Source organism: Canis aureus, chromosome 14, assembly GCF_053574225.1.
Source record: "Canis aureus isolate CA01 chromosome 14, VMU_Caureus_v.1.0, whole genome shotgun sequence".
In the NCBI taxonomy this organism is placed as follows: Eukaryota; Metazoa; Chordata; class Mammalia; order Carnivora; family Canidae; genus Canis; species Canis aureus.
In genome coordinates, this window is record NC_135624.1 from 51,461,044 (window position 1) to 51,533,132 (window position 72,089).

At 37.7% G+C, this 72,089-nt stretch overlaps 1 protein-coding gene and 1 long non-coding RNA gene across 3 annotated transcripts; one reads left to right on the top strand and one right to left on the bottom strand.

The window, feature by feature from the left end:
* Positions 1-2,489: 2,489 nt before the first annotated feature.
* Positions 2,490-21,198, bottom strand: LOC144283666 (uncharacterized). Its single transcript, XR_013352233.1, has 4 exons — positions 20,647-21,198; positions 12,907-12,978; positions 6,667-6,755; positions 2,490-2,674 (listed from the first exon to the last, which is right to left on the bottom strand). It is a non-coding gene; the product is annotated as an uncharacterized LOC144283666 (long non-coding RNA).
* A 25,340-nt stretch (positions 21,199-46,538) lies between these two features.
* EXOC1L (exocyst complex component 1 like) lies at positions 46,539-64,347 on the top strand. 2 transcript variants are annotated; one of them, XM_077848068.1, is made up of 3 exons: positions 46,539-46,989; positions 56,709-56,839; positions 62,683-64,347. In XM_077848068.1, exons 1-3 carry the CDS (start codon positions 46,869-46,871, stop codon positions 62,947-62,949), a joined length of 519 nt encoding a protein of 172 aa, XP_077704194.1. In that variant the 5' UTR covers positions 46,539-46,868; the 3' UTR covers positions 62,950-64,347. The 2 variants fall into 2 exon arrangements, with proteins under 2 accessions (XP_077704194.1, XP_077704195.1); XM_077848069.1 differs by lacking the exon at positions 46,539-46,989 and adding an exon at positions 47,026-47,237.
* The last annotated feature ends 7,742 nt before the right edge of the window (positions 64,348-72,089 follow it).

A 72,089-nucleotide genomic window follows, 5' to 3' on the forward strand; every position in this document is an offset into this window, starting at 1 on the left:
TACAATGAAATTCTAGGAACCTGTGGAATTATAAGTATGCACCATTTTAAGCACATGATTTTAAAAAATAAATCTTAAACTTACAGAATTAATAAATAAGGATTGGCCTGGACTTTCCTTTTGGATAATCTATCAGCTCCAGCAGAATTAATTTGTACCAACTATAGTATAAGAAAGAATTCCAGGCCAAATGAGTCTTTAGTCTGGAATACTTTACATGCTAAAACTGCAGCATGATCCATAAACATACATAATGCTGTGTCCTATCTCCATCCAACAACTTACTACTATGAGAAAAAGATGCTTTAAAAAGGGGGGAGGTACTTTGTTCTCAGGACAGCAGACTTGGAATGGAGATACTGACCTAGATCCATGATGCTCAGTGAGGGAGGATGGTGTTCATGTGACTGTATACAGAATTACACTATTTTATGACTTTAATATTGAAAAAGATGTAGTAATAAAGAATCAAGGTGGAATTAGAGAAGAGTAGCATGACTTTAAAATTAAAATCTCTCAAAAAAAAATAAATAAAAAAAAATAAAATCTCTCTTTGCTTGAGCTGGGACATCCATCTTCTCCTGCCCTGGACTTTAGCACTCTTGGTTCTCAGGCCCTTGGACTTGGACTGAGTTAGACCACTGGCTTCCCTGGTTCTCCGGGGTTGAAAGCAGGAGATTGTGTGACTGCTTGGTTTCCATAATAGCATGAGCATTGGCTTGGCTTCCTACAATAAATCTCATATATATCTATATATATCCTCTTAGTTCTGTTTTTCTGGAGAACCCTAATGATTATAGACATTTTGAGAAGCCCCAGTACAGATGATCTAAGTTTCTTCCCTTTAGTTGAAACACCGGTGGCTCTATTTGATCCACACACAGTTGAGGCAGCACGGTAAAATGAACAGGGCACTAAAATCAGGATTCTGCTTGCACTTCTGCCACTAACTAGCCGTCAATATGAGCTTTCTGTTACGTGACCTCTGAGGTTCCATCTATCACTAACACTGATCCTGGGGAAGATCTTGGAGATCATAGGTTCTAAGAATGTCTCCAAAGCACCTCCAGCACTAGAATGTTCAGCCAGTCACAGGTTGGCTAACTCCTTGGCCAGTGTTTAGTGTATCAAGAAATTTTTGACCCATCAATGATGATTCATACATTTAAAAATGGGGATGCCATGCAAAAATAAAATTTAATTTTTATTGAAAATTCTTAGAAATGCATCTCTTCTTTTTCCTTTGCCCTTCTCATTGAATTTATTGCCAGTAAAACATCTTGAATCCATCTCTTAATTGGTACACCCAGGCCCAGTGCCTTGGTCCAAGACCTGCTCATTAATCTCGCAATTATTCTCCAAATCCATGTTGTCTTTTCTCTAATACAGCCCACACATCATCACACCAGTCACCTATATAAATGTTCATCTGATCCATCTCCCTCCTACTTACAGACCATCAAAGAGCTCTACTGCCTGTAGAATCTGTAGTCCAGATTCTTTAGCATTGTTTTCAGTGTCATATCTGACCTGAAGTGACTTTTCCAAAATCAATCCCAGCAACTGTTCTCACCTCCCAAAACCTTTACACTTAGAGACTTTTGGATTTAAGAATCTTCAAATCCGGGATGCCTGGGTGGGTCAGGGGTTGAGCATCTGCCTTTGGCTCAGGGTATGATCCTGGAGTCCCGGGATCAAGTCCCACAATTGGGCTCCCTGCAAGGGGCCTGCTTCTCCTTCTGCCCATGTCTCTGCCTCTCTGCCTCTCTCTGTGTGTCTCTCATGAATAAATAAATAAAATCTTAAAAAAAAAAATCTTCAGATCCAATCTGCCCTCAACAACAAAAAAATGAAGCAAGTTTTATTACTACACACAAACTGCTCTCTTATCCTAAGTCCTATCCCTTTGCATAAAAATTTTTGCAAGCACTGGGTTTCTTTAAAAAACCAAAAGGAGCTCCTTTAATCAGTAACTGTTTTGGCACATTTTACTTTTTAATACTACTCAGCCTCTAAAGTGACATGGTTTGTAACTCACTCATTTAGCCGGTCAATCATTCATATAACAACCACTTAGGAATCTTGTGTATCCTATATTAGACAAAATATACATTAGGCTATATGTTGGCTCTTCCTTGAGGAAAAATATGGTTTGTCTAAGGACTTCAATTACTGAAATATTTCATACGGAAGTATTTCAATACTATAGTGTACTATGTAAATTACTTTAATGCAATGACACATATAATTAAAAATTCTTTTAAATAAAAAATGATGAGGGGCACCAGGGTGGCTCAGTCAATTAAGCAACTGACTTCAGCTCAGGTCATGATCTCGGGGTCTTGGGATTGAGCCCTGCCTTGGGCTCCACTCAGCATGGAGTTTGCTTGTCCCTCTGCCCTTCCTCCAACTCATGCTCACTCTCTCTCTTTCTCTCAAATAAATAAATAAAATCTTTTTAAAGAAGATATAAATAAATAATACTGGGAGACGGAGAAACTCAGACAATATTTACTTTATAATGTCACCTTCTTCAAATTCACTTAAAATTTCAGAGTTGGTATTTTTGTTCCTGCTTGTATTACTTGACATGACCTTTAAGTGTCCAGCAAAAATCAAGCAGCATTCCTTTGGTACATGTCCTTATCTTAGAACCATACTTTCAACTTCAAATCTGGAAAGAAAAAATATTTTAAAAACATATTTCTTCTGCAAAATGGCAAGTTTGGAGTCACTGATCGCAAACAAAATCCTTTTATCTTCCTCCATAAAGAATCTTACTTCTTGTTAAGAAGCAGTTATCATCCTCTTCTAATACAGACCTTAAAGGCAGGGATTCTAGCCAACTTGTACACTCTGTAACATCAGTGCCTAGAATGGCGCTTGGCTCAGAAAGTAGGTACTCAATGAATATATATTGAGTGGATTTATGAATAGGCAAAAGGAGGTGTTGCACAACCACAGAACTAAGATCTCTAGATGAATGAATTCCTTAGATAAACCTGCTATTTCACAAAATATAAGCATTTTTAAACCACTACTGCTAAATTGATGATGTAAGGGAAGACATTTGGCTTTCTGAGAAACGTAAATTTGGTGTTGATTTGCATTTATTTTATCAAGATTTTTCATAAGTACTATATTCAGAAACAGTTTTGTAAATCTGCTACTTTTCTCTATTTATAGGTATTTAGCTAAAGGATGGTGGTTTGCCCACCCCTAGTCTATAGAAACAATCTCTCCCTGATTGTAATGCATGGTAAACTTTAATGGCCATAAAAAAAATCACCTGGGAGATCTGATTTTTAAAAAAATACTCAAAATCCTTTATACTCTAGAAATTCAGATTTAGTAGGTCTGGGGTGCAACCTATAGTCTTAAGACGCTCTCCAGATCATTTTGATGAGGATTGCACTGTGAGAAACACTGTGTTTGAGGCTAAGAGCAAACATTATTTAGTTTTTTATATGAGTTATGTTTATGAATGTTGGAACAGAATATGTTTTATGAAACATTAGGAAGTCTAAATAATTTCAGATTTTCAGTTAGTAATTATACTACCAATTATTCTTCCTTTCTGGAAGAATACTAATTATAAATTCCGTATTCTAAATTTGACAGGTACTATTACAAAGAATGTTAGTGAGAAGGAAAATGACAGTATTATATATTACAGACTCTCCAATCCCTGTGTTATCAGTGAGAAAGCCTGAATTCCAGCATTTAATGTGTTACGAATTAAGTGATCTTGAGGAAATCACTTTATCGCCAATTCCTCATTTATCAAATGGGATTAACTTGTATCTATATACTTCATAAAAGTGTTTTAGGGGAAAAATATAATATATAACAGTGATTTGAATTGTTCAAAAGGAAGGTATTTTATAAAACATGGATTTTGCCCCACTTCAATAAGTTTGATCCCGTGAAGGAGAGTTAGAAGCAGAAAAGCTCTTACCAAAATAACTATTCAAACTAAGTAAGCCTGCCAGTTTTATGGATGCTGACAGAAGATATGAGACTCTTGAGTCAGAGACAAAGGATGTTACTAGTTACAGCAAAAGGAGTAACAGGAGTAGCAATAGAGTTGTATCAGTGCCCAAGTCCCACAGGGAAATGTGGAGGGCCTAATGGAGCCTGCATATGCAGAGGGGTGGTTCACAGAGGAGAACCTAAGCTTAGGGAATCTGCTGCTTTTATAACAAGCAGTAAGCAAGTATGTTTGTCTGGAAGAAGACCAGGTGTAATACAAAAACTACAATGTATTATCTTCTCAGGATTGCCAGCTATGTAATCAATCCTGAGAAGTGGCCCAGGTTAAAGAACAGCCAAAACCTTGGGATTGTGGCACATTCAGCAAGACACATAGGAGCGCTAGAGGCTCATATCTGATTGTATCCAACATAAAGGGCATAATGATACAAATGAATAAAATTTCAATGTAAGGTTACATGTTTATTTAAAGAATTACGATTCTAGTTCCAAAGGAAGAAAATGCAAGGAGGAAATTTTACCATGTTATATTTTTCACTGTCTTTGGAAAGAAAACCACAAGATTAAAATGTGAAGACTCCTGGTTTTCTAGTGTTTATCTTAATAGATAACAATTTGAAAAACCACTACTTGCATCTGCAGATTGGAAAAATGATTAAAAATTGCTGAAGTAACTGCCATATCATAGAAATATCCTTAAGATAATGGTGGTTTCTATGAACTAAGAATAGGAAAATAGTCAACATGACCACCATGGAATCATTAAAGTAAAGCCAAGGATAAGTATGAAAAAGGAAGAAGTCATGTGGAATGGAGAAGTAATATATGGATGAAAAGCATTATAATAGAAAACATCTGGTTTTCAAGGACTCTATTGGATTTAAAGCAGCACAGAAAGAACAAGAGGATTCCACATCCTGTTTTCTCTCTCTCCTCTATATTACGAAAGTGTGGATGAGGGCCAGTCTTTCTCAGCCAGGTTTTGAAGTGCATCATTTGGCTGCCAGATGCCCATTATACTAATTGGATCACCAACCTCCTCTATATCTCATTGACACAAGGATTCCAGGGCTACCTATTTCTTTTGCAGCATTAAAATTTAAGAATACCCACCCATACAATAAACTATAAAATATTCACATGGGTCTGTACTCTACTTTTATATTATACAGTAACTCCAGAATGATTCTTCAATAGCCTGGTTGAGTGATGTGAAAGAATGCCAATACTAAATAGGTTTCTCATGCTAAAACATTTAATTTTATACTTCCAGAGCATATACTTGAAGCATATGTGAATATTTACAGTTTTATTGGAATCATCTTCCTTAAGAATTTTTGTCTTGTTAGGCCTAAATGAACAATTGCTCTAACTCAACAAATACAAAAATTAGAGTATTTTTGTTAGAAATACAAAAAGAAAGATTTAATACTTTCACATTTGGAAATCAAAATGTTTATAAAAATATACATATGGCCATATATGTATATTGTATATTGCACTATAAGAAGAATCTATGTGCATCATTAACTAGTCTTAGATACATGGATTTTTTTGTTTTATTCTCCATTTAAAAGGGTAAATTTGAATAAATATTAATATCAATATTCATTGAACTGGTGAAAGATTTTATTTATTTATACATTTACTTGAGAGACAGAAAAAGAACTGGTACTTAATAAAAGTGACTTTCCATTCTAAATATTCATGATTTATAAAATGAGACTTTCCGTTAATGCGACATTATTTAACTTTTTCCAAGAAAGACTCACATACACAGTGGATCTTATATTAAATAGGGTCCTGGATTGCAGACAACAGAATCCACTCTGACTGGTTTAAGAAAGAAAGGATTTACTACAGCTATCAGTTAGTTTACAGAATCTTTGGAAAGGTTAGTGAAATAGTTTCTGGCCAACCTTCCAGGAACAACTTGGTGAAGATGCTAAACAGACCCCAGAAACATACTGTTGCCATCACAGTCAGGAAATTGGAGCCACCACATCTGAACAAAGAATCATGTGGTTTTTGCCAATTCCTGCAGCACCAAAATGGATGCCCCATGTCCTACCTTTTCCCCCATATATATTAATTTCATGAAAATACATCTGTCAGAATCTAAATCATGTATCCAGACCCTACAAGAAAGGTGAGGAAAGGGACTGGAAAGGGTAGGTTTTTGTTTTATTGTTTTGGTTTGGTTTTATATTCCTCATTATGATGGCTGGGTTTACATTATTGGGGACAACAAAAATGTAACCATTTCAAAATGCAGTCAAGTTCAAAAGACTGGACAGCCTCAAATTGTGTGTCAACTTCAGATTTTTATCACAAAATTTAGAGTACTTTACTTAACACATTTTGCATGTTTTCTCATTCTAGATAAATAAGAGGACTGTTATAGTTGTCCAGTCATTTTTTTATTGTTTTGCTATCTTGCTTAGAATAAATTTTGGGCTTCATCCTGTTTTCAGTTTTAGTCTCCTTTTGTGGTTTGAAAATTCATCATTACATTACAGAGTTCCAAGTACAAATCCCAAACTACTACATATTTCTCTTGATCAATATTGAATTTGTAACATGTCTTTTGTCTTTAAGTATTGTTAAACTGTACAAACTATCTGCCACTGTTTTTCTTAGCAGTCCTAGATAAAACATTTTTGCATCACTTACTCCTGATAGAATGTTGTCTGGCAAAGTTGGAGCTGCACTTCATTTTGCAAACTACGAAATGACCTATTCTTCTTTAGATATAGTTGAGTCTTAAAAAAAAAAAGAAAATAAACAAACAATAGCTTAGAGAAGAGTTAAAAGAAAATGATTATGAGGGTCTGTATTAGCTCAGATCCCTGCAAAGCCTCTGATAACAAAAACTAGAGTTGATTTTATGTGTTCTCCAAAGTGTAGCCATTTTTTTATGTGGTAGACGTTGGCAGTTATAATCTTCCTTATCTGGGGGGCATCTGGGTGGTTCAGTCAGTTAAGCATCTGACTCTTGATTTCAACTCAGGTTATGATCTCAGGGTAGTGGGATCAAGCGCCATGACAGGCTCTAAACTCAGTGGGGAGTCTGAGATTCTCTCTCTCCCTCTACACCTCCTCACTCTCTAAAATAGTAAATAAATAAATCTTTTAAAAAAACATCTTCCTTATCTGGATTCATGAGAATTTGGCATGATCCTAATAGAGCAAAACTTCTCCTGTGGAAGAGAAGGAGAAGGAGACATTGATAGTGAGGAAGTGGTCTTCCCAAATACTCATGAAAATCCATGCTGTTAGGCTCCCTACCTCTGTGATGAAACTGGTAAGGAACTCATCAGAACCTAGCTTGCTCAGCAAAGCAATCAGAATAAATCACAGGTCAGAAAAAAAGTAAACCTGATAATGCCTGGGAGTCTTTCATTGAAAGATATTAACAGTGAGAAATTCAAACATGTCTTTTTCCCTCTTCCCAAAGATTAAGTTTTAATATAGGTTAATGTTGCTTCTGCCTGCTATTTTTAAGAAAAAACTATAATGTGACTCCTAAATCTTTAAAATGTTTGCATTTTCAAAGGTCTAAAAATAAATATATGCTCATATAACCTCATACCATATAGAAAGATTAACTCAAAATGGATCAATGACCTAAATATAAGACCTAAATGCTATTAAACCAGAAAACATAGGGCTGAACCCTGGGTGTGGTAATAGATTATTAGATAGAACACCAAAAGCACAAGCAGCAAAAAAATAAATACATTTGGCTTCATCAAAATTAAAAACTTTTTTGTATCAAAGGATATTATCAAGAAAATGAAAGGAAAATAACATATAGAATGAGGCAAAATTGCAAATTATAGATCTAACAAGGATTTAATATCTAGAGTACATAAAGAATTCCTACAACTCAGTAACAAAAGACAAGCTAATTCAAAAATAGGTGAAGGTCTTAAATAGATATTTCTCCAAAGAAGATACACAATTGACCAATAAGTACATGAAAAGATGCTTAGCATTCTTAGTCACTTGGGAAATGCAAATAAAAACCACAATGAGTTACTACATCATACCTACTAGGATGGATATAATTTAAAAAAGTAAAGAAGCAAAAACAACAAGTATTGGAGAGGACATGAAGAAATTGGAACAACTGGAACCCTTGGGCATTGTTGGTAGGAATGTAAAATGGTGCAGCTGCTGTGGAAAACGGTTTAGGCAGTTACTAAAAAAGCTATAAAATTATCATATGATCCAGCAATTCCACTCCTAGGTAACCCATTCTCCAACTTTCAATTATAGCAACCACTGATTTCTTTTCTTTCCTTACAGTTTTGCCTTCCAAAATATCATATAAATAGAATCACACAATACATTGCTTCTTATGTCTAAGCAAAATTCATTTAAGATCTCCCTGTCTCACATGAATCAATGGTTTCTTTTTATTGCCTAGTTGTATATATCAGTTTGTTTATCCACTTACCTGCTGATCCCTGATTTCATGGATAAATACCTTTGTATAATAGAATTTTGATACTATAAGGCTAAAGACAGAAGGCTAATAAAAAATAAATTTAAAAAAAAGACAGAAGGCTAAAAACAAAACACTGCACTCTAGTTGGTAAATATGTATCTCACACAGGTCCAGTTTAGCAATTCTAAAACTACTTTCCACACATATTAGAATTGAACAAGTAAGTAAATATATTGCAGACAATGACAGCCAGGTTTGTTATCTATGAAAGAAAGAAATTACAAACAAGCAAAGGGGAATGCCAGAATAAACCCCGTGGTAACAGTCTGGAATTAAAGATACCAGTATGAACCAATGTTTATTTTAATATATATACAGATGAATATATAAAGAAATAGATACAGGGTTAAAATACATACAAACATATATGCTAGCTCTACACACTGAGAGGGTCTAGAAATAATGACTCTCTAGTTGCAACAAGAACACCAAAAGGCCAGATTCGGGTTTCTAAATATCATTCTCCAATCAAAGGATCCACAATTCTTAAAAAATTATAGATTCTTGGGTTAGAGCACAGAAAACACAAGAGAAAAGCCAGGAGAAGCATCTTAGAGTGCCAGAAAGTAAGTTAGTGCTTAAAAAGAAAACAAGATATGGGTTCCTTGAAGTGACACAGGAACTAACTCTTAGGAGCACCTGATGGTCAGATCTGGGATAATTTGAACAATGCAATAAACAATGATAATAATTATAACCCAAAAAATAAAATAATATCCTGGGGGATCCCTGGGTGGCTCAGCGGTTTGGCGCCTGCCTTTGGCCCAGGGCGCGATCCCGGAGTCCCAGGATCGAGTCCCACGTCAGGCTCCCAGCATGGAGCCTGCTTCTCCCTCTGCCTGTGTCTCTGCCTCTCTCTCCTCTCTCTGTGACTATCATGAATAAATAAATAAATAATATTTTTAAAAAATAGATAAATAAATAAATATCCAAAAGTCAATAAATATCCCTGAGACTATACTGATACAAATACACAAGTGAGTGAATAAATGAAAAGAGGCAATTCTTCCTACAGAAGAATTAAATTACAGGAAGAAAGGGGGAAATGGAACATCATCATTAGCTGTTGGCTTTAAAAAAACAAACCAATAAATAAAAAAACAGCCAGTCATTGCACTAGCAAAATGAGTTTATTCAAGAATAGCAGAGAATCGTAGTGCGGGACAAGCAAACTATGGAGAATGATAGGCAAGTCCAGAGAACAGAAGAGGGGGGTCTGCTTTTATGGAGGAAAGGAAGAAGCTAGAAGGGGCTGTTTTCAAAGGATTCAGGGTAGCAACACCTTTCAACAGCAGAATGTGGCAGTTTCTCAATGGCTGGGTTGTTGCTGGACAAGGTGAAACTCTTCCTTGTACTGGGGTATTTACATATCTAAGTTTCCTCCTGATTATGGTCTGAGTGATAGTGTGTGAGAGCTTCCCCTTCAGGATTTTTGGACTCCATCTTTAATGAGGTTTCCATTATTTGTTTTCACAGTACCAAAGTAATAATTGCTACAGGCAACATCCACTGATGAATACTAAAATTTGTAAGTGAAACTTTAGAGAGAAACAGGGTATCCACATGGCCTCATAATATCTCTCATCAAATATTTATTAATAACTGTGATAACTGTGGTGCTTTTAACATATGTCTCCAATTTCTTAAATACTCCCTCTAGGAGATGGGTCTTAGATCCCCTAGACTGGACTTAATAACTCCAGTGGTCTAGACTTGGCAACTTGCTCCAAAGAACCAAGTATGGAAAGAGAAAAATTGAAACTTTACAGTGGAGATACCTGGCCACACAACCTATACCAAGTGATAAAGGCTAAGATCACCATTAATAAGATATTGATTTCATTTACCCCAAATCTGCAACCTCAGTCTTACCATGTAAAAAAAAAGCAAACCCAACCTGAAGAACACACTACAATATATCTAACCAGTACTCTTCAAAAGTAATTAAAGACAAAAAAAATCTCAGGAGCTGTCACAGATTGAAGGAGAATAAGGAGATGTGACAACTATAGGCAGTGTGGTATTCTGACCTGAATTGTGGAACAGAAAAAAAGCCTGAAATACCTCTGAAATAACAGAAATACAAATAGTCTGTAGTTAATTGCATTTGTTGAACCAAAATTAATTTCCTAGTTTTGATCACTGTACCATGACTACATGAAATGTTAACATGTAGTTAACAGGTAGCTGGGTAGAGAGTATATAGGAACTATCAGTAGCATCTCTAAAACTCTTCTGTAAATCTAAAATTATCAAAATAAAAAGTTTAATTTTTTTTTTAGCTTCAGGTAAAACTACGGGCTTACACTCAGTACTTGAAATCAGTGGGTCTCACTCCCAGATGACTTAAACTAAAAATAAAAACATATCGGTATTAACCAGTTGTAACTCACCTGTGCAGTTTGAACATATAAGTTGCCCAAACTAAAATCTCCCAGGAATTTGGTTAGGTTATCTGTCTCATTGTTGCTCTATGAGATGGCCCTACACAACCAGCTGCAGACCCCAGAGTACACAAAGAAGAATCAATCCCTTCCTCCTCCTAGCCACTGCATCATGGATATAGATTAGCACTGGTGGGTGGATGACTGAGGTGGGATGAAGCAAATGGAAGTGGGATGAAGCAAATGGAAGTTGGTAATTGGCACTTTGTAAAAAGATGCTTAAAGCATAAAGAATGCAGTTATGTTCACCTCAGCACTTTCTCCTTACCTAAAATGCATGTAGCATTCAGGTACACAACTATCTTTAGGACAATGCAGGGGATATTATCTGGTTTACAGTCCTTTTATTCCCTGAATTATTCCTACCTGATTATATACAAACTATACATCCCTACTAGTCTCTTTTTTACAACATCTAGAACAGGGATTTCCAAAGTGTCACTTCTAGGACTACATAAAGAATTAAATGAGGTCGAGGGGTGAGCAGGAATTTTTGAACTTTGAATATTTCCAAAAAATCAATGAGTACATTAATTTACCTGTAATAAAGCTGCCCAGAATAATATAACTTTCATTTGCTATAGCTGGAATCATGGCAACTCAGCATGAACCAAAGTGCTGATTGACAGACATCTTTTTTATTTGTAAAAGCAGGGAGATAAATTAACTATTAATAAATGACTTCTGTTAATAGGCAAAAAAAAAAAAACCCACAAAGGGTTCATGGGGTGACAATAATTAGAAGCCAGGGTGCTACTTACTGGATAAGATGCCCTGCTCTCAGCTCTTGACCCTAGAAAGCCATCCCGCCATCAGAATCCTCTAATCCCCTCAGCACTTGTTTACCCTGGAATACCTTTTCTGGTGATGTCTGCCAGTACATTACAAGTGCTTGGTAATTTAATACCATCTTTATTGCCTTATGCATAGTCAAGAAACTATATACTTCATAGTATGTCTATGATTCATAAAGAGTTGAGTAAATACATCTATTTTTATACCTTCAGGAACATAATTCTCTACTTAAAATAGTTTCCATGAGAAAGATAAATTTAACCTCCATCATGTTTGTTTATACTACTTTTTCCAAGTTATAAATTCACTGTTGAGAACTATCTGTACCCACACAAGAATTTCAGCTCTTAGTAAGAACTTCCATGGCTGTGATATTTACTAGGGTTAGATTCTCCCAAGCTAAAACGGCATAGGTGGATTCAAGACAATTTGACAAGCACAGAAAATATTGACTTTTAGAACCATCTGATGCCAAAGATGATGAATACTTATAATACAGCACTTTATTTTTTAGGATACCCTGAAATGCTTCATAATCTTAAAATGTTTAAAAATCAATACCTCTTTTTACTTTATAGGTGGTTTACAAAACATCCTTTAAAGGCTAAAAAATGACAAATGTAAATCCAATTTACCTAAGTATATTAAAATTTTAATAGAAGCAGAGAAGGTCCACCTACTCTCTCAGAGGCAGAAATACATATCTATATAACAGATCACTGAAGTTTGTTCAAAGATTAGTAAGTTAAAATTACAGAAAACATTTTAATAGGCTTAAATAAATTTATTTTTATTCAAAATCAATGATCTCAAATACATACCTCAAATGTGACACATAGTATTACCCCAAAGATAAATATTTCTTTAATCAATGGATAAAATAAATGAAAGAAAAGAACAGCTTCACCAAACCAAAAGAAAATATAAATATAAAAGAAAATATAAATATTCCAACCCTCTTTTTGTTTCCTAAAATCTAAAAATCAAGACAAGGATTAGGAGCATAGAAATATAAGAAAAATAATTTGGCATTATGCTTTTATAGTGCTAACCTGTATTTGTTTAAAATGACAGAAAAGCATAATGATAACATATTAGAATAATATGTTTCATATATTGGAATAATCATATATCAGAAAAAAATCCTTTTTATTTCTTTACCTCTCTGAGATTTTTCTTGGCTTCTTTGGGTTGAATGAACATCAGTACTTTCAGCTTTTTGAAATCTTTGCTCTGTAAAACAAAGTGTATTTACATTGAATGCATTCTTCCTGTACCCATATACACAATTTCTTCTAAAAATTTGGATAGGATTTATAGCCTAGGGAACATGTTATTTTTATGTAATTTTAACTTTACACATAAACTTTGCTGAAATAACTTTAAGAAATAGATTTACTTAAAACAATTGAAGTGCCAAGTATGGAATTCACTGGTGATGTTACAGATAGACAAGTTCACTTATAAGTAAGATAATAAAATCATTATACAAGTTGAGAATTGTTTACATGATGAAAAGCTATTTATTGAGTTATGAATATGAGTCACCCCATAAATCTAGTTCAATCTCATGTCAACTCAGTTAGAGATCACAATCATCAAAAAGACTTCATAAACCTATTCAAGAGCTTCAGTAATCCTTTTCATCTAGGGAATTCAGTTTCAAAATAGTGTTACAGACTAAGGGTTATGCTCTAAGGTAAAATGCAACTCAGTTCAGTTGAGTTTATATACCCAATAGATTCTGTTTCTTTTTTTTTAAGATTTATTTATTTTATTCAGAGAGAGAGAGAGAGAGAGACAGAGAGGCAGAGACACAGGCAGAGGGAGAAGCAGGCTCCATGCAGGGAGCCCGATGTGGGACCCGATCCCTGGTCTCCAGGATCACACCCCAGACTGCAGGCGGCGCCAAACCGCTGCGCCACCGGGGCTGCCCTAGACTATGTTTCTTTAACATTATATTCCAGGTCTTGGGCATCAACATAAAAAGTATGATCACCCTCTATTATCTTGATATCAGTTTACTCTTCACACTCCATACTCAATGATGAGAATCTGAACATAGATCTAACATACTCCAAGACTTATTCTGTTAACTTCTTTGCTATTAACAGTAGTAGTAATAATAATAATAATTTATTGAGCACTTAGTATGTTTCAGGCACTATTCCAAACATTTTACATGTATTAACTCATGAAAGTAGTTTATATCTGTAGGCTTCCTATATATGCAAGAGACTCTCTTGGTTATTTAACATACCTATGAATGACATACAGAATTTGCTAACTTAATTCTTCTGGTTTTTAGCAGCTTAAAAAAAAAAAAAAAAGAATCAATGACAGCAGCACCGTAGTGTACAAAGCAATATAGCAAAGATGATACAATACATAATAATTAAGTCAAGTAACTTTGCTCCACCATACCTCCTGCTGACATTGGGAACTACATCATATAATGTAAAGCAAATTAACACTCCCATCTTGGCTAGCACGGTTCTAATGGAATGTTATTCACATGAGCTCATGAAAAATGAACTTTTAACCAGTTTGACCCTATAATCTCAAATGAATGCAGCAACCAGAAGAAAAATATTATTGATATGATTAATAATTTAATTGCATCAAAATTTTTTAAGAACAGAGAAAAGTGAATTATTTGATGCCAACATATTCCCCAAATATATAGGAGCTAAATATAGGAATTTAGCTCTCTGAAGCATAATAAACTGTAATTTTCACAATTAAATTTCACTTTATGATAGAATATATATATAAGCAGTAAGCTCAAATTATTTTCAATATTAAATATATTAAAATTTCAAACAGATCTATGAAACATGTATCACTGTGAAAAGAGCCAATACATTCATATGCATATAAAAAAATGGAGGGAGGGGTACCTGGGTGGCCCAGTGGGTTAAGCATCTGCCTTCTGCTTGGATCATCATCCTGGATTCCTGGGATAGAGGCCAGCATTGGGCTCCCTGCTCAGCGGAGAGCCTGCTTCTCCCTCTCCTGCTCCCTCTCTTGTGTTCACTCTCTTTCTCTGTGTCAAATAAATAAATAAAATCGAAAAAGAAAAAAATAATGGAGGGATATATACCAAATTGTTACAACTGACCATCTGTCATCTTAGGGATGGAATTTGTAGTCATTTTTATTTTCTTCTTTATAACCTTTCTATAACTGCCAAATTTCCTACACTTAACTTGTATTATCTTATTTCCAATTTTTAAAAAGCTACAATTTTCTGATTATATAAGTCTTATGCTTACATTTAAAAGTGAAAATCTAATGAAAGTCCACTTAACTCTTATTCATTGCTTCACCATGTCTGCATTCAGTTCCCTTTATATGCATTTCAACCACAGTGCATACCATTAGCACTGGAATGCTAATGCTAATGAATGTTTAATTGGCTGTCGTCTTTCCTATACCATAAACTACATGAAGGCAGGGACTAACTATATCTGATTAGTTACTATAGCCCGTACCTACTACAATGCCCAGCAGAGGTAGGCACCCAATAAATAGCTGTTGAAATTATGTTGTTTCCTTTAAAAATTATAAATTATAATAGGATCAGCATTCCTGCACATATGATTTTGTGCACTAATCCAATTACTCTCATGGGGTAAATTTCTAAAACTAGAACTGCAGAGACAAAGGTATGCACATTTTGAATTGTATATACATTGTCAAATTGCCCTCCATAATCCCTGAAGAAATTTACATTTCCACCAGCAATGGATGAAAGTGTCCATTTCCCCATATCCTTGAAACACTGAGTATTGCCACCATAAAAACAAAACACAAAACAAAAAAACACACTTTTGTGAAGGAGATAACATTACTAGTCATCACTTTTATATTAGAAAAAAAATTTAAGATATTACAGATTTTGCTATTCTTAAAACCACATAGCTATTAAAATAGATAAAAAATACTAACCAAATTATATTTAGAATGATTGCTCATGCTGAATGATTCTTTATGTTCAAGTAAAACAATGCTCATTCTTCTGCTCAACTCTTTTCAATGTACCCAAAGGGAAGACAATACAAATATTTAAAAAAAAATAAAAGTAAGTATAGAGTACATGTATAAGAAAACAATCTAACATGGAGATAAATTGGAGTAGATCATATACAGGTTCATGTGCAAGTTAGGTCTGGGAAAGAACTCTAAGGTATGGATTCAAAAAACAAGGGGAAATGGGTAGCCTACTATGAAGGCAGTTATATGTTGCTCTGACAAATTAAGTTGGAAAATGCTGTCTTGCTGCTCTAGAACTACATTTCCAAAAGCCTACTGTCACTGTCCACAGGAATGCTTACCCAAACTCAGTGTGTCCAGAATAAAAATAATATTCCTCCTCTAATCCCCAGAACACTTAATTAATTTTGGATGCAAGCCATGATGCTATATCTGGACTGGCACTGTCCAAAATGTAAATAGAGCTAGTATAAATTGAGGTGTGCTAGAAGTGTAAAATACCCACTGGACTTCAAAGACTTAGTATGAAACAGAATGTAAAATATCTCATCAATAATTTTCATATAGATTACCTGTTGAAATGATCACGTTTTAGAGATATGGCCTAAAAATTCATTATTAAAAATAATTTCACCTTTTTTTCTCCCCTTTTTCAATGTGGCTACTAGAAAATTTAAAATTATATAAGTGGCTCACATTTGTGGCTTGTATTATATTTCTATTGGGCAGAGAGGATCTAGACCATTGAGATCAAGGGCCATATGAAGCTAAGCCATCAGTGTTGTGCCCTAAGAATCCTCCAGAAAGTACCAAAGAGTGAGAGGAGAAAGATACCTGTGAACCCGGTCTGGCTAGGATCTCAAGACATTGATGAAAGAGATTTATAGAGGCTGAGCAGGAGCATAAAGCAAAGCTGACAAAACTATGTTTTGAATGCCAGATCATATAAAACTATTGCTCTCATTGTGTTCCCTCTGAGTTGCTTTTGCCAGAGCTTTTGACAGTGCCTCCGAATATCCTAACCATGTCTGAGCTACACCACAAGGTAGCAATCTTGGGCTGAAGGGTTACGATGGAAAGGTGTATCTCCCACAGTCAGGAGTGACCAAGAAGAGAAGTCATTCTATCATTTTCTTTTACACAGTAAAGCACTAGATTAGCAGCAAAGCTCCTGTAATATATTTCATTATGTTAATAAAAAGAGAAAGCCATCTGACACATATTTGAAACAGTGGATTGTCGGTCTTCTCATAGAAATACATATGTCTAGTGAATAAGGAATAAAACTATGAAAACCTCACAACCCAATGTAAAAGAGTAGTTGTATAGGCTGGGTTTCACAGAAACAGAGCTTGAGATGAGGATTTTTTTGCAAATGATTTGAGGTTCTCAGGTAAAAACTGTAAGTGAAGTAAACAGGATGAGGAAAAGGAAAGAAGTAAGGGAAAGATGTGGGTCCAGCTGCAGTCCACCCCAGCTTGATCCACTGGTTGCTGTAGAGCAGAAATGACATGGCAAAAGGGTTCCTCTTTAAGGCAGGAGGTACCCCCAATATCTGTCATCCTTTCACACAGGCCACACCTGGGAGTCTTGGGATTCACCCTCCTGGGCATTTCTTGGCAGGGCAGCTTCATCAAGAGGCAATTCTTGAGAGAAGGTACAGCTGTGAGCTGTTGGCAGCCAATACTCATAACACCTGGAAAATGGAGGTACCGACCTACCTGAAAAATTTTTTCAGTTTTCCTCCATAAAGTGGGACTAATGATAGCAGCTCTTTTATATGCTTGTCAAAACTTAGTAATAATGGATGAAAGCATTCAGAATAGCATTTTATATTACATAATATATATAATTCACTTAGAATTACACATAGCACATAGTAAATGCTCAATAAATGTTATGTTACTATTATTGTGTCCTCAGAAGTACCTATATCAGGTGTCTCATTGCCCAAGTGCTGTAAGGTATCCACAACTGAGACTTCTATTCAAACATTAGTTAAGGGCAATCTAAAGATTCCACATCCAGGTGACTGCCTAGATAAATGTGCACATCATTTTTATCTGACATTTTCTCAAAGTTCAAAATCAAGTAAGGGTAACCTTTTTTGTGTTTGTCATTAAAGAATAGGGATGGGTGTGAACAACAGGGAGTTTTCTTTAAGAACAGGAAAAAGACAAGGATATCTACTCTCATCACTTTTATTCAACATAATACTGGAAATCCTAGCTATAGAAACAAGACAGGATAAAGAAATAAATGGCATCAAAGTTGGTAAAAAATAAGCAAAACTATCACTATTTGCAGATGACATGCTATATATAGAAAACCCTAAAGACTCCTCCAAAAAACTACTAGAACTGATAAATTCAATAAAGCCACAGGACACAAAACTAATATACAGAAACCTGTTGCATTTCTATACACTAATATAGCAGAACGTAGCAGAAAAAAATTAAGAAAACAATCCCATTTACAATTTTCCCAAAAAGAACAAAATATCTAGGAATAAACTTAGCCAATGAGGCTATACTCCACAAACTATCAAATATTTTTTTTCAAACTATCAAATATTAGTGAAAGAAATTGAAGATGACACAAATGAATGTATCAGGAGAACAAATTGTTAAAATGTCTATACTACTCAAAACAACCTATAGATTTAATGAAACCCCTATCAAAATACCAACAGCATTTTCATAGAACCAGAGCAAATAATACTAAAATTTGATTGGAACTACAAAGACCCTGAGTAGCCAAAGCAATCTTTAGAAAGAATGAAGCTGAAGGTATTACAATCCCAGATTTCAAAATATACTACAAAGCTATAGTAATCAAAACAGTATGGTAATGGCACAAAAATAAACACATAGAACAATGGAACACAATAGACAGCCCAGAAGTAAACCCACACATATATGGCCTATTAATCCATGACAACGGAGTCAAGAATACACAATAGGAAAAAGTCTGTTCAACAAATGGTGTTGGGATAACTGGACAACTTTAAGCAAAAGAATGAAACTGGACCACTTTCTTATACTATTCCCAAAAATGAATTCAAAATGGATTAAAGACCTAAATGTGAGGTCTGAGTCCATAAAACTTCTAGAAAAAGACATGGGCAGTCATTTCTTTGATGTCAGCTATAGAAACATTTTTCTAGATATATCTCCTCAGGCAAGGGAAACAAAAGCAAAAATAAACTATCGGCGGGATCCCTGGGTGGCGCAGCGGTTTGGCGCCTGCCTTTGGCCCGGGGGGTGATCCTGGAGACCGAGGATCGAATCCCACGTCGGGGTCCCGGTGCTTGGAGCCTGCTTCTCCCTCTGCCTGTGTCTCTGCCTCTCTCTCTCTCTCAGTGTGCCTATCATAAAAAAAAAAATAAAAAAATAAAAAAATAAAACTATCGGGACTACACCAAAATAAAAAGCTTTACATAGCAAAGGAAACCATCAACACTACAAAAGGCAACCTACTGAATGGGGGAAGATATTTGTAGATGATATGTTTGATAAGGAGTCAGTATCAAAAATACATAAAGAATTTACACAACTCAACATCAAAAAAAATCTGATTTTAAAAATGGGCAGAACTAGACATTTTTCAAAGAACATGTACAGATGGCCAACAGACATGAAGAGATGATCAACATCATCAGAGAAATGAAAATCAAAACTACACTGAGCTATCACCTCACACCTGTAATAATGGCAAGAATCAAAAAGATGGGGGCGGGGGAGGGGGCAGCATCAGCAAAGATGTGGAGGAAAAGCAACCCTTGTGCACTGTTGGTGGGAATGCAAATTGTGCAGCTATTGTAGAAAATAGTATGGAAGTTCCTCAAAAACCAAAAACTTAAAAACAGAGTTACCATATGACCCAGTAATCCCACTATTGGGTATTTACCCAAACTAAAAAAAAAAAAAGAATCACTAATTCCAAAAGTTATATGTAACCCTATGTTTACTGCAGCATTATTTACAAGAGCAACCCAAGTGTTCATCCATAAATGAATGGATAAAGATGTGGTTTATCTATTCAAAGGAATAATACTCAGTTTTAAAAAAATAATGAGATCTTGCCATTTGTGACAACATGGATGGACCTAGAGGGTATAATGCTAAGTGAAGTAAATCAGATGGAGAAAGACAAATACCATATGATTTTACACCTATGTGGAATTTAAGAAATGAACAATTAGGGCAGCCCGGGTGGCTCAGCGGTTTAGCGGCCGCCTGCAGCCCAGGGCGTGACCCTGGAGACCTGGGATCGAGTCCCGCTCAGGCTCCCTGCATGGAGCCTGCTTCTTTCTCCCTCCCCCTGTGTCTCTGCCTCTCTCTCTTTCTCTGTGTCTCTCGTGAATAAATAAGTAAAATCTTTAAAAAGAATGAAATAAACAATTAAAGAAGACAACAATAGGCTCCTAAAAACAGAGAAAAACTGGTGATTGCCAGAGGGGAAGTAAGAGGAGGTTATGAGTGAACTAGATAAAGGAGATTAAGAGTACACTTATCTTGATGAGCATTAAGGAATGTGCAGAATAGCTGAATTACTATACTGTGCCCCTGAAAGTAATATAACACTGGACGTTAGTTATAAACTCCATTTTTTTTTTTTTTTTTAATAAAAAAGGAAAGGGGACAGCCCCGGTGGCGCAGCGGTTTAGCACCCCCTGCAGCCCAGGGTGTGACCCTGGAGACCTGGGATCGAGTCCCGCGTCGGGCTCCTGCGTGGGGCCTGCTTCTCCCTCTGCCTGTGTCTCTGCCTCTCTCTCTCTTTCTCTCTCTCTTTCTTTCTCTCTCTCTCTCTCTCTCTCTCTATATATATATATGAATAAATAAATAAATAATCAAAAAAAAAAAAAAGGAAAGGGTAGCTGAATAACAGAAGAGTGGGTATTACCTCAACATTGGCTGAGATTTGCTTCTGCGGCAGACCCTCACTAGATGCGATTCCTCGCCTAGCTCCGAAGAGGAAAACCAAAACCAAAAAAGCAAACCCCTCTCTCACCCACGCTGTGGGACCCCAATCCCAAGACCAGAGTCTTCCTCCGGAGTCCCCACAAAGCTGCACCCCGGGACACTCGGAGGGACACTTAAAATCAGTCGCAGGGGCCAAATCTCTGATTCCTGCATTCTCCAAAGGCAAATGTAGAGAATGCAGACTCTTCCTCCTCTTCGATCTCGTAGTTTTGGAGACCTCAGGGACCTGTCAGTCCCAGCGGGCCGAAGAGGGCGGGCTGGGTGAGCGGCCACAGACACGGTCCTAGGCAGAGAGAAGGCAGCGATCTTCCCGCGTAGGTCACCGAGCACACTCGCGGGGGGGGCGGGCTTCGCGGCGCGGCTGCTGCACCCCGGGGCCCGGCGAAGGCGCTCCGCGGCCCGGCGGGCTTCGGAACCAGCGCCCCCAGGCGGCCCCCGCGGGGGAGGCGGCCCCGGCCCGAGGAGCGGACACCGGAGACGCTGTCGTTACCTTCTCGAGGAACCGGGTCAGTCCGCAAGGGAGCGCCAGGACCCCGCCCGCCAGCAGGGGCCTTCCCCTCGCCGCCGCGGGCTTGGGACCGGCCGCCGCCCCCCGGGAGCCTCCCGGGCTCGCCCTCCCCGGGGATGCCCCGGGGGCTCCGCTAACTCCCGCGAGGCTGCGGGGGCGGGATGAGGGCGGGGCTCAGGAGGGGGCGGGGCTCGCGGAGGGGCGGGGCTCGCGGAGGGGGCGGGACGCCGGCCTGACCCGCCTCTGGCCCCGCCCCCGCCTCTGGCCCCGCCCCTCGGCCTGAGTGGGCAGCGCTTTAGGTCTTCCCGCGTACAAGCTCCTTAAGTTAGGAAGCCCTGGGTGTTATACTATGTATTGACAAATCAAGCTCCAATAAAAAAAATATACAAAAAAAAAGAAAGTGGGTTGTTAAAGTATCCAGCTTGGGGCACCCGGGGCAGGGGGGGCTCCATAGTTGAGCATCTGCCTTCAGCTCAGGGCGTGATCCCAAGGTCCCCATCGAGTCCCACATCAGGTTCCCCGCAGGGAGCCTGCTTCTCCCTCTCCCTGTGTCTCTGCCTGTCTCTCTCTCTCTCTCTTTCATAATGAATACATTTTAAAAATTTAAAATTTTTTAAAAAACGGAAGCCCACGGGTTAGCTGGGGTTGGGGAAGGAGGTGCTATAATGCAGCTGAAAAAGAAACTGCGTGCATGGAGGTGGGGGATACGAACTTCTATTTTTATTTGCAAACTCCTAAGGATAAGCTGTGCAGGTCGACGTAATATTTACATTCGTTCTTAAAAGAATGTGACTCTAAAAGAAATTTAGCAGGAGGGAGGGAGACCTTCAGGGTGGCGACCAGGACGGCGGTGCCCTTAGGTGCAGGTTTGAGAAGCTTCGCTGTGCACGCGGGGGCTGCTCTTGAGCACGAGTTCCCGCCTGCGGGCTGCGCTGCGGGTCGGGCTCTAGGACACGCCCTCGGCCTGCGCTCCTGGTTGAGCTGGTCCCCACCTCACTAGCCCAGGTCCAGGTCCAGAGAGGACCGCAGACCTGCCCCTAAACAACCTCCTTTACGGGAGAAGTTTGGATCTCGCACCTGAGCCCTCGTGGAAAACCCTCAAATGATGGGGGATAAAAAGCCATAGGCAGAACTTTAGGGAAGTGGGCGGTAAAAGCCAGCGTCTCCACTTTGGCTCCAGGGTAAACAGTACTCAAGGCTCAAAGGAAGCCTGGAAGTTCTTTTCCTTGGCTAGTTTATAAGTGATTGCTTATCAATTTGGTGGGGCAACAGAACAACAAAATAAACCCATTTGCTTTCAATTTCATGGGAAACAAAGTTAAATACACTTTGGTTATTTTTAAGTACTTAGAATGTCATCTAGCAGTGGTCGCATGATGAGCTGGTCCTCCACAGTGTTCGCCGGTTGTTCCATGAGAAAGGCCTCAAAAGAGAATTATGCCAGAATTCTAGGGAATCTCGATGGCAATGTGCATAACTGTGCATAACATTTCTCATTTTTGAGAAAATACAAAAGTAGAAGGTTGCCTTTTTATGTTTCCTTGGCAGCAAAGAGTAGCAAGTTTAAAGCTTTATAAAAAGTTAAATTGTCTTTGGAAGATCCTCCAAGTGTGAAGGGCCCTAGGAGAGAAACACAGTGAACTGGAAAAACCTATCAGTTCTCCCCTATGTCTTCCTCCTGCATTTCTCCTTTGGGACCCACACAAAACACTTCACTTCTGGTCACCAAATGGAGCAGGAAGGAGTGGTTCTCCACATCAAGCAATTATCTGTGACACCAGTTGGGAGACCTACAATTTAACTGGATTTGAACGCTATCTGTGTGAACATAGTGTCAGATCCCACAGGTTAAGGGCTCAGTTCCACAAGACTGCTCCCATCGTACTTCAAATACCAATTGCAAACAGTAGATTACCAACAACTTTGTCCAATTTGGCTACAAATTGGAGTTTCCCATGATATTTTTTCCCTTGGATTTTATTGCTTGCTAGAAAAACTCACAGAACTTAGGGAGAAACTTACTTATGTTTACGTTTACTAAAGGATATGATAAAGGATACAGATAAACAGCCGGATGAAGAAGTACAGGGTGGCACAGGAGGTCTGGGAGGGTGCTGACCACAGGGGATTCTGTTCCCATGGAGTTGGGGTGCATCACCTTGCCTGAAAACTCTCCAAACCCCATGTTATTGGCATTTTTATGGAGGCTTCCTCATATAGGTACAGTCGATTATCAACTCCCATTTCCCCCCTCTGGAGAAGTGGGGGGCAGGCCTGAAAATTCCAAGCTTCTAATTATGAGTTAGTCTTTCTGGGGACCAGCCCCCATCTAGGAGCCATCTAGGAGCTTACTCAGAGTCACCTCAATAAAACAGAAAATGCTTCTTGGTAGTCTTAACACCTAGGAATTGACCGGATTTTATGAGCCTGGTGCCAGAAATGGTTCCTCATTGGTCTGAGGATAAACTCCCAACTCTCTCATTAGATTTTAAAGGCTCTTTATAGTTGGCCTCACTCCTTCCACTTATTTCTTTAGCCTCACCTTTTTTTTAAAACCTTCCCTGCCACTCCATCTCCTGCCACATCTTCTTCCCAAAGGCTCTTGTTAAAATACTCTGATTTCCTCTACGTATAGGAAAGCCTCTTTGATCACTCAGCCTGAAATGCTCTTTGGCCCTTTTTCCCTCGCTGGCTCTACTCTTCCATCAGGTCTCTGATTAGACTATTTTCTCCAGGTAGTTTCCCAGGCTCTCCCCCATAGGCTCTTATAACCACACCATACCTTCACCACAGCATCTGTCATGCAGTATTGTAACTGGCCATTTCCCCCTATTTCATCACCAGACTAAGCTACTATCCTGTACCCAAAAGGAAGCCATACCTGTAAAGAACCTGAGCTTTCAAGTCCAAAAAGCTGGTTCCAACCCCAGTTCCTGCACTCATAAGTTGTGTGCCCTTCAGCAAGTTTCTTACCTGTCTGGTGTCAGTTTCTGATCTGTAAAGAAGGAGGATCACTATAAAGATTACTGAGACAGTGCATGTGAAGCATTTGCATATAGCCAGGCAATTAGTAGATGCTCACTAAAGAGGAGTTATAAATGGCAACAGTTCTGTCCTAAAGTATCCTCCCTAGACTGAACTCCTCTCACAAGAGTGGACACCTTCTTATCACCACTAAGTGGAGAGAGAGGAAGAAGGAAACTATGATTTTCCTGACCCTCCAAAATTCTTGTTAGTTGTATATACTTACAGAGGTTATTTGACCTTTCATTCTTCAGTTTCTTTATCTAAACATGTGTAATTAGCATTATCATAGGATAGAGATGGAAGCATTTTGAGCAGATACAGCATTTTGAAATGGCATATTCCTTTCCCCATTTTTTCTCAAAAGCAATGTGATTTTAGGACATTAAAATAGTGAAACTAGCTGGGGGCTAAGAGACCATAAATAATGTGAAACAGCAAACCCTCACTTTAAGCCGTGACTCTTAACATTTTCCTTCCTGTATCCTTTATACCAGAAAAGACAAGAAAAGTTGTAAAACAAGTTGTTGGAAATTTCACTACACTTTTTTTTTAATTTCTATTTATTTATGATAGTCAGAGAGAGAGAGAGAGAGAGAGAGAGAGAGGCAGAGACATAGGCAGAGGGAGAAGCAGGCTCCATGCACCGGGAGCCCGACGTGGGATTTGATCCCGGGTCTCCAGGATCGCGCCCTGGGCCAAAGGCAGGCGCTAAACCGCTGCGTCACCCAGGGATCCCTTCACTACACTTTCTGCCCTCACCTACCAAGACAGTAGTGAGACAAGCCAAGCAAGTGAGCAGTTCATATGAGAAGCCTCAATAGTCAGGAAAATCTGTATCCTGCACAACACAGCCTTGGATAATTGAGATTAGATTTTTCTTACAATTTATCATCCATCTGAGATAGACACACTATTAGAAGTAGAAAATACATTAGCATTCTGGAAAAAAAGAGAAGATTGAGCACACATATATCTAATTTTGCTTCTTCTGATGTCTATAAAAATGGGAGTAAAAAGGTTGTTTTAAAACACACAAGATATGGGCAGCCTGGGTGGCTCAGCAGTTTAGCGCCGCCTTCAGCCCAGGGCATGATCCTGGAGACCTGGGATCGAGTCCCACGTCGGGCTCCCTTCATGGAGCCTGCTTCTCCCTCTGCCTGTGTCTCTGCCTCTCTCTCTCTCTCTCTCTCATGAATAAATAAATAAAATCTTTTAAAAAAAAATAAATAAATAAAACACACAAGACAAAAAGAATGAGAGAGGAAACACTACAACAAGATATAAGGAGCTGGAAAACAGTGAATGAGTGATAATTCACTCGGAGAGCTGACTTAGAACTAACTACTAAGTCTGCAGAGGGAAAGCTCAGAAGCAACAACCCAGTTCCACTATAGAACCCCAGAAAGATCTAGAATTGGCAGCACCAGCTACCTCTGAAAGTGGGGGCAAACATAAGATTATTGAAGGACTGAATAATGTCTGTTTAAGAAGCTGCTGGATCCTCACATCACTTTTTCCCCACTCTGTGTGGTGGATCAAATGTTTCTCCACCACCCCATCCAAACACTGGAAGTTAACTCTCTGGAAATAGGAAGCAGAGTTTCTGAATTAGGAGACATCAGGCACAGAAAAGGACAGAAGTATTGTACTAAATCCAGAAATATTAACAAAATATTTATATACTGAATATTATCCCCCTACACTCCTGTCCAATCTCTCTTTTTTTTAATGAGCTCTGGAATGAAGTGAGCCAGGGCTAATCTTTCAAGCAGGGAATTGGAAAATACTTCTTTAGGGAACATGAGTAATCCAAATCAATATATATATAAAGATGCCCACAAAATTTTCCTGCCAAATCACCCGTCAGTGAATTTCATAGTCAAAACCCCAGATATTCCAATCAGTTCAGGGCTCTCAAATATGAACAGATGGCCAAGCATCACCAGGTATCTGAAAGAAAGCCTGTAGCATAAACTACAGAGTAAAATAAAGAAAAGGGAGACAATTTGGAGACCATGCAGGCAAAATAATCCCTTGAATAATTATTAGTGTGCTCATACAAATAGGGAAAGTTATTTTACCCATACAAAAAGAACAAGTCACTATTCCATTTTAAAACTTAGTATAAAGTTATAGTAATCAAGATAATGTGGTATTGGCAAAAGAATAAACAAATAGATCAATAGAACAAAATAGAGCCCAGAAATAGACCCCCATGAATATAGACAACTATTCTTTGACAAAGAAGCAAAGATAATACAATGGAGCAAAGATAGTCTCTTCAACCAATGGTACTAGAACAACTGGACTCTGACATGCAAAAAAAAAAAAGGAAAAAAAAAACACGAATCTAGATACAGACCTTATACCCTTCACAAAAATTAATTCAAAATGGATCATAGGCCTAAATGTAAAAGACAAAACTATGAAACTCCTAGAAGATAACACAGGAGAAAACCCAGATGACCTTGGGTAAGGAGAGGCCTTTTTAAGTACAACACCAAAGACACAATCCATGAAAGAAATAATTGATAAGCTAGACTTCATTAAAATTAAAAACTTCTGCTCTGTGAAAGACAAGATTAAGAGAACAAAAAAGACAAGCCGCAGACTGGGAGAAAATAATTTGCAAAAGACAAATCTCATAAGGAACTGTTATACAAAATACTTTTTTAAAAAATCTTAAAACTCAACAACAAGAAAACAAAAAGCTCAACTATAAAATAGGCCAAAGACCTTAACAGACACCTCACGGAAGAAGATATATAAATCACAGATAAGGACATGAAAAGATGCTCCATATCATATGTCATCAGGGAAATGTAAATTAAAACAATGAGATACTACTGCACACCTATTCGAATGGCCAAAATCCAGAACACTGACAACACCAAATGCTGACAAGAATGTAGAGCAACAAGAACTCTCATACATTGCTGGTAGGAATGCTTTGGAAGACAGTTTGGCATTTTCTTATAAAACTAAACATGTTCTTACTATACAATCCAGCAATTGTGTTCCTTAGCATTTAACCAAAGGGGCTGAAAGCATATGTCCACACAAAAATCCACACGCTGCAGATTCATTCACACAGCAGCTTTATTCATATTGTTAAAACCTGTAAGCAGCCAAGACATCTTTCAGTAGGTAGGTGGGTGGTACAACCCGACAATGGAATATTATTCAATGCTAAAAAGAAATTAGCTATCAAGCCATGAAAAGACATGAAGAAATTTTAAATGCATATTACTAGGTAAAAGAAGCCAATCTGAAAGGGTTATATCCTTCCAATGACATGGCATTCCAAGGCCAAATGATATGATGTTTCCGGAAAAATGGAGGGAAAAAAATGGAGACAATAAAAAATAAATGGTTTGGGATGGGTGGAGGTTGGGGTGGGTGGGGAGAGGAATGGGAAGACCACAGAGGGGTTTTAGGACAGTGAAAAGACTGTATACAATATTATAATGATGGATACATGTCATTACACATCTGTTCAGGCCCACTGAATGCACAACACCAAGAATGAATTTTAAGGTAAACTATGGACTTTGGGTGATTATGATGTGATAATGTAGGCTCATCCTTGATTTTAGAAAAAGTCACCAAAGAAAAATAATAATAAAAAATAAAATAAAATAAAAAATAAAAAAAGTCACCATTGTGGCGAGTGGTGTTGATAATGAGAGAAAAGCTATGCATAGGGGATCCTTGGGTGGCGCAGAGGTTTAGCACCTGCCTTTGGCCCAGGGCGCGATCCTGGAGACCCGGGATTGAATCCCACATCGGGCTCCTGGTGCATGGAGCCTGCTTCTCCCTCTGCCTGTGTCTCTGCCTCTCTCTCTCTGTGACTATCATTAATAAGAATTAAAAAAAAAAGAAAAGCTATGCATATGTAGGAGCAGGAGTTAAATGGGGGCAGGAAATCCCTGTACCTCCCTCTCAGTTTTGTCATGGACTTTTAAAACTGCCCTAAAAAAAAAAAAAAAAAAAAAAAATCTTTTTAGAAAGCAATCTTTAAAAAAAAAAAAAAAGAGTAATATGCTCTTTTAAAAAAGGAACATCCAGAAAATCAAAAGCTCTTGAAAATTACACGTATAAGAGCAGAAATTAAAACTCAATAGAAGGATTGGGAGATAAAATTAAAGAAACTTTCTACAAAGTATAAAGCAAAAACACACAGAGTGCTCACTTCAGCAACACATATATTAAATGTGTTTAAATTTAAATGTAGGGTAGATCAGCATGGCCCCTCACAAACATGACAACACACAAATTCATGAAGCATCCCATATAACAATAATAACAACAATAACAATAATAATAATGGCAACAAGAACTAGTGAGGAGGTGGAGAAATCAGAACCCTTGTGCACTGCTGGCAGACATTTTAAATGGTGCAGCCATTTAAATGTGAAAATAGTCTTGCAGTTTCTCCAAAAAATAGAGTTACCATGGGGCACCTGGGTGGCAGAGTTGGTTAAGTGTTGGACTTTTGGTTTCAGCTAAGGTCATGATCTCAGAGTTGTGGGGTCTAGTCCCACGTCAGGCTCCACCTAGCATGGAATCTGCTTGCCCCTCTCCCTTTGTGCCTCCTCCTGCTGGTGTTCTCTCTCTCCTTCTCTCTCTCTCTCTGTCAAATAAATAAATAAAATCTTTTAAAAAATAAAAATTAAAAAAACACAGAGTTTCCATATGATTCAGCAATTCTTCCTCTGGGTAAATATCCCAAAGAATTGAAGGCGGGGACTCAGACAGATATTTGTACACCTATGTTCATAGCAGCTTTATTCACAATAGCCAAAATGTAAAAGCACCTCAAATGACTGTCAATGGATAAATGGCAAACAAAACATTGTATGTGTATGTAATGCAATATTATTCAGCCTTGAAAAGGAAGGAAATTCTGACACATGCAGCACCGTGGATGAACCTTGAGGACATGATACCAAGTGAAATAAATAAGAGAAAAAGGACAAATATTGTATGATTCCACTTACATGAGGCACCTAGAGTAGTCCAATACATGAAGACAGAAGCAGAATGGAAGTTACCAAGGCCTGGGGATAAGTGGTAATAGGGAGTTACTGTTAATGAGTGACAGATTTCGGTTTGAGATGATGAAAAAATTCTGGAGATATAGGTAGTGAGGATGATTCCACAGCAATATGAATATACTTAATTCCACTTCACTCTATACTTAAAATGGTTAAAATGGTAAATTTTATGCTATGTATATTTTATCACAATTTTTAAAAACTAACAATTCAAGCATCTAACCTAGAGATACAGAGGCAAATATTAAAAGTAACAGCCCTAAGGGTTGGAAATGTTTTCCTCTAATCATAGGAAAATGATAGGGGAAGGGATTGGAAATGCTTTCCTCTAATCATAGGAAATGATAGGGGAAGGGGGACGCTGGTTTTCAAACAAGCTTTGTTAAACTACTTATCTCTTTAAACTATGTGCATGTAAAATTTTGATAACACTATAAACCAATAACAATCAAAATACATTTTAAATAATTTTACTTGGGCATCCCGGGTGGCCCAGCGATTTAGCGCCGCCTTCACCCCAGGGCGTGATCTTGTAGACCAGGGATCGAGTCCCATGTCGGGCTCCCTGCATGGAGCTTGCTTCTCCCTCTGCCTGTGTCTCTGTCTTTTTCTCTCTCTCTCTCTCTGTGTGTGTGTGTGTGTCTTTCGTGAATAAGTAAATAAAATCTTTAAAAAATAATAAAAATAAATAAATAATTTTACTTAAGTCAATTTTATAGCTAATTGAATTATAGAGTGGGTAGGGCTGTTGGCCAAGATGATCTAAAACAGTAAGTAGCAGATTAAGAAGTCGAACCAACATGTTCTAAATCAAAGTTCAGCATCTTACCACAACATACTGCACCCCATAATAGCATCTTCCTGAATGTCCTAAAATAAACTTCTGGGAGCCCTGCCTTAAGCCTTCTTAAATTACTTTTCTTCATGTTTTATTAAATGCCTAATAATACTACAGCTTTTTCCATTTTGCCTAGCACTATTCGTTAAAAATGAACTTTTTTCTAATCTAAACACACTTCTGCAATAACTTATTTTTCCTTATTTTCTTCTCTATCTTCATAATTCGAAATGAATGGAATTTTTGAGTCAAGCACTTTTGCTGTGTAAATAGCTGGAGAGTCTTTGCTATCCATGAAGAAGACTCTGTTCTTTATTTCTTGTGTGCGGGATTTTGTATTGCGTCTAAAAGCCTTACCATGGTAACCTTTGTGGCAACAGAAAGCATTTCCATTTCAATTCAATGCAAGTCACCAATTTAATATTAATTTTAATGTTATTTTTTTCCTTTAGAAATATGATGATATCACTATAAAGAGAAGTTAGATGAAGTAATGATATATAATTTACCATGCTTAAGACTTTAGAATAAAACCCAATGTGGACATCTTCTTCCAATAATACTCCATTAGTTATCAGTTGAACATATACTGAGCATTTATAAAATAATTTTTTAAAGAACTATAAGGACCTGTCATAAGCGTATACTTCAACACTGACAAGGTGCTTTTTCCCAGAATAATGTGCTTGACAAGTCATCAATCTTAAAGCTCTAAATGAGATTTATTATGCTTTTAAGATAACACTCCCTATCACAGTAGCGCAGATTACTATGTATGGATTCTAATCTATGTGACTATCTCAATCAGGTTGTGTGCTTCCTGAGGTCAAGGTAGCACAGGATTACATACATAATAAATGCTTATTAAGCATTGTAATAACTAAGTAATGAATCAGAGTATGGGATCATGGAATGTTGAAGCTGGAATGGGTCCCAAGGATCTTTGGGTCTAACTACTCCTTTTTATAATCAGGAAATTCTAATGAGCTTTTGAGTATGTGCTTAGGTCAGACATTTCATGTGCATTTGTTCACAGCAGCCCCACTAAACAGATAAAGAGAGAGAATCAGAGACTTCACGTAATGTGACCAGGATTACACACTGGCCAGTGCTAACACTGGGACTCAAACCAAGGTGACTGGAGACCAGAGTTTCTGCTTTGATGAAGCACAGAGATAGATGTTGACTGATTTACATGAGATCTTATGGCTGGCTGCTGACAGGCTTAGACTTCAGATTGGCTGATTGCCCAGTACAGTAGCTCATTGTCAGATCCACTAATGGGTATACTAAGTTAAAAATGAATTTCTGTCTGCTGACATTCTTGACTATAATTCCTTATTTTTATATAGTGAAATTTGAGAAGACTATACGTGTGTATATTACTCCTGCAAAATTGTTTCTCTGAAATGTGTATCTTAGACTGGAAAACATCAGCTTTGATTCTCTTCCATTTCTTAAATAAACCAACAGAGGCTCAGAGAGATGAAGAAAGTAATCTAAGACCATGCCAAAATGCCACAGCTAAGGAAAGACAAGGAAGCTAAGGAAAGATCAGGTTTCCTGCCTCCTAACACAGGGCTGCTCCACATACACATTCTGGTTCCATGTGTTGGCAGAGATCTGTGAGGTCCATGATCTATGAATCCATATTCTATACATATCCTTCTGGAACTTTCCACTTCTCAATGATATTCATTTCTATTTACAAATATTTCTGATCTCTGATTTACTCCTTACCCAATACTCTCTGTATCAGATCTAATTTATGCTCATCCTCACATTAGCTCTTTGCCACTTGCCACTTGCCACTTGCTCAGTGGAAAATTCTGGCTACCTCCACCACTGCCTCTCCTCCTAACACTGCTGAAGAAGTTCTCCTTCTTCCAAGGGGAAAGACTGGATCTGGCATGGCTTTCATTATGCTCAGAATGGCAGCAGCCATGGCAGCTCCGATACCAAATCCAATCTTAGTAGATCCAAAGAGAAACTCTGTGCTGCAAAGCATGGAATATGGATTAGCTGTACAAAATGGTCAATTAACATAACAAAAATGGAGCAAACAGGGATGCCTGGGTGGCTCAGCGATTGAGCGCCTTCCTTCGGCCCAAGATGTGATCCTGGAGTCCCGGGATCGAGTCCCAGAATCAAGTCCCACATTGGGTCTCCACAGAGAGCCCGCTTCTCCCTCTGCCTATGTCTCTGCCTCTGTGTGTCTCCCATGAATAAATAAATAAAATCTTTTTTTAAAAATGGGGTAAACATTTTACCAATGAGAGTCAGAAGTTAGGAAGGAACCAAGAGATAAATTTATTTTCTTTCTTTCCTACAACGAATTGCCTCCGTATACAGTGGTTCCATAAGGCCATTCTGAAGACATCCTATTTGACCAAGTACAAGCTGTGTTTTCTTTTGAAGCTTTGTCCAGTGCGTAATGTTCCACCCTCCCTCTCTGCCCTCACACTCTTTTTCCCCTCACTCTCGCTGCCCTGGGGTTGCATTCCCCAATAAAACATTCTCATGAACACTTTGTCTCAGGTTCTGTTTTCTATCCAATTCATATTATGAAAGCTACTTTTTGGAGGAACAAAACTCTTACAAACTAAAAATATCCCTTCACAAATTCAGCTGGCAATTATTTAGATGAACACTTTTTTCTGAGATGTCCTGAGTCCTGGCAATGGGGAGAGGAGATATACAGAAGGAAGCAGTAGAGGTAGAAGGTGATGGAAATGTTCACCTCAGGCCTCACTTTTATCTCCACTTTAAAAGCAGTTAAATATCTTTGCTATCGGCAAATATTTGACATTTATTAATGAACCTAGAACCTTGAAGATCTTCAGGTGAGGTGAGGAAATGGATGTGTACATTCCTCTAAAATATCTAGAATATCTAGGCTATTGTGAACTCTTTGGATTGCTGTTAAATTCAATGACAAGGGCCAGAAACTCCTTTCCCTTTGAAAGCTAGATGTTAGCCAGCCCCTCTAATCTTGGAGGAGGAAAGAAGTTTAATTTATGGGAAGAAAGGCCCAACAGCTGGCAACCCTCAGAACTCAAAAATGCCAGCCTTGTTGTATTAATCATGGTTTTTATTTTCTATATTTTATAATGTTTTGACATTGTGTGGACCTTACAGACTTCCCTTCTGGAGTTAGCTGATTTCTAAGGATTCTTCTTCTTCTTTTTTCTTTTTTTTTTTTCTTTTTTTTTTCTTTATCTTTTTTTTAGATTTTATTTTTAAGTAATCCCTACACTCCATATGAGGCTCAAACGCACAACCCTGAGATCAAGAGTTGCATGCTCCACCAACTGAGCCATCCTCAGATTAGTTAATTTCTTTTTTTAAAAAATTGTTTCAATATTTGTTTATTTATGATAGACATAGAGAGAGAGAGAGAGGCAGGGACACAAGAGGAGGGAGAAGCAGGCTCCATGCCAGGAGCCCGACGTGGGACTCGATTCTGGGACTCCAGGATCGCGCCCCGGGCCAAAGGCAGGCGCCAAACCACTGAGCCACCCAGGGATCCCCCAGATTAGCTAATTTCTAAAGATAGCAAACAACTCACCCAGGGGCATGCCCTTATACGCAAACCAATCAACTCAAAGCTCACACCCCAATCACTTTCTTTTTTTAAAAAAGATTTTGTTTATTTACTCATGAGACACACAGAGAGAGAAAGAGAGTCAGAGACACAGGCAGAGGGAGAAGCAGGCTCCCTGCAGGGAGCCCGACATGGGACTCGATCCGGGGACTCCAGGGTCAAGCCCTGGGCAGAAGACTGCTAAACCGCTGAGCCACTCGGGCTGCCCCCAGTCACTTTTTTTTTTTTTAATTTTTATTTATTTATGATAGTCACACACAGAGAGAGGCAGAGACATAGGCAGAGGGAGAAGCAGGCTCCATGCACCGGGAGCCCGACGTGGGATTCGATCCCGGGTCTCCAGGATCGCGCCCTGGGCCAAAGGCAGGCGCTAAACCACTGCGCCACCCAGGGATTTCCCCCCACCCCCACCCCCCCTATCACTTTCTTTATCAAACTCTCACTCACCAAGTCAGTATTCCCCCTATCCTAAATCTGGTACTTGATAGTTAGAGACCACTTCCATAGCCCAGAGCCTATAGAAACTATTCAAAACCATCTGATCCTAATAACATGCCCTCCCTTGCCTTTCCTGAAGACACCACGGCAGAGGCTTGTACCCATGCTTCCTCCTCTTCTGCTTCCTGACCCACGCTGATGCCTCATGTTGTCCCACATGGGATCTATGTCTCCTTATTCCAGAGGTCTGTGAATGTGAACATCTTCCTTCATGAAAGCTATGTCTGTGTCTGTGTGATTTACCATGCCTTGATTAAAAACAATCCCAACTACATTCTCAAGACACAGGCTAAACAGCACTCCATCTCAGAGACCTGACTTTCAGTCTTTCAGTTGCATGGGGCCTCTTCTGTAAGTTTCTAAGTCTTAACAATTTCAACCTCTTTCCTTTGCTTCCCCGGTCCTAGAGGGTGGGGTTGTTGCTTTCTGCAGCTGCTTCATCCAGGACACCGGGCTTCTTTTAGCCTTTCAGTTAAAGATTCTTCTTACCTAGTCAACAGTTCTTCATATTAAATTTTCTCTGTCAAAATAACTTTTGTGTTTTCTGCCTCTTGACTAGACCCTGATGAATACAAAATTTTATGGTTAATTCTGGCATTTGAGTTTGCATCAGAGCTTAATAATTTATCAATAGCTCATGAGATATTGCCAAGGGAGGGGGGAGGTGTATGTGGAATAAGCCCAGCCAGTAAAAATTCTGGGAAATCAAAGAGATTCAGATCAACTTATGATGTGTCATTCTCAAGAAAATAATACTAAATTCCTCATACTTGCCAATTCCTCATCTTATGTAGCGATGATATTCTAAATCTTCACCTTTTATTAAATCAATACAGAAGACATATCCAGGGCTCTGTTGTCAACAAAGGTCATGGTACACTTCTAATCTTATGAAAAATACAGAGGATTTCAAAAACATATGACTTTGTCATTGGGCTGCTGTAACAAAATAATATAAACTGGGTGGATTATCAATAAACACTTATTTTGCACAGTTCTGGAGACTGGAAATGTGAGATCAGAGAGCCAGTATGGTCAGGTTCTGGTGAGAGCCCTTGGTTGCAGAGCCCTACAAACATCTCTTTGCATCCTCACATGGAGGAAAGAGAGTGAACTATCTCTCTAGCCTCCCTTTATAAGGGCATTATTCCCATCATGAGGGCTCTACTCTCATGACCAAAATACCCCCCCCCAAAGACCCCACCTCCATCACATTGGGAGTGAGGATTTAACATCTGAATTTGGGACATAAACATTCAATCCACAGCAACGTATATAATAAAGAACAAGATCTTTCCTGGTGACAAACTTCTCAATTATATCCTCATGTTCCTAGCACATGATAATTGCTCAGTTATGCCGCCTATTATTGTGATGATGGGTAATGGGAAATACACGAGTTCCTTGCTTATCAAAAGTTTGCACTAAACCACTTTGCTTTCTATGAGAGAACTACATTATTACCTGTTTTTCCTAACTGAAAGAAATCCAAAGAATATTTTCACTGTTATGAAGAGGGGGTGAAAAACAAAAATAGCATTCTGCACTGAGCCATTACAGAGGCTCAGTACACCCCAAGAAGCAAAAGTGGAACAACCAAGCCCCCTCCCCAGGAACTACATTCAGCATCTCAGTTTCAAGCTGCCATGATTTTGAACTGTGCCTGTGACATCTGCACTTTATCATTATTTATTTTGTGTATCTATCAGCAAGATGTGTCCTAAAGTATAAGAATGCCTAAGAGAGGTTATTTTTGGGGTTTGAGAATGCTCAAAAATTTTTCCCTATAAATTAAAAATTGCCTCATTGCTCTTCTCCATTTAGGCTTATAAAACTTTGTATAGGAATTTCTACTTTCAGATAGGGTAAAGATGCACTCTGGAGCAGGTGGCCAAGTACCTGGGTTCTAATCCAGGTATACTACTACATACTGCATACTGACTCAATAACCTTGGGAAAAGCATGAACTGCTCTAAGTCTTGGTTTCTTTATCTGTCAAATGGCATTATTTTTTAAATTTTTTTTATTGAAGTTTGATTTGCCCACATATACTGTCAAATGGGATTATTAACACTAATTACTCCACCTACTTTATAAACGTACTCAATTCACCAAATATTTATGGATCATCTATCAGTAAGGTCTTATGCTAGACATTCCATGATATATGAAGAGAAGTGAAACATGTTCCCTGCCCTCAAGAAGCTGATAAACCAGTATTTTTCTATCATTTAACAAACAGTTGTGAAATCCCTCCTATCAAGCACTGTACTGGAAACTAAGAATATAAAGATGTCTAAAATACAGTTCTTTCTTTCACAGGGCTTATAATATGATAGAGAGATAAAAACAAAGGCACAGATAACTAGAACAAGAGGTAGAGCAGGCAATGAAAAGTTGAAACAAATCAGGAGGGGCTTGGTGGATCTGGTGCCATTTGAACCGACCATGAACAAAAACCTGAAAGAAGAAAAATGAAGGGAATGACTAAAAGAGTGAGCCCAATTAGCTGTCATTAAAGCCTGAGGTGGAGTGGAGGTGGTGGAAATCAGAGAGAAGGAATGAATATAAGTGATATTAGATGAACCATGCTTGGAAATCCACATAGGACAATTATAATAGTAACTGAGATTTATGGCTGAGGATACAACAGTGAACAAGGTGGGTGTGGCCTTTGTTTTCAAGGTACTTTAGGTTTGGCTGGGAATATAAATAATTTTAAAAGTTCCTTGATATTTGTCTCTGTTTGAAAATATAGTTTAGAAATACAACATGGGAAGCTCAGTGAGGTTGACAGATCAGTAAATAATTGCCATTGAAAACATGGTTTGTTATATTCACAGATCCCAAGAGGAGGGGACACCCATGCCACACCATAGGGGGGACACACAGGGAAGCTCCAGGGTCTGTCACGAGGCAGAGGAAGGGAGGAAAGCATGGACAAGAATCTATATTGTGGTTTTCACAGGAAGAAATGGGTGAGGCAGGGTAAGCAAGTTTGGGATTAGGTAGTTTGATTAATTTCAGTGGGCTCTGGGACTTAGGAGCTGTTCCCAGATGCCTGGTACTTGGCCCTGGGTTGATTATGGCAGGCAGCCCTGTGTAAGAGAGCCTGATAAGGAAAGTGATGGGGATCCCTGGGTGGCGCAGCGGTTTAGCGCCTGCCTTTGGCCCAGGGCGCGATCCTGGAGACCTGGGATCGAATCCCACGTCGGGCTCCCGGTGCATGGAGCCTGCTTCTCCCTCTGCCTGTGTCTCTGCCTCTCTCTCTCTCTCTCTGTGTGACTATCATAAATAAATAAAAATTTAAAAAAAAAAAAAAAAAAAAAAAAAAAAGGAAAGTGATGGAGGTATGACCCCTCCAGGGTCAACAAGCCTCAAAAAAAAAAAAAAAAAAAAAAAAAAAAAGCCTCCAGATATCAAAGCATCAGAATACAGAGAAGTAAAACTCATGGTTCATAAAATCTCCTAAAAAGTAGGGGAGTTTATTTAGGTTTTTTTATCACTGGCATCCACCACAATACTTTCTATATGATACAGAAAGACTCCATAAATGTTTGTTGAACAATCAGGTTAAGATATCCCTTCTTTGAGGCCCTTGCGGGGCTCAGTGGTTGAGCATCTACCTTTGGCTCATGTCGTGATCCAGGGTCCTAGAATGGAGTCCCGCATCAGGCTCCCCACAGGGAGCCTGCTTCTCACTCTGCCTATGTCTCTGCCTCTCTCTGTGTGTCTTTCATGAATAAATGAATAATAAAATCTTAAAAAATATATGTATTTCCCTTCTTTGACTCCTGAACTTTATTGAAGTTGGAAAACTGTAACACTTCATTGAGCATCAACTCAGTGGCCACCTTGTTCTGGAGGACCTCTTTAGATTCCTCGGACTAAGCTGGGCACCCCTGTAATGGATACTGCAATGCCTAGTCCCAATCCCCTTCCAGCAAAGGAGGGCTGATAGCAGACAGCCTTCAGAGATTGCCCTCAGGAGACTGTGAATCAAAGTTAAATAAATAAATGATCCTTTTAAAAATTAAAGATACTATTCAAACCAAAAATGAAAAGTGAATAATATTTCTTTTATGGCAAAGCTACTTTGTATTCTGGTTAGCATTCTTTCAATTTCAAGAGATAGAAACCCAACTTGAATTTGCTTAAAGAAAGAAAAAGAGAGTTTATTGGTAACATAACTGAAAAACACTCTTCAGTCATGGCTGCTCTCCATGTTCATTTGTCTCTCATATCTATTTATCTCTATGTATGACCTCATCTTTTTTTTTTTAAACTGAAAATAGCCTTTCTGTGCCTGGGGACAATGGCCTCAAACAGCTCCAGCTTGCCTTATACTTATAGCTCTTGATCCAGTGGGGAGAGGGGAGAACATCTTTTTTTTTTTTTTTTTTTTTTCTTTCTAGAAACTCTACATAAATTTCAGAGGAAACTATTGAATCCAGTCTGGAGACAGAAACTACACTGGTTCCTTGAACAGGGGTAGGTACAAAACAGCAGTTACTAACTTTAGACTGAGGACAGGTGAACAATAAATAACTAAGGACTAAAGGAGTCCCCTCCTTGGCAAGAATGAGTTTCAGGCCTTTGAAAAAGGCTTAGCTAATACAGGAACCAGAAGCTTACTGGTAATAAAAGAAACTTTCCACAGGGTGCTGGCCAGGGCCAGCCTAGCCAGGGCCAGTCTACAGAAGCAGCTTGCCATCATGGGAGGGTATGGACAGGCTCCAACTGGTCTCTGGAAGAAATCTATTGTTGCCAGAGAGTATGGGCCCAGGGTATAGCTAGAATTCCCCTGTGTAACCACTAGGCTTCCACCCTAAATAACAGTAATAATGGATCACCAGAACGTGGAAGGGACTTCTTTCTGCTGCTGTTGCTTTACAGGGTCACTTCATTGCCCTCTACTGACAAAGTTTAACATTCTACTAGCTGGCAGGTGAAAGAGATGTTCACAGGGCCCAGCTTCAAGATTACAGAGCAAGGTGTGGATTTGATGCTGAGAGACAATTGGTTAGGCACTATTCTGCTTGGATCATATGCACAGCCCTGAACCACTCACTGTGACCAGGGGAAGGAGTATTCTCATTAGCTAAGACTAGGCCAGACTCATATGCTCACGCCTCTGCAGTGGTCAAGCACGTGGCAGGGGAAAAGATGGATTCTTCTACCAGAAGAAAGGAGAGTGCTAGGCAAAGAGGAAAAGTAGAGGGACACCTGGGTGGCCCAGCGGTTGAGTACCTGCCTTTGGCCCAGGGCATGATCCCAGAGTTCCAGGATCAAGTCCCACATCGGGTTCCCTGCATGGAACCTGCTTCTCCCTCTGCCTGTGTCTCTGCCTCTCTCTCTTCCTGTGTCTCTCATGAATAAACAAACAAAAAAATCTTAAAAAAAAAAAGAAAAAGTAGATATCCTTTGTATGTTTTATGTTGACCTGTGTAGGTCCAGTTCCATTTTTAGAGGAAAAGGAAAACCATGGCTTTTCCCTAGGACTGACAACTGCATTTTAATTCATTTAAGACATATTAATTATGCATCTGCTGTGAGAGGAGCTCATCCTTACTAGTCCTGAACTACTGGTATCTTTGTGGACACAAGTTGAATTGAAAAGTCTAAAAATGTAAAAGCAGTTGAAAAACAAATTAAAACAAGAAAAGAGTACCTTTATTTACAGATTAATATGTCCTAAGAAATATATCGACAACTAGCAAAGTTTTAAAATCTACTCATGGTCAAGTTGCAATAAGGCAGTATGGCCAAGTGGTTCAGAACACAAATTATAGAGTAAGACTGCCTGCATTCAAATCCAGCTCCATTACAAAGTAAGATTGGGCAAGTAACTGGTAACTTGTGTGAAAGTTTTCTCATATGTAAAACTGGAATAACAATAATAACCACCTCATAGGACTATTGGAAAGATTAAAATAAGCTAACATCTATAAAGGTCTTAGAACAGCACCTGGCACACAGTAGGCACATAGTTGGACATGAAGTAATGTGAGTTTCTCTCTATTAACTAATTTGAAAACCCATTCTCTCCAAAATACAAAAAAACTTGCTTGAAAAAATCTAACTGCTACATATATACATATATATATATATATTAGCACCCATTCTATAGAAATAATATTATTTTCAATACCTTATGACATTGAGATATCCTCTTTATGAATATAAATCATATATTCCATGGAATCAAATAAAGCCAAACAAAAACTTGTTCTTGGTGTTATTCTGCACCATACAGAAGAAAATAGAAAACTTTTCCTTATACCCTTTCTTTAAAGGTTTGTAAAATTATGTGCAAAGGTGAAATCTTCCATGAAATTAAATTTGTGTATATATCTTGTCAAAAGAATATTTTTATAAGAGTGCTTTTAGAGTTTCTTTTTTTTTTTCTTTTTCACTTTTAAAAGGAGACTGCTTCTATAAGTCCAATGTTTTAAAATGACACTAGAACATTCTGAGCAAGAAATGTACTCCATCTCTGGCTGAGTCAGAGAAACCTTTTCTTAATGAGGACTCTGGCACTGACTGTGAACCACTGAAGCCTTCCTATTGTGACATATTCTGCAATATTAGTGATAAACTGAAGTCCGAGATATCAAGTATCTCAGCAAGTCCTCATCAGTGAATGTTAGAATGTCGGGGAAGGGCAGGCACAAAAGAAGACATTGCATTCTTTTCCTCTCAGGGATAGGGCTGTATTCTCTAATAACTCTTATAACAGAGCTATGGGACTAGGTGGAGCATCCATAACTGGAAGAAAACAAGAGAAAACACCAAAGTACATCTATTTGGAATCGATACTAAATCATCTATCCTAAATACATTTTCCCTAGATCATCAAAGTGTGCATACACACACACACACACACACACACACACACATGCATACACACTGACCTAGTCCATTCAGGCCACTATAACAAAATACCATATATTGGGTGGCTCAAACACAAAACATTTATTCCTCACATTTCTGGAGGCTTGGGAAGTCCAACACCAAGACACTAGCAGATTTGGTGTCTGGTGAGAGCCTGCTTCCTGTTTCTTTTTCCTGTGTCCTCCTCATGGAAGCAACAAGGAAGTTCTCTAGGGTCTCTTTTATGATAATCCCATCCATGAAGATTCCATTCTCATGACTTAATCAACTCTTAAAGGCTGTTCCTCCTAATCCTATCACATTGGGAGTTAGGATTTCAACATAAGAATTTAGGGGGAAGGGCATACATTCTAGAGCATTGCACACTCACACATACACATGAACATACTAGACTAGAAATACCAAGAACTACTTTGATTAAAGAACAAATATTTCCTGGATTAAGTAAAATATGATACAGAAATATAATTTTTTATGTTTAAAAAAGATGAAATATTTTGATACCAACATTGTCCTGATTCCTACAAATAAAAGTTTAAGAAATAAAACACAGAACTGACCATTTTCAATCTCTGTGTAAACTAACATAAAAAGACATCATGTTCAAAACTTTCATAACGAAAAAGATTGTTTTAGTAACATTTTATTACTAAAGACATTCTTACCAAAGGTGGAAGCAGTAAATGTGGGACACAGATGTATTACCCTCCTTGTCAAGCATTAAGGAGGGCTACCATGTTTCCACAGAATATTGTTTCCTCATAAGAAAAATGGGAACAATCATACATTTATCTACCCTTAGCTTTGTTGGAGACTAAATAAACAATGTGTATTGCAAACACCAACACTCAGAGCCTGGCATTGATTAGTGCTGATAAACAGTATTTTCTCTTCTCTCCTGGAGGCCATTCCAGGATTTAGTGATGTGAGGACATACACAACCACAGCCTTTTGCAAAGGGGCTTTGGGATGTGGATCTGGAAAGAAGACACAGAGTTGGGGGTCTAACCTGTATTCACCATGTTTACTACTATTTCATCATACACCTACACAGCAGCCTTAAGAAGAGCAGAACTTTGGTCAACAAATTCCCAAGTAGGCCAACTTTGTAATTTCAAGGAACAATTACGTTATCCCTGAGCTCAGGGCAAACCTACACTCCTATAATTTATGAATGTGCAAAAGGGAAAAAATATTATCTCTTGTACACATTATTATCCTTTTTTTCAAAAGATTTTATTTATTTGAGACATAGAGAGAGAGGCAGAGACATAGGCAGAGGGAGAAGCAGGCTCCATTCAGGGAGCCTGACGTGGGACTTGATAGGATCGAGTCTCCAGGACCACTCCCTGGGCTGAAGGCCAGGCTAAACCACTGAGCCACCGGGGCTGCCCTACACATCATTATCCTGTTAGTGATGGACAAGTAGGACACCTACTCCTAGATACCTTACACAAGTAAGTAATTCTATGGTGACAAGAAAATGTAAAATTTTTAAAGACTAGGTTGAGAAATGGTTAAAGTAAAATTCCAAAACTGAAAATTGAAAAAGAAGTAGTCCCTTGGTCTCTAAAAAAAAAAAAATCTAAGAATAAAAAAGATCTGGACAGTTTACAGACTTAGAAATGATAGTCACCTCTTCCAGCTGGGGGTTGTGTAGAATCCAGGTTTCAGTTCTGGAGTTAACACAAAAGTGAATTAATCTGTGAGTTTTATAGGACTCCCAAGGAGGCCTTTTCTTCTGAGTAATTTGCCTCCCTGTACACCAGCTAAGCTATATCTACACACACATAAGTTTCATTACTTTACCCAGGATGGTGGACTGGCGGGACCTCATAATGCATCAGTAAGGTATTAAAAATTCCTCCTCCAGGGACACCTGCCTCAATAGGTTGAGTGTCAAACTCTTGATTTCAGGTTAGGTCATGATATTGGGGTTATGAAATCAAGCCCAAAGTCAAGTTTCATGATCCACGTGGAGTCTGCTTGGGATTCTCTACCTCTCCCTCTACCCCTCCTCCTCACTCTCTCTCTGTCTCTCTATCTCTCTCCCAAATAAATAAATAAATAAATGTGGTTTTTTTTTTTATTTCCTTCTCCATAGGAAATACATTTAGGGGATGTTGGAGTTTTAAAAATAAGGGTTTCCAGAAAAATGCCATTAATTCCCAATGGTTTCCTTATCATATTCCCCATTGACAATTCCATTGCATTTCAGAAAACAAATTTACAGACTAGAATAATCTTTGGCCATGAGGAAAAAATGTTTTTATAGCTCTATAAAATATCTTTTTAAAAAATCTTAAGTAATCTCTATGCCCAACATGGGGCTTGAATTCATGACCTTGAGTTCGAGTCACATGCTCTACCAACTGAGCCAGCCAGACACCCATTATAATTCTCTTAAATATCTTAGTGAACACTATGGGGGTCTATTTCATTATTTTTCCATCACCTCTTCTGTTGATGTTAGTTTCCAAAAGTTTTGTACTATATTCCTATCAACTGACAAAGAAATTAGGGTCTCTGGAGATTCTGCTTGTTTCCATTTTTGATGAATTGCCATTTGTAATTCTTTTAAGCCTGAATCCTTTGATTCTTTATAACGTAGATAATGTTTTGATAGATTGGTCTTACAGAAAGATTCAGGACCTTAAAAAATATTTATTAGCACTATAATATGACTTTTCCCTTAAGACTGTCAAACAAATCAATACAATAATAATATTCTAACCAATTGGCAAATCATTCCTGAACACACTTGTTGATAGCAAATATTTCAATTTGGAACTATGTCAGCTTCTGAACATCTCATTTCAACATTACTTAAGGCCATCCTGGAATATATAGCCACTCTTCTCTTAAGAACTTTCAGAGAAAGTTGTAGTATTCCTGCGGAAGTGCAGTTGAGACTTTCACAGCTAAAGTGCATGCATTCATGGCAACAAGAGCAAATGGATATTGATACTGAATACGTCGTTGGTAAAGACTAATAACTGTCCACTCCAGCTATGAGGAAATATAACTGCAAAATCAGCTATGCAAAAATGAAAGAAAGTTATTATAAGACTATTTGATTTACTTTTTTGTTCTTTTCGTAAATATTTACAAATAAATTGAGTGAATAAATGAATGCAAAAATGTTGATAATGTGCTAGACACTGCATATCACATATCCTGGTTGTATGGTAAGCAGAAGAAACATGGTTCCTGCCCTCATAAAACTTACACTCTAACAGGAGAGAAAAAAAAAATTTTTTAAATCCATAAACAAGCATCTTATTAAATTTCAATGACAATGCTGTTGATAAGCATTCTGACTCATACCAGTTTTTTGTTGTTGTTATTGTTCTCCATAGAGGACTAAAACACCTAGGAAATAATTAATAAACTGTATATAATGTCTTCTAAAAATCTCCCTGTAGGTCCATTATCTCATTCCCTAGATGGAAGTGGAAAGTAGTTATGTCATTACCTCCACCTTCCACCTTTGATATCCAATTAGGTACCATGGCTTATTGATTTTATCATCCAAATATATCTTACATTCAAGTCCTCTTCCCCATTTTTTTTTAGAGAAGGGAAGAAGGAGAAGGACAGAAAGAATCTCAAGCATGCTCTACACCCAGCGTAGAGGCTGACAGGGACTCAGTCTCAGAATCCTGACTTCATGACCTAAGCTGAAATCAAGAGTCAGACGCTGAGCCAAAAGAGCCACTCAGGCGCCCCACCCTCTTCTCCATTTCTATATCCAAAAGCATAATACTAGTTCTCTGGTAGTCTACCAAGTTGTTTTACTAGAGCCCCAGAATCACAAACAGATCAGGAGATATTAAAGTAGGAAAAGACCCTAGATATCATTCTTCAGATGAAGAAACTGAGGTTCAGTGAGATAAATGTCCCACCCAGGACCCCATAGTTTAGTCTAGCCACAGCCATGCCATTAATTTTTCTTTAGAGAAGCTAATTTGGAAGCCATAGAACACTATTAATTGCCTGCCTTTCCCAGCCTCTTCCTCCTTGTTAGAAAATCCTGTTTCCCATGGTAGGAACCAAAAATGACAAGTACTTGTTTCCTAGGGATGGCCATGTGACCCAGTCTTGGGCACCAAGATATAGAGGGAAGTCTCTGGCTGGTTTCTGAGAGTTTGCTTCTGACATAAAGAGAAATCAAGAAGAGCTACCAATCCCTGACTCCCTTTCTTCCTTTTTTGGAGCTGAACAACAGCAGCCTAAGGACAAAAAGCCAACAGCTGAGGATCAGAAGAATCAAAACGACTTGGGACCCTCTATGAGCCCTGAGCTAACCTTGAAACTGCCTACTTGCAGACATTTTATTCTGAGACATTATTTGAAGTCTTCCCTACTTACAACTTTATGTCATGTGTTCTGTAACTTGCAGCTGAGTGCACCCTGAATGGCCGCTGCTTTATTTCTTTATTTTCCCTCTTTCCCTCTAAGATCTACAGGAGCAGAGAATTGACCTGTTATTTTCATTGTGTCTTCCCAGTTCCTAGAACAGAGCCTGGCACAAAATCAGCCCTTGAGAAATATTTTTTGAATGGATGAATGTCCCCAAAACCTTCACTGGCTCTCTACTCCTACGGAATAAAATCCAAAGGATTAATCTGGCATTCAATGCCCTTCCTGATCTGGCCCCAATCTATCTTTCCAGTCTTATCTTTTACTTTCACATATGCTACTACTCAGGAAAACTATTTCCTGTCCTCCCAAACACTCCCTGAGCTTTCTAATGCAGGGCTTTGGCTCAGTGTCTGGTCTGTGGAATAGGCTCCTTCCCCTCCACTTTGATACTTTTCCCTCATTCTTCAAGTTCCAGAGCTTCTCCCATAGCACCTCCTCTGATACTTTTCAGGTACAAATATCTTTTCTATGTTTTCTTTTGTGCCATTTATGCTAATTAAACATTCATGCTAATTATTTGGTAGTCATCTCGATTAGATTATGAGCTCCTTGGGGATAGAAAATTCACCCTCCCAAGAAACAAATATAAAGCTTTGCCCCCGTAAATACCTTAATAAATTTTTATTTGTGCGTATGAGAATAAACAACATCAAAGTGAGCCCATTTAAAAAATTATTTGGACACAGGAATTGGTGCTGACTGTCATGGTAGCAAAGGTCTGATGAATTGCAGGAAGGGAAAGAAGGAGGGCAAGAGACTTGTTGGAAGTGTCAGGAGCAAGCCCTGGTGCTTTGTCTCCTGCCGATGATAGCGAAGTTCTTAATGGAAGATGATCCCAATCAATAGAGCCAGACAGCTGATTTATATAATGGAATCAAGCTGAAGCCGTTGGTCTTCCTCTGCAGAGTGATGTGAAAGGGGAAAACGCTACTAGACTAGAAAAAGCAAGGGACTCCACAAGTATAGCTGCTGGTGTTCAGAAATGTGTTCCCCATCAGCAAACCACAGGAGAGCTCCAGAGAGCAGCCTTCTTGAGCCTGGATGCTGAGGATTGCCGGTGGGGCGAGTGCTGCAGCTGGATTTGGGCTGCTGCTGCCGCTGCCACTGGGCACGCACCGCAGTGAGGGGTCTGACCACGCAGACCGCCTCCCAGAGCCTGGGTCTGGCTGGGAATGAGAAGTTAAGAGAGTGAGGGCTGGGAGGTGCAAACCCAAACAAGAAATCTAGGGAGCCAAAGGAGAGCAAAGGGTGATCTGGAGCCAAGACATCAGGCCAAGTGGAACTGGAGGAAATGTCATCATTGGTGAAGGAGGACTTGGAGAAGAAACTGTTTAAGCCACTCTCACAGAATCTCTACGAGTTTATTGAAATAGAGTTCTCGGTCCAGGACAGGTATTACCTCTGCGTGTCAGGTAATCTGTTCTTTCTGTTATCACTTCAAAATGTAAATAACTCCACAAGAGCCTTGGGTGGTAGAAGGACATTTTTGTATTTATTTTCCTGAATGGTAACAACACGTGTATCTTCAGGTGATAGAGCTTAATTATGCCAAGTTTGGGAATTTGGATTCCACTGCATTTTATTTTCAGTGCTAAAATTGAAGACAGAAAAATAATATTGTATTAAGAATATTTTGGTGGATTGTTCAGAAGAAAACTGGGTATGTATTTTCCTGCTTTGATTATTTTGTCTCCAAGCCTTTATTTAATTCACTTGCATGGTATGCAACCTTAATGTGTAAGAGCCCATTTTTAAAAATTCAACAGAGAGCTTTCTGTATGTTTTTAAATACACTGGAGAATTGAGTTATTCAGCTCTATTTCCAACCAGCCTAGATAACTAAGATTCTGTCTTTTCATGCTAAGAAAGAAAAGAAGACCTTAGATTTTCTTTTAAGGGCTTACTTAGACTTCCTAGTGGTTTATTTTGAAAAGAGAAATGATCTTCTAAAAATTCTTTCTCTTCTAGGAAGTATGCTTGCAGAAACAATACTTTAATCATAGAAATTAGTTCATGAAGTGGGAACTTTAAGGATAAGAGGCTGCTCTCTAAACTATTTAACTAAATACAGATTCTCCCTCATGTTCTTAAAATGCACGAAAATTATCCATATGTGAGAATAGGCTTTTGCATTTAATTATGATTTGCCTAACCTGCAATGTTTGTGCTGAATTTAGACAGAAATGTTTATGCCATTACTGAATTTAATATATAGCTTTCCCTTTTTCCAATCCATGCCTTTTACTACTTCTCAGGGGCTTAGGAGGAAGGAGCTCAGAAACTCTAAGTGTTCTTTGTGGACTTTCTTTTTTAAGGCACACACCTCAGCATTTTCAGAAAACAACTTATTATTATTCTCTTCCTGATAATTGCCTCAGAAGGACTCTAAAATTGTCAAGATCAAGTATTGTAAGGGAAGCAAAACAGCTTTAAATAAAATGGCTAAGAACTTTAAAAAATTCTATCAATCCTAAAAAGAATAATATTTAGGGGATCCCTGGGTGGCGCAGCGGTTTGGCGCCTGCCTTTGGCCCAGGGCGCGATCCTGGAGACCCGGGATCGAATCCCACATCGGGCTCCCGGTGCATGGAGCCTGCTTCTCCCTCTGCCTGTCTCTCTTTCTCTCCCTCTCTCTGTGACTATCATAAATAAATAAAAAAAAAGAATAATATTTACTCAATAATAAGCATACTAATATTTACCTAATGCTTTACCTAGCATATGTTGCTATATAAATACAAAGTATGAGAACTTGGCGTACTAGCAAGGTAAAAAACTTAACTGGCCAGGAAAAAGAAAGAAAGCAAGTTATGGAAAAAAGTCAAATGAAAGAATTTTAGAAACTATATTGCATCCTAACCATGAAATCACTATATCTTTAAGTATTTTGACTTAATATATTAGAGAAGATGCTTATTCCAACATTAATATTTAATAATTTTGTTACTAATAATGATCCTCTTTATAAAGTTAGTTACTCATCATGTAACATTAGTATGCAAGTAATTTTTTAAACTTATAAAAATAAAATCCTAGCAATGTATAAATCTAACTTACCAAATATATCTTTTTTTTTAACCAAATATATCTTAATTCCTCTCTTCAAATCTATAATTAACTAAACTTGTCCTATATGGCATTATAAAAAAAAGTCCCCTAGAATTAAACTTTTAGAAATGGATAATGTCTTTTTTTTTCTGTTATCCCTGAGTTGTAAGAAAGATACTGTGCACGGGGGTTACCTGCTGTCTTTTTTCACAAATGACCTGAATCATTTTAACACGGATCAGAAGGTCAAGGGGTTAACATTGTTAGCATGTATGAAAGCAACTTCTTTAGGGTTCAATTTTCTCATCTGGAAAATGACCAAGGAGAGTAGGTGATCATTTTAATTAGTAAAATTCAATGATTCTCTTCTGTAAGAAGTAAGGAAGAAAAAAACAAGGTCCTCTCAGATGTGAAGAGAAAGCAAGATTGTGATATTTCAGATAAAAGTTAACATTATAACTGATACTTATTCACTAATTTTTCATAACTCTCCTCTATATCACATCCATCAATTTGAGAGCACTTATCCTAAATGTAACATCTCTTTATGACCATTTCAAGTACATTGAGGCAGAATGGTAATTGAAAATGAAGTCAATGTGATGACTGATAGACTTTAATCTTTGATCATGCTTTACTCAGTAGATTTCTATTGATATGAATCCAACAGGTCATATTACAATTATTAAGGCAGGTAACTCCCGATTTTGAATGTTGGCCACCTTCACAGAGTAGAGACTGATGGTTACAATTTTCTCTTTATATCCTACAATCTAGCAGTTCTAAATTTTAAGAACCAAAGGCTAGAGCAGCTGAATTCCATCAGGCATTTTTCAAACTAAAGAAAAGTATGTTTAGATAAGTTAAAATTTCTATTTATCTGATTAGAATCTGTCTTTTGTAGGAGTCTCACAACCAAATGACTGTGATTTACTGTATCTTGATACCTTACCTGATTGATGTCAAAAATCAGATGTCCTAAACCCAATCTCCCTTTATGTATTTACTAGGATTTACATTGAGGATTTCCTGGCACCTCAGTCTCTTCCCAACTCAAGAGTTTGCATGGTCATTTCTCCTTGAGATTAGCTTCCCCTAGCCTCGAACATCGTTATCCCTATCAGTTAAAGTCATCTTCTTATAGAGGATGGAGGAGCCCTTTTATACACAGGCACTAGAAAGGGAAAAGTCACTTGTGCAATGATGGGTGCAAATAAATTAAAGATATTCCAAAGGATTGAAATAGTACATCCAGCATTCACCATAATTAATAGGGAAGTAGCAGGACATGCTAGAATGGATTCTAGAATGCTCGAGATCAGACATACATGGTATAAAACCTGGCTCTACTTTGTCCACCTGCCAGCTGTGAAATTTGGGGCAAGGTAATAAACCACTCTGGCCTCAGTGTTATCATCTCTGAAATGGAAATAATAACACCCACATAGGCACATAGTGCTCTCCTGTTAAATCCTAACTAGGAAAAAAACAAATATGATAAATTATGTTCAAAAAAAATAAAATAAGAGGTAGGATTATATTTTTAAATATATGGAAAAATTAATTTACTGTGATAACATGCTGAAATATATTTGTATAAATAGTATATACTATATATATTTATAATAAAAACAATACACACTAAACATATATAAGCATTATATTTAATACATAATGAAAATTGAAATATTGTTATACATTTTATAAATAAAATTATATGCATATTCAGATACAGATTATTTTAAATATTCTCATATACTTAGGAAAACATTTTTGTTTATAAATATTAATTTTAAAATAAATAGCATTTTCTAGAATTATGAGAATGGTATTATAAATTATCCATACATATTACATTTTATTTTATTTTTAAAAATTTTATTTATTTATTCATGAGAGACACGGGAGGAGAGAGAGAGAGGCACAGACACAGGCAGAGGGAGAAGCAAGCTCCATGCAGGGAGCCCGACGTGGGATTCAATCCCGGGTCTCCAGGATCACACCCTGGGCTGAAGGCAGCGCTAAACCGCTGAGCCACCCGGGCTGCCCCCATATTACATTTTAATGTCAGAACAGAACTTCTCTGTGAACCAGGGAATCTAACAATTTTGTCAAGCTATTTATGGTAAGAATAGTAACAATGAGAGAGTGTCAAATAAGAATAAATTAACAAGCCTTATAAACAACAAACATTTATTTCTCACAGTTTTGGAAACTGGGAAGTCCAAGATCATAGCACTAGTAGATTCAGTGTCTGGTTAGGACCACCTCCTCAGAGATCACCATCTTTCTGTAACCTTATATGGTGGAAAGGGCAAGGGATCTCTCTGGAGTCTTTGTATAAGTGTATTGATGCCAAATCACCTCCCAATGTCCCCAACTGCTAATACCATCACCTTTGGGGGTTAAGATTTCAAAAATAAACTTTGGAGGAGACATAAACATTCAATCTATAGTACTCAGTATAGCCCAAGAATTGATGTTATAAAAATATTTCTAGAAAAAATATATTTGAGAATTTTTAAAAGATTTTATTTATTTATTCATGAGAGACACAGAGACAGAGGCAGAGACACAGGCGGAAGGATAAGCAGGCTCCCTGCAGGGAGCCCGATGCAGGACTCGATCCCAGGCTCTCGGAATCATGCCCTGAGTCAAAGGCAGATGCTCAACCACTGAGCCACCCAGGTGTCCCTTGAAAATTGCTTTGTTAGTGAAATCAATAATAGTGTTCTCAATGACCCCAAGACATCATCAATATATTGAAACATTTTCACTGAGGCTTCCTATCTTTGATATCTCATGGTGGTTTCTTCATATTATTTAGTTTCAATGATGAAAACAATTATGTAATACTAAGATTATAAAATAACAGTCATCTGTTTATTTAAAGCATTTCTATGTAGTTTATTTGTGAGCTATCGTTTTTCCTCTATTCTGCAAAATCATATTGGTGGAATTAGCCAATCTTCTTTCCATCTAGCCTTATGAATTACAGTGACTATTTTGCCATGGTAAGAGAGGCAGTTATTAATGAGTGTTTCTTTTGAAATTAAAAGTGAAAATAAATGGTTGGCATAAACTTAAGACTGTAATTCTGAAAACGCTAACTAAAGTATTAATACTTGAGCAGGTTATTCTGAAATTCCATGAGTCTATAGATATTACTCACTAAATCATAATTACATAATGGCCCCTCTGATGTTACTAAAATCACCTCTCTAACACTTTGACTATATAAACACATTTCTGTTTTAAGACAATGTGATGAGTTTCCACTTTGCTGCTGCGTTAGTGTGGATATGGCCATTGAGTTTTAGCTGGCAGCAGAGCCCAAGTGTGAAAATCAGGGGTTGGGTCCACTCCAGCATGAGTAAACTTCTTTGACTCTTGGCTAAAGAAAATTCTTGGAGTCTCCTTGACTCCAAAGGAGGCTACTTTTGCCAAATTCGGAGTCTGTACTGTTTCTTGCTACATCATTGTATCAAAAGGTTAACTTTTAAAGTGTGCTTATTTTCTTAGTTCAGTGTTAGTTAGGACAGTAATCATTAATGTAAAAAAACTCGATAACTGGTAGATCCTACCTTCTTAACATCTCTCTCAATCCTTTATAGAACTCCTCAAGAAAATTTTCTAGAATTTAAAGCTCAGTTATCCCTTAAACTTCTTCAGGGACAACCCTCCTCCCAAGCTACCCCTCCATACACACACCTTTCAGGATAATATTTGAATTCTTTAGCCTAGGATTCTAGACCCTTCCAGACCTCTTGCCTAACCTGCTTCCTACAATCTACCCACCCTCACATTTCATGCCAACAATACCAAATACCTGTCATGACTCAAAAGGGTCAAGTATTTCATGCTTTTGTACACATGCTGTTCCAGAAGTTCCTCTAGTCCTTTCTTTATTCTGCTCTCACTGCCCCTTACAACTCAGATTACCCCCCTTCAAGAAGCTCTCTCTGACCCCACCAGTTGGATGAAGATGTCCCTGCTCCATTTTCCTATATTACCCTGTCTGTGCCTCATTCATGGCACTGTGATTATGCATTTTTTCTGAGTCCATACCCCCTGTAATCTCAGTGAGAGCAAGATTGGTGCCTTATGGGAATTCATTTTTTTCATGCCTCGCACAGGGCTTTGTACAAAAGGGGAACTCTAATATTTATCAAATTAATGAAATGAATCAGCCTATAGGCAATTGGCTAACTATCATAACATGTAGATGAAGCAGAGGAATTTGCTTCAGATTACATTTTCACATAGTATCCAGTTATTTCTTCCCATACCCATTCTCTCCCACACCCTAAGTAGCAAGTGAGACAGCTAGTCAGAACAAGAACATTGTCCTTTGGTTCTGAGGTAGAGCCTTTGTCTGAACAGATACAACTGCCTCTTAATGGAGGGAACTGCCCTCAAGATCTTGTCCTGAATAAGTCTAACAGAATCAACTCCGCCTCCACTTCGACATTCCATGCTTCCTTCCTAATAGCTTCCTTTCTAATCATTTCCTCTTCCCAAAGCTAACATCTAGACCAGTGGAAATGAACCTTTCTTAGAGCTGGAGAAAAGCACATAGGCAGAAACCCACCAATTTTTGCAGACAGTTTTAGGAGTCTCACAGACTCTGGGACAGTTTTTTGAGATTGAGTTAAGATCTCCTGTCCGGGTCCTCTCAAGGACATGCCCTTCAGTCACTCCCTTTGTCCCCCAGAATATACAATCCCTCCTCTTGCAAACTCTTGGAGTATGTGATCTAAATCATAGCCTTTAGTCTTTTCCTATTTTTTGTTTCAATCCTACCTAACCCTGGAACTGGCACACAGTATGCACTCAGTATTCGTGCAGAAGGAGTCGTCTACAAGTTGTCTTCTGCCCTCACCATTCCAGAGAAACTGCCCTCAGGAAAGAAATAAATGGTATTCCCTAAGTCAGATTCAGTGCCAGGTCTGAACTCTGCTTTCTCCAACAAAGTGACTTCACAGGATGGTTTCCAAGTTTTAAAATTCTCTGTCCTCTTGATTTCCATGGCACTGCATTGTTGGGTTTGTCTCCTCCCAGACCTCTCTGCTGGCACCTTTTTCTTTTCTGCTCCATCTTGCCTCTTTCCTCTGCTCTTTTCCCTATAAACTTGTCTTGGAAAACTGTTCACACAGAAAAAGCCTTATTCTGTATCTCTACTCCTAAATTATAAACTTCCACCTCCTTCTCTTCTGAGATCATTTATGGATACCTTGTCTGTATGTCAAAAAGTAAACTCATGGGGTGCCTGGGTGGATCAGTTGGTTAAGTGTCTGCCTTCAGCTCAGGTTGTGATCAAGCACCCACATCGCATTGGACTCCCTGCTCAGCAAGGAGTCTGCTTCTCCCTCTCCCTCTGCCTCTCCCTTCATCCACTTATGCATGCTCTCTCTCTCTCCCATAAATAAATAAATAAATAAATAAATAAATAAATAAATAAATAAATAAAATATTTTTAAAAAGAGAAATAGGGGCACCTGGGTGGCTCAGTGGGTTAAGCATCTGCCTTTGGCTCAGGTCATGATCTGGGGGTCCTGGGATCAAGCCTTGCATTGAGCAGGAGTCTTCTTGTCCCTCTGTCCCTCTCCCATCCCCCTCCCTCTGTTTATGCTCTCTCTCTCTCTCTCAAATAAATAAATAAAATCCTTTTTTAAAAAATAAATGAAAAGTAAAGATATAAATCAACCAATCATCATTGTTCCCAACCAGTTTACCCTCCATACTTTCCTGTATGGGTTTCCATCAAGTGTTGTCAATGCCTTATTTGAAATCTTACTTAGATTTGCCATGTCTATTCCATTGCTCACATCCTATGCCTAGATTACAACAGTCTCTTAAAACAAATGAGATAAAACACTTAACCACTTACTGCAAACCAGGCACTATCCTACCTCATTTATCTAGCTTATCTTTAATCTTTAAACCCTCTGAGTTTGTAGAAGTCTGATGTGCTTTCCAACGTGAGCAGAAGGAGGCTTAATCTCTCTGGTGTGAAGTCATTTCCTCAGACCACACTCTAAGTAGTGGTGTCCATGATTTGAATCTGAAATGTCTAAAGCCAGAGCCCAGTAAGCCTCACTGCCTTTTCTAGGGATCTCCAGTCCTCCTTTCTTTTCTCCTTCTTCAGTGTATCTTGTGCATCCCTACTCCTCCCCCCCCCCAAAAAAAAACACTCCTTTAACAGGGCACCACTGTACTAGCCTCCTGTTCAGGGAGGGAAGAGGATTTATTGAATATGTATCACTGTATGAGCTTTCACTGAACACTTGACAGAATGACCTCTTAGATTTGTCAGCCTGATCAGATTCCTTCTCTATGGGATCAAACTCACTGAGCAACTCTAAGATCAACTGGTGGCCTTAATTTCAGTATCACTTCCGCCCTCAGAGGATAATTACTCCATTCACCAGCCCCAATTCTGGAGCCCTCACAGTCCAGACCAGCAAGCCATCCCTTCTACTAGAGGAAGGATCCAAATATCACAACTCCTCAGTGGTTTCTGTCCCTTTGCAAATCCAGAGGCTTTCAAAACATTTTCACAGTCTTCTCGACATAGTCAGTCCTATTGCCCACCATATCCTAACACCCACCAATCTATATAGTCCACTTTCTCTAATTCTCTTGATGAGTCTCAGCTTCTCTGTCATTAATTTCCTCATGCTGTCCTTCACCTGGAAACACTCTCAGTATCATCCTTGCCTTCACAAACAGGACTCATTTTAAATCCTCTCTCAAATTTTATTTCTCCCACTATTCCTTCCTTAACTATTCCAATCCTCTCCCTCCTCAGAACTCCTGGTGAGCATATAGTTTGTTGCACATTGCTTATCTAGCATTATATCATAATGTATTGCTTTATATCTTCTTAACCAAGAGGACATGCCAGAGTGGTACTTTCCAGAATGAAAAGAGAGTTCCTCAAATTCCAGTCTCACTCTTAGAGGACAGAACTGGCTTGCAACTCTCTAAGTGACATCATCCATCTTGAAAGAAGTTTCCAGATATTCAATTCCAATTGCCACTACTTTATAATATACTTATATAGCATTGTATGTCATAACTATATATTTTATGTGACTCATGCATGTTAGCATTGTCTCCTCAACAAAATCATAGTTTCTAGAGGGCAGGGACCATGTTTCATCCTTGTATCACCTCTGGCATCTGTAATAGTTCTATCAGGTAAATAGCAGATTCTCAGTAAATACCCCCTTTATTTATTCACTGATAATTTTCATTTCAGGAGCTCTAACATCAAATATTGATTCTTCTGATGTGTTCGTATGAGATTAAGGATTTTAAGGCCGGGAAATTATTTCCCTCACTTTGTTCACATCAAATAAGCCATGGTTTTCTCTTGCCTTTCAAAGTATAGTACTAAAGCTTTTTGTTTGATGGCACACTTTGAATGCTAATATTTGGAGACATGCTAAAGAAGATTAAAAGTCTCAAACAAAAAAAATCTCAAACAAAATCAAACAGGTCAATCGTAGCTATGATGCAAGTACTTGTATGTCAAAATTCTCACAGCAACTTTAGAAGACAGTTCAGTACAGTATGTTTAGAAGACATACAGACCTGTATTTGTATGATCACTCTTCAACCCTGTGTTGCTGTGTGAGCAGAAATGTTTGCTTTCCTGACCTCACTTTCCATATTGTCATAAATTAAAATTCCAATTTGTTCTGGTAAATACTTTGGCACTGACTGTATGCTAACACTAAGCCTCTTATTTCCTGCCATGAGTCGAATCCCATTCTCCACCACAAAGCTCATAGCTGAAAGCACATAGCTCAGTGTTCCATCTGACAGAAATTTCCACGGCAGCATGTAAACACAGTTGTAGTAAAAATTAAATTAACATATGGAGCAAATTAGAGAGCATACTCATGAAGGTTTAGATATGTCAGGCTTTATAATTGGGGTACAGATAGGATGTAGGCTTAAACTCATTATATGAAAAGAAGGTACATAAATCCCTAAAAGTACAAAAAAATAAAATAACTTGATGAATAATTTATTCCAAGAGTTCATGTAAACTAAGTGTTTTTCTGTCCTACAGTGACGAAAAATGAAGAAGTAAAAATAATTATGGTGAAACACTACAGAATAGGTTTAGATGAAAAATATGAAGTAACAAAAAAGTGGTCTTTGAACGATCTGCAGATGATTGATGGAAAAGAAGCAGATACCGTAAGTGTTATGTTTTGTAAGGGAGATGTGGGATCAATATGCTAGAAATCTTTATGTTCAATGTCCTACTTCATATTATTCTTGGCATATACTGTTAAGATGACATATTGTTCTTTAGTGGTATGGGTTATTCTGCTGGGATAATCCACTGGGTTTTTTGTTCCATTTTTCTAAGTTGAAGTTTGAATTTTTGTCTATTAAATTTAAAAGCATGTTTCCCAAGAGATTCTTAACAGATTAAGAACAATCTGCCAGTCAATCCTAAAACTTTATGTGATGTTTCCACCACCACCCTCTCCCCAAGTTCCTCCATTAAATTTTGAAGATTCCTTCCTCATTGTCTTCAAACTACTGTCAGTTAGCCACTTGATCCTCCAGAAATCCTACAACCTTAGATTTGAAAGGTGGTGTGGGAGGTTTACATGACAATCTTTCACTTTGACCACTTGAAGAGTGGTTTTCTCAGTTTCCCCTTGAATTCTTCCACTGATGGGAAACTTTTATCATGTGAGGAAATCCATTCAATTTCTGAATTGCCATACTTTATTTTTAATTTCCTGCTATGTTTAACCAAAAATCTGCTTCACTCTAACATCCACCCATCAGTTCTGGTTTTGCCATTTGGGGCAACTTAGAAAAAATCCAGTCCTCCTTTCACATAGCAGCCTTTCCAATATTTGAAGATGATTATAATGTTCCCTCAGGTTTTCTAAGTCAAAGGTACTCATTTTATTCTTTAAATAACTTTCATTATGAAGATCAAATAAGATAACATGATAGGACAATACAAATGCTAAGAAATAGTAGCATTGTTGTGATTTCTTTCCCATGACATTGCTACAACACCCTCACCACACTATTTTCTCTTCCCTGGAATGCTCCAGCTTTTCCAAAATTAAATACAATACTTTACAATTAGTGAGACTGGCTTGTATTTCCTTGGTTCTGAATTCTTTATTTCTATTAAACGCTTACCTGAAACTCCAAGTCTTTTGTGCATGAATTACCAATTAACCTGATCTGCCATAGCTTCTACTTACAGAGAATAAAATTTAAATTAGGGCCCTTGGTGATCTGGCTCCATTATTTCTGGTCATTCCTCCTTAAACCGTATATATCATCAGTGCTTAACTGCTGACTGTCAAGGTTTAAAATGCCCAGTCACCTCCATCTCTCACCCCATTCCCAGATTCCCCATTGGGTAAAGTCCTACTCTTGTTTCCCTTCCCCCAAACCCCCCTTGCATTGAAGAATAAATGTGTTACAGACATAATTCTACAAACTGCAGTTGGCTTACTCTATCTCCCCTCCGGATGGAAACCTAAAAAACTGAGACCATGACTTTTCATCTTTTATCATAGCCTTCTGCCTTATAGATATTAAGCATTCAATAAGTATTTGTGGTTTTGCTGGATAAATTAGAATTTAAGCTTATTTATTCTTAATCCTAGAGAATACCATATTCTTAGTTTGGCCTATTGTTCCCACCTATCAAATTGTCAAATATTCACTGTAGTATGATGATGCAGATTTAATGAGCACAATATGTAGGACTTAATTCATCAATAATAAAAATGATGAGACAGGCAGAGCTAAGTGCCATCTGGTAACCTGTAGGTAATTGATGAGTTACTATTACCACCGCTTGTAATAACGCTCCCTGCTACCATCTCACACTTAGTAAACTCTTATCACATGCCAGGAACCACATGAAGCTCTTTTCTTATATAATTTCACATAATCATTACAAAACCCTATAGAATTAGATTCAGTTATTACTTCCAATTTACAGATGAGGAAAACGAAACTCAAAGAGTTAATTGACTTGCCCAAGGTCACAAAGCTATTCAGGGGTGGAGCTAGACTTTACCCAGAAATCTATTAATTTGCCTTCTTTGAGCTGCTTGTTTAACATCTCTACAAATTCATATATCCATTCGTTCATTCATTCATTCATCCAGAATTTGTGGTATACCAGATTCTACTAGTCTCTGAAGATACAGCGGTGAAACAGACAGACATAGCACTTACTTTTGCCATACTTACTTATATACTTACTTAATTATCTAGTCTGAATACCTGAATTTTGCCCTTATGATCTTTACTGAAATCAATATATGCTATTTGCTATTGTCTTGATATCATCACCTAGGAATCAATCCTATTTTTAAAATTTTGCATGTTTGGCATGACTTCTTGGTGAAAGCATGCTGGATTTCATTGCTTTTTTTCCCCTGAGTATTCACAGAGCATTTTTCTGATAATACATTCAACCTAAATGTTGAACATTTAGGAAATAGTTACTATTGCACATCAATATGGTAGAATGTGACACTGTCATTAAAAATCATGTATCCATAAGAATGGCTCAGGACACAATTGTTCATCATTTAGTAAGTTTTTTTAAAGTCAGCCAAATACAAAACTTTTCTGTACTATTATCTCATTTTGCATATTTAGAATATTTCATATTATTGAAAACTGAAATCTAAACCTTAAATTTGAATACAAAAAATATACATAGGTATATGTATGCATGAATATGTATATATGAAAGAAAGCAGTATTTTGACAATAATTATCTCTATTTGATAAGATTACATATTCTAAGTTATTATTTCATCTTTATACCTTTATGTACTTGCCAAAATTTCTATACTGCGTTGAATTTTATCAGAAATCAATGTCAAGGGGCATCTGGGTGTCTCAGTTGGTTAAGCATCTAATTTTTTTAAAGATTTTATTTATTTATTCATGAGAGACAAAGAGCAAGAGAGAGGCAGAGACACAGGCAGAGGGAGAAGCAGGCTCCATGCAGGGAGCCTGACGTGGGACTTGATCCTGGGACTCCAGGACCATACTCTGAGCCAAAGGCAGATGCTCAACCACTGAGCCACCCAGGCATCCCAACGTCTGATTCTTGATTTCAGCTCAGGTCATGATGTCAGGATTGTGAGATTGAGCCCTGCATCAAGATCCACACTGAGTGTGGAGCCTGCTTAAGATTCTCTCTCCCTCTCACTCTGCCCCTCTCCACCTCCTACTCATGTACTCTCTCTCACTCTCTAAAAACAAAAATCTTACTGTGCTGTTTAATAAATAAAAGAAATATTTTTTAAAAAGAAATCAATGTTCAGGAATTAATCATCCCTCCCTCTATTTTCACTCATTTTTCTTTTCTTATTTTTCTCTCAAGTTTTCAAATATTACTGATGGCATAATGATTTTCTACAAGCTTGGTCAGTGCCTGGGGTTGTATTCAGCAAGCCTGTCACTTAGATTCCCTGGAAGCAGCTCTCTGTGCTCTATTTTCTCCTCACCTTCCTGACCTTAATTCTATCTCAACCTTGTTGATTCTTCCCTTTCCCGTTGAAGATCATCATCTTTGATTGTGAACTAGAAACAAAAGAGAAGTTGAGTATTTCTAATTTTCTCATCATTTTAGGACCTAAAATACTAAAGTGCCAGGAAAAAAAAACCTATAATATCCAAAAATCAGTTCTTTTAAATATTTATTTTCTGTGGATGAAATGAAAATATCCCAGTTGTTCTGAGAATTTCTACTTCTCTTCTTTCTTGGAATTGAAACCTCAGAAGTCAGCACTTATTATATTTTTCTCAATAGCAATGACATGGTTTTAAATAGAATAATTTTGAGCCAGAGAATTGTCAACTTTAAAATGCAATGGAATTGAAATTGAAGTCAATCTATAAAGCAGAAATCATAAGGACTGGGGATTTGGAGAGTGATATGGTGTACCAGGAGGCGGAACAGTATAGCAAAACATTCGACTGAGCTGATTGAGATCTTGGTTCTTATCCTGGCTCTGCCAACTACAAGTGTGACCTGGGCTCCACCTCCCTGGAAACTATTGTCCCAGCTAAGCAAGAGGTCACTGGATGATCCATGAGACCCTCTTCTAGGTCTAGGATTCTATGGAAAAAAGAACAAGAGAATGGAGAGGGAGAGAAAGAGAGGGAAAGAGGCCCTTGTATTCTATGTACATGTCTGCTCAGGCATCAATTACTAAGCTTAAAGTAGAAAAATAATCCCCTCTGAGTATCCCAAAGGGATAATGGATATTTTCTACAGGATAAGGATAAAATATTTTAGAGAAAACGATATAAAGAGCATGATTACTTTGTGGTGATGGAATGGGTGTGATTTCCTTTTACTGAGATTTCCTGCAGAAGTGTCGTTAATGCTGCAATTATGACAGCCAGGAAAAATTTTGCAAGGTGTGGCTCATGGGAACACTGCATTTAAAATCATGTAACTTTTGTACATTCTTGTTTGAAAGCATTGTGTTGTTTTTTTTTATTTAATGATATGAAGCAAGGTAGTATTCACACCAGTATCACAACCTTTGAGGGCAGCTTTGGGACTATTATTTATTAAACTCTACACTATGCAGTTTTTATAATTATTCTCATATACATTTCATAGCAACCATACCTAAAATGGGGGGAAAAGTAAAGATCAGATTAGATAAGTACTTTGCCCATGGTTAACATCAGAGAGTCAAAATGGTTATCTAACTTCAAAACTCATGTTCTTTTTCCTGCCTCTTGCAAGAATTTTCCCATTTAAAAGAAAAATGCAAATGTGCAAGCTGTTTCTGTATAATGTTTACACACTACATGGTAACAAATTATTAATAGTCTCGTTTCACCTCTCTCCCCCTCCTTGTCATTTACGGCAATGTTTACCTCCACTTCTCTTTTTATAGGATTACTTCTGATCAGTTCAACACACATTTGTTGAGAACTTAGTATTTGCCATAGACAAGCACTAGGAACACAAAGATAAATAATTCAAAACCTCTGGCCTCAAAAAGAGTTAGGGGTTAGGCAGTTAATGAATGTGGAAGCGTTTTGTAAACTGAAAAGCATTTTATAAATTCAAGGCATTGTTGTTACTGCTCTTAGTAACAGCAATTATTGTTATTTTAGTAGATAGGACCTAGATGAAGTTTGATGTCCACTTGTTCTTAAAACATCTCCACTAAAAATACAGCAACAACCTAGAGCAATCAATAGAGGCAGTCTTGAGTAATTTGACACTTTCAGTCAAATGATTTAATGATCCCAGCTATTAACTTCAAAGGTAATTCTTTGCTATCAACTTGCTATTAACCAGCAAGCTGGTGATATAGTATGGCAAAAGCTAATCTTGCCATCCTGTGTTTCCCCCTTCTTTTATTTATTATTTATTATTTATTATTTATTATTTATTATTTATTTATATTCAATTCATTAACATATAATGTATTATGGGTTTCAGAGGTAGAGGTTAGTGATTCAACAGTGCTCATTACATCCTGTGCCCTCCTTAACATCCATCACCCAGTTACCCTGTCACCACACCCCACTCCCCTTCATCAACTCTCAGTTTGTTTCCTATAATTAAGAGTCTCTTATGGTTTGTTCCCCCTGCTACCATTGGAATAGCACAAGGGATCAACTTCCTAGGAAGGAAATGGAGACATCTTTTCTCCACTCCAGAAGTATGTAAGGGGATTTATTTTCTTTTTCCATCCCCATGTATCCTCTCAAACTCACTACCCTGGGAGGACTTGATAACTGTGCATTCTGAGGCATGTTTTATTTGGATAATTGAAAAGTTACAGATGCTTCCAAAGTAATCTTCCATATTATTGTTTTCTTTAAAAGCAATATGTTTAAATCAAATAGCTTTAGAAAGTTCGTTTGTAGATTTTAGAAATCTGTTTGATACTGATACTTTACAATCAATAAGCATATGTAAGAGAATATGAGAGAATCCCCAGGAAATTTAGCTACTTTCCGGGCTACAAACAATCATGTCTCTCTTTTTTTTCTAGGACAATCCATTTTTTGATCTGCACTTCAAGAAAGTGTACAGTTTGGAAGCATATAGTTGTGCTTCTAAATATGCCTTTGCTCGAACTGTAAATAAGCTGAATCATGCATATCTTAAGAAGGACTTACAGATTGTGAATTTTGATTCTACTTACATTAATGATGATTCTATTTGGTCCTCCAACAACAAAGATTGTTTGGTTCTTATGAGAATATGCTTTTATGCTTTCAATCTGGTGTGCTTGTCCCTGTGTCCCCTGCCACTCTGAAGATGTATACCATGTTCCTTCATCAGTGTTCTATGAAAATGGTTCCCTAGATAAATATCAATAGTCATGATTTCGTTTTTTCCTTCATCAATGACTATTATTTATATGACAATAAAGTGATGCTTTGTGAATTGCAGTGAAATGTGTTTTAATGCAAATATTGCATTCATGGATAGGAAGAAGTAATATTGTCAAGATGTCTGTACTACCCAAAGCAATCTACAGATTCAATGCAATCTCTGTTAAAATCCCAACAGCTTTTTTTTAGCAGAAATGGAAAAGTCAGCCCTCAAAATGATATGGAATTCCAAGGGTGCCAGAATAGCCAAACAATCTTGAAACAGAAGTACAAAGCTGAAGCACTCACATCTCCCAACTTCAAAACTTACTATAAAGCTACAGTAATCAAAACAGTGTGGTATTGGCATAAGGATAGCCATATAGGCCAATGGGATAGAATTGAGAGTTCAGAAATAAATCTAAACATCTATTTTTGACAAGGGTGCCAAATTCATTCAAAGAGGAAAAAATAATCTCTTCAACAAATGGTACTAGAACAACTGGATATGCCCAAGTAGAGGAATGAAGCCCCTATCTTACACCATACACAAAAATCAACTTAAAATGAATTAAAGACTTAAATGTGAGACCTGACACCATAAAATTCCTAGAAGAAAATACAGGGGTAAATCTTCAGGACCTTGGATTTGGCAATGGATTTTTATCATAACAAAAGCATGGGCAACAAAAGAAAAAAACAGATTGGACTTCATCAAAATTGCTTTTGTATCAAAGGACATTATTAAAAAAGTAAAAAACAAACCTACAGAGTGGGAGAAAATATTTGCAAGTCATGTGCCTGATAAGAGTTTAATAACCAGAGTATGTAAATAACTCCTACAACTCAGTATCAAAAAGACAACCCAATTCAAAAATGACTCAAATAGACATTTCTCCAAAGAAGGTATAGAATAAACACAAGAAAAGATACTCAGCATCATTAGTCACAGGAAATATAAGATAAAACCATAAGGAGATACCTCTTCACACCTACTAGGATGGCTTTAAAAACAAAAATAAAAACAAAATGACAAGTACTATCTAAGATGCAGAGGATTGGAGCCCTTATATGTTGTTGGTGGGAATGTAAAATGGTACAGTCACTATAGAAAATAATTTCACATTTCCTCCAAAAGCTAAACACCGAATTACCAAATGACCCAGCAATTTAACTCCTAAGTATATACTCAAGGGAGTTGAAAACAGGGGCTTGAATAGTTGTTTGCACACCAACATTCATTGTAGCATTATTCACAACAGTCAAAAGATGGAAACAACCCCAATATCCATAAACATGAATGGAGACACTAAATGTGGTCTATCCCTACAGTGGAATATTTTTCTGTTGCAAAAATCAGTGATGTTCTGATACATGCCACAACATAGATGAATGTTGAAAATGTGCTAAGTGAAATGTCAGACACAGAAGAACAAATATTGCATGATTCTACTTACATAAAGTATATAGAATAGGCAAATCAAGAAACAGAAAGTAGGTAGGAGGTTACCAGGGACTGGAAGAAGGCAAAAATGGGGAGTTGTTGCTGAATGGTTTACAGAGTTTCTGTTTGGGATGAAGAAAAAGATTTGAAATAGATGGTAGTCATGGCTGCACAGCATTGTGCATATAATTAATACCACTGAATTGTATGTTTACAGTATGATCAAAAAATGTTATATATATTTTACCACCATGAGAAGTAATAATAATGTAATATGCTAAAAGTCACTGAATTGTACACTTTGAATGAATTGTATGGTATGTAAATTATATCTCAATAAAGCTGTTAAAAAGGACTACATTTAATCTACTAGAAGTCTACTAGAAGAAAACATGAGTGAATTTTTTTATAAACTGAGATTGGGAAAAACTGCTACCTATCACTTAAATTGAGAAATAATAAAGAAAAAAGTGATTAATTTAACTACGTAAATATAAGATGACTTTGCATGAAAAAATACTATAAAGAATCAAACAACAAATGACAAACCTGGAAAACACGCAAACATACTAATATTTTTCATAAATGGAGTTCTCTTTAACTTGAGGGGTTAAAAAGACCAACAATACAGGGGCACCTGGGTAGCTCAGTTGGTTAAGCATCCAACTCTTGGTTTCAGCTCAGGTCATGATCTTAGGATCATGGGATCGAGCTCCACATCCCACTCCATGCTCAGTGTAGAGTCTGCTTAAGTTTCTCTCCCTCTCTCTTTTCCTCTGCTCCTCCCCGCTGCTCTCTCTCTCTAAAATATATAAATAAATCTTTTTTAAAAAGACCAACAATGCAATTTGCTAAAAAATTAAGATGATATGAACAGACATGTCATTAAGAAGAATTGCAAATGACATTTAAACATATGAAAAGATATTTAAACTTGCCCATAAGAGAAATTTAAATTAAATCTACAATATAACCCTGTTTCTCATCTATTAGATAGGCAAAAATTCAAAACTTTAACAATATCTCACTGGAAGTGGAAAAATGGGTCTTCTCATTCATTGCTATTGGAAATGCAAAAGGGTACAAATCCCGTAGGAGAGGAATTTGACAATATCTTGCAAAACTACATACATATTTACTCTTTGACTCAGCAATTTATTTTTTTCCTAGAATTCTATCCAAAGATATTTTAGCAAAAATATAGAATGACACATGCACAGGCATGTGACATTGTTTATAAGAGCAAAACATTTCAAATAGCTCAAATATTCATCATTTGAATATTATAATATATATTATAATATATGAATGGAATAATCTATAGCACAAACACATAATAGAGTACCATGCTGCAGTACAAAATGGAAAATAGTGAAGGTGCCAGGTATGCCCCGATTGGAGGCTGTTGGCATGGGAAGCTGTAGGTGGGCTAACTAGAAGTTGGGTATCCTAGGTGATTGGTTAAAGATATACATTTGGCTTTCTCCAGTAGGTCCTAAGTTAGAAGTGGGGGCCAAAATTAGGGAAGTTGTCAATTATTAATCAAGTCCAGGCCATTTGAACCAGGCTATTTGACTTTCTAGACGGGGTGCTAAATAGTCCAAGCTATTTGACTTTCTAGGCTGATTGTTACACATAGTAGTTTGACTTCCTGGATTGGTTATTGCACATAGTAGGTTGGCTTCCTAAGCTGACTGCTGCAGGTTGTGGGTCAGAGTTCTTTCTCTGCATGTAGTTTGGTCACGGTTCATTTGCATATTCAGAAATATCTTAATCATGGTGGTGGTCACATGGCTATTCTTGTCAAAAATCCACTGAACTTACACCCTATTCTGAAGTTTAGTTGTTAATAGTATCGGTAATGTTATTTCGACACAATTAAATCATGTATCGTAAGATAAAGCATATGTTATCATGTTGATGTCATTATAAACTGAGATTTCAGGTTTAAGAGAGAGAATACACAATAATAAAATCAAATAAATTAACGCCTTGAAGGAGTAAATTTAATTGAAAATATTAATATAAACTCGCCTTTTAAAAAATAAGCATGCATCATGAGCAACAAGCATCTGAGCTTTCAAGAGTCATCTATAAATGCTATTCTTTATTGAAAAGAATGTAGATTGCTTAGAGAAATTACTGATTCTAGGCCTGCGGCAGAAAATGTACAAGATGAACATGGGACATCCCCAGATACCAAGAAGAAAGGAAGCTATCAAAGTTGATTGGTATTCGTCAAAAGACACAGGAGCCAATTTGAAGTAGCTCTCATGCCTAAGATGGAGAAATCCAAGCATTACAAAGAAAATGTCTTATAGAATGAAACACAGCAAATATACATAAGTCCATGAATTTCATAATACTAAAAATCTCATTTGTCATCACTGGAACATCTAAAAATTGATAAATAAAAGAAAGACTCAAGCATGTATCTTGCCTATTCTGTAGGAACTCTATTCCAGAGAAGATTTAAAGAAGAATTCCAAATAACAAATGCAGTAGGAATGATAAAACTAGAAAGTTGTCATTTGGCAATTTCCAATGAAATAATGGATTTAAGCAACAATTGTCAGCAAATGCTAAAACCATTAGGGGAAAATTTATGGGGAACTTTATAATGGAAGGACCAGGCTGACACTACTTGAACCCAAGCAATCTTAGTATCACTAAAAGCAAGTCAGCCAGCTTGAAGTGCTCATGAGGTGATGAAGTAAGCACCCAGCACCACCAATGAAGGAGTCTTACTAAAAAATGAACCTGAACCTAATCAATCTTTTAGGTCTAACCACTGAGTTTCAGGAAATGTGGAGAATGAAGGAATAAGCTAAATGACACCCAAATACAGAATGCGAAATTCTACAGCACCAGTGATTCTGTTTCTCTAACAAATCATTTTTTTTTAAAGCATGGAGGGTGGGGAGGAGCACTGTTTATTATTATCTTATTTCTTAAAAGAGACTGCAAAGCATCCAAATACTGTATGTGGCCTGGTTTGAACCCTGATTTGAATATGCCAAATATAAAAAGACAGTTTTGAAACAGGGAGATATGAATTTGTAGAGTATTAGATATTAAGGAGTGAGTTATTAATTTTGTTAAGTGTGATAAGGATGTGGTGGGTATGTTTTATTAAAAACATAAATTAGATAAGATAGATTCTGGGATATTTGTTGGTAATATGTCATTAAGTATGGATTAATTTTCAAATACTCCAAGGAGAAAAAAACAGAATAAAAAATAGGTTTGGCACAGTCATTATCAAGAATGAATGATGAATCCATGAGAGTTAATTATACCAGTCTACTTTTGTGTACATTTTTAATTTTTCATAATGAAACATTTAAAAATACCTGCATCTATCATCCTGAAACAAAAGTTGAAGATCCTTTTGAAATACCATTGTCCTATAAAAGAAGCCAGAGTTCCTTGAGAAGGGCTGGGCAGGGAAAATACTAGATAAGACCAGAACATCTTGTTGTGCTAAAGGATAAGGAAGCACTCAAAAAAAAAAAAAAAAAAAAAAAAAAAAAAAAAAAAAAGCACAGATGAGGGAAAAAGACTCAGGAGACAACTTGAAATAGCTCCCAATGGCCAGAGCTGGAACAGTTTGAGCAAAACTAATAATGGAAGTATTGGAACACAACCCAAAGAATAAATACCAGAAAAAAAAAAAGAAATGAAGTAAATATGAGCACATACTGATAAAAATGAATGAGTGAGGGGAGAAGGGACGACTCTTCCTTTCAGTATAATTCCACATAATAAAAGCAGAAGGAATGAGGAAAACTAATAAATGTAGAAAAATGAGAGAAATCAAAAATCACCATTAAAACACCTCACAGTAAAAAAAAAAAAAAAAAAACCACAGTAATAATTGCTACAGGCAGGATCAACAGATGGAAGCCAAAATTAGTGAGTTCAAGTTTAAAAAGAAATACGATGTTTTCATACCCTCAGAGTGTTTCCCTTAAAATATTTGTTGACTAAAAAAGGGGGAAAAGTAGTAACTTTGCAGTGGCAGATACCTGATAGACACTCCCTTAACCAGGGGATCAAGGTGAACATCACCAGCAGTAATGGGATGTATCAATATTGTGTACCCCCTGACATGATGCACAGAGAAAAGCACATAACCTCTGCAGTATTCTTATCCAAAATCCGTAGCCTTATTCTAATCATGAGAAAACATTAGACAAATCCAAACACTCTTCAAAAATGTCAAGGTCACGAAAGATAAGGAAAGACTGAGTCTATTTGTTTGCTAGGGCTGCCATAACCAAGTACCACAAACTGAGGGAAGCAACAGAAATCTATCATCCCATAGTTCTGAAGGCTAGAACTTGGATGTCAAGGTGTTAGCAAGGTGGGCTTCTTCTGAGAGCTATGAGGGAAGGATCTGTTCCAGCCTTCTCTCCTTGGGTTGTAGATGGCCACCTTCTCTTGTCTCCCTATCATCTTGCTTCTGTACACATCTGGGCCCACTTTTCCTCTTTTCATGCAAACAACAGTCATCATATTGGATTAAGGCCTAATCTAATGATCCCATTTTTAACTTGATTACCTCTAAAAAGACTCTACCTCCAAATAAAGTCACATTCCGAGGTGCTGGGATTTAGGGCTTCAACAAATGAATTCAGGGTACAAAGGGAGACACAAATTCAACCCATGATAACTCTGACGAACAGATGGAGAAGGCTTAAAGGGATATGACAACTCAATGCATTGTAGGATATTCTAAGATATAGATATCTTAGAATATCTTTTAAAACAGAGAAGGGATATTTGTGGAAAAACTGGTAAAATCTGAATAAGATCTATAATTCAGTTAGTCATATTATACTAAGGTTAATTTCTTAGTTTTCATAATTGTGCTATGATTGTGTGAGAGGTGAGCATCGGGGGAAGCCAGACAAGAAGTATGGAGCTCCTTGTACTATTTTGCATTTACTTAGAAAGTCTAATTTTTTTCCAAAATAAATTTTTTAAGCTCTATATGAGTTGATTTCTATGAAGTAGCTAAAAGATGACAAGGCTATTATATACAGACAACATCAAATGTGGAAAAATGGTGTCTCACTCCCTGAAATCAAGTTACTTAGTTATCTAGTTGAGTTGAAAATGGAAATGCCAGGGATGCCTGGGTGGCTTAGGGGTTGACCATCTGCCTTTGGCTCAGATCGTGATCCTGGAGTCCCATGCTCCCATGCTTTCCTGCATGGAGCCTGCTTCTCCCTCTGCCTGTGTCTCTGCCTCTCTCTCGCTCTCTGTCTCTCGTGAATAAATAAAATTTTTAAAATTAAAAAAAGAAAATGGAAATGCCCTCTAGCTGGGTATACCTTTTAATCAAAGCAGGCAGTTCAAATGATGATATGCTGGGGAAATCTCATATATCCCATGCCAAGTCTTACGTTGCCCTTTCCAACTAATAAAAACCGATCCATATAACTCACATGCTTGCTTCTCAGGTAAAGAGTTCAGACTGTGGTTAACAAAAGTGACCACTTCCTACTTGGAGTGATGTCTTTATAGAGAGAATAAAGATAGTATCTTACTCACTTTTGGAATATACACAGGAGGCCTTCAAGATAAATGTATTTATTTTCTTGACATGTAATCCTTATAAAGGCAGTCTGATTCCTTAAGTACTTATTGAAAACCTCATCATATTAGTATAATTTTATCTCTTCTTTCTCCCCTTTGCCTTTTCTGTGTTCTCTTTTCCAACTCTTTTTTAGTCTAATTACTCTGCAGGCCAAAAGGTCTTATTTCTCTATATTCTGTTCTTAAATATGTTTTCTTGTACTCCTCTTTAGCCACTGTAAGCAGTTTGAAACCCCCAGAACCCGGTTGCCAAGACCAGCAGAGTCACCCAGACAAGCATTCAGTTTGCACAGTACACAAGAGCACCACATCTAAAGGGGAATTTTGGATCACCCAGCTGAGTTCTGGCACAGTGGGGGAGAGCTCCCTCCTCCATAAACCCTCATTTGTACTCATGGAGATTACCTAACACACACTCTACTCTTGACTACCTTCTGAGCATCAGTTGGCAATAGCTATTTTCACAATAATGCTTTATAACAAACAACTATAAATTGAAATGGCTTAAAACAACAAGTATTCAGCTCTTGTTCATACATCTCTAGGTTTACAGAAATAAGGCTGATGGAGGCTAGGATTGTCTGAACCGGGCCAAGGTGGTCTCCAAGATTCAAACTGAGTTCAGGTTTGTTCCACATCCCTCTTCTTCCTTGGGACAGTGACTACCCAAAACTTTTTCTTCTTACGGTCAAAGACAGGAAATCTTTGAATTTTTTTTAAAAAAGGCAGGTCCAATAGTGCGAGCACATTCCAAAGTTCTGCTCATATAATATCCACTAGCAAACCACTAGTCAAAGCAAGTCACCAGACCAAGTCCAAAGTCAAAGTGCAGGAAAATATACTCCACTCACCATGAGATCATATCAAGAATGTAAATGTGTAAGAGGAATGCAAAGTGGTTATAGAGACCAATACCCCAATCGAACAAACCGCTCATGCTGCTTTTCCTGCTCACCTTCTTCCCTTAGAAGCCTGAGCCATTCTGGCTTTGTTTCCTCATCTAGCTGGATATTGGAAGGATGGATGGTAGCACAGTATGCCTTCTGCCTGCCTGGGCTCTGGAAATCTGTCTTGGGGGAAGTTATTCAGGTTGTACAATAATATACTACCTAAATTCTTTTCAATTTTTTTTTCAGAGAGAGAATGCACAAAAGCAGGGAGTGGGGTGAGCAGAGGGAGAGGCAGCGAGAGAATCTCAAGGAGGCTCCACGCTCATCACAGAGAGATCATGATTTGAGCTGAAATCAAGAGTCGGATGTTTAACCAACTGAGCCACCCAGGTGCCCCATATACTACTTAAATTTTAATTTTTTTCTTTAAAAAGATTTAAAGGTGTGCTTTATTAATGAAGCTCATATCAAGGCATTGCATGGGTGAGAAAGTGATGGCCTCACAGGGTGTATATGCCCAATGGTCATCAGTTTTCATTCCAAGGTCCTTGAAGACATGATAAAAGCTATTAATCTTTGTGTTCCTCATGGCACATAATAAAGTGTCTGCCCTCACAGATGTTTTATAAATATAAAAGTAAGATTTTATTTGGAAAACCAGATTTATTTTTTTGACAAGGAGACCTAAAAGTTAAAGGTATTTATTTGATTGATTGTTGTCATACTTCCCATTTGCAAATGACACACATTTTTTTTTTATCCTTAAGCAAGTAGCAAATAAGTCTATGATCCTTACCCTTGAAGGTTGGTTGTGGGAGAAACTTGGAAACTTTGAGTTCTTGAGTAATTGGAGCCAAGTCCTGATAAAAAAGAACTGATAGACATTTTGCCACTTGTTTCTACAACCTCTGAGAGTAGCTTATTTATGATATGAAAGCGGCCACTTTTCTCTTCTTGGGAAAGTCTGAGCCAGGAAATTATTTATCAACATAATTATTTTCCAAAAATTACATGTAAGGGTGCTTAAAGAGACACATTTTAATCTTAATATTTTAATCACCTAATTCTCTATTTTAAAAAATCTTATTAAAAGAAAACATCAGTAAGAATAATGATGATTGTCAGGGACTGGGAGACAGGGTGC

Excerpts from the sequence above, each read along its gene's own strand:
- EXOC1L (XM_077848068.1), top strand. The coding sequence starts at position 46,869 with ATGTCATCATTGGTGAAGGAGGACTTGGAGAAGAAACTGTTTAAGCCA. Across the intron at positions 46,990-56,708 it reads GTATTACCTCTGCGTGTCAG|TGACGAAAAATGAAGAAGTA; the intron begins GTAATCTGTTCT and ends TCTGTCCTACAG. Across the intron at positions 56,840-62,682 it reads ATGGAAAAGAAGCAGATACC|GACAATCCATTTTTTGATCT; the intron begins GTAAGTGTTATG and ends TTTTTTTTCTAG.